Source organism: Mauremys mutica, chromosome 12 (genome assembly GCF_020497125.1).
Source record: "Mauremys mutica isolate MM-2020 ecotype Southern chromosome 12, ASM2049712v1, whole genome shotgun sequence".
NCBI lineage: Eukaryota > Metazoa > Chordata > Testudines > Geoemydidae > Mauremys > Mauremys mutica.
This window is the reverse complement of record NC_059083.1, coordinates 43911405-43982414: the sequence shown is the minus strand read 5'-3', so window position 1 is coordinate 43982414 and position 71010 is coordinate 43911405. Positions and strand designations below refer to the sequence as shown.

The following is a 71010-nucleotide window of genomic DNA, read 5'->3' as shown; positions in this document are numbered from 1 at the left end:
AAAAGTCATCCTGATCTCTTAATCAATGATTACGTCACCTAGGGAAAGACATACAGACTGAGCTTCTATCCAGTGCCATCAAACAAAAAATCCTAGCATCTGCTTGTGCTGCAAAATACTTTTCGATCGTTCTAGATTGTACACTAGATGCAGGCCACATTGAACAAATGACCATAATCATTCAGTTTGTGGATAGGCCTACTTCAGAGACAGAGAATGAGACTGAATCAGTATTCATAAAGGAACACTTCTTGGGATTTGTATCCCTTACGGGGACAACTGGAGCTGGTATGACAGAAACTATTCTTCACCAGTTAGAAGAGATGTCACTACCTATAGAAAACTTGTGTGATCAAGGGTACGATAATGGGAGCAATATGAAAGGGAAAGAAAATGGTGTCCAGCGAAGAATTTTGGATATTAATCCACGAGCCTTTTTCGTTCCTTGCAGTGCACAGTCATTGAATTTGGTTGTTAATGATGCTGCAGTGTTGCTTGGAGGCAACCGCCTTCTTTGATTTAGTTCAATGTGTTTATGTGTATTTCTCAGCTTCTACATATCACTGGGAAGTTATAATACACCACGTATCTAATCTCACAGTTAAACCATTGAGTGAAACAAGATGGGAAAGTCGAATTGGTGCCTTGAAACCTCTTCGCTATCAGCTTGGTGACATCTGTGATGCTCTGATAGACATCTATGAAGACACTACTCTAACAAGATCATCTGGCAATATGTCACGAGTTGATGCAAAGGATCTTGCAAAAGCCATTTCTAGTTTCAAGTTTCTTGTTTCTCTTGTGTGTTATGACATATTGTTTGAGATCAACATGACTAGCAAACAACTTTAGGTGAAATAATTCTTGTAGTTTCTTGTGGGCCGCAGAAGTGACACAGACTTTGAGAAAACATTGGTAGATGCAGGTGAACTTGCGGAGGAGTTGGATGTACCGGCACTTTTTGAACCAGATCCAATCCATATTAGAAAAAAGAGGAAGCAGTTCACATATGAAGCAGATGACGAACCTATTTATAATCTGAAAGAAAAATTCAAAGTGAACTTTTACTTTGCAGTCATCAACAGAGCAATACATTCAGTTGAAGAAAGATTCACATTGATGCAGCAAATTAGTTCAGTATTTGGCTTCCTATATGATGTTTACAGTTTGCAAAATACAACACCAAAGCAAATTATGGAACATTGCTTGAATCTGGAGCAAGCTTTGCAACATGGTGAATCCAAAGATATTGATGCCTTTGACTTGTGCAATGAATTGCAAGCTATTGCACGATGAGTCCAAAAGAGTGTATCACCGCAAGATGTATTGAACTTCATATGCACAAATAAACTGACAGATAGTGTCCCCAACACAGTTATTGCTCTTGGCATCCTCTTGACTCTCCCAGTTTCTGTGGCCAGTGGTGAGCGAAGTTTCTCGAAGCTCAAGTCGATAAAAACATACATGTGGACATCAATGTTGCAACAAAGACTTGTTAGGCTATCTACCTTGTCAACAGAACATGACATCGCTCGCAGCATTGACTTGGAGGAACTTGTTTCTAAATTTGCTAAACTGAAAGCGTGGAAAAATAAATTATAACGTGTTACTTTGTGACAGTGTATTATGTATAAGGTATGTGATTTATTTTAAGATCCATGCTATGTTGTGCAAAGTGAAAACAATAAAAATGTCAACACTGTCAGTTTATTCATTTATTTTCATTAAATATGTAGACTAAATAATTAAATTAATACATTTTCAAGCCGAATGTGTATTAATTCTAATGAACAATGCCACATTATGCAGCATTCATTTTTGAAAGTTGTTAATAAGCGATACTCGGGGTGGGGGGGGAACAAGGTGGAAGTTTCGCCTAGGGTGCAAAATATTCTTGCACCGGCCCTGTCTGTAGGCACCTAACTCCCTTTGGTTTCAATAGCCGTTGGGTGCCTAGCTCCCATTGGGTTCAATAGCTCTTAGGTACCTAACTCTTATTGATTTCCCTTGGGCGCATTACTTGCTTAGAAGCTTTTGAGAACCCACTAGGCATCTGTCTGCCTCTGCAGGCACTGCTGTACCTTCAAAACTCTGGCTCATAGTGAAATTCCATGGGCCAGACTGGTTGGGACATCAGCCTCTGTTAGACCTGGACCCCGCCGTGCTTCCTGTGCCCAGCTCTGTGAGTGCACAGGCCCTTTCCTCTGGGCTGCCAGGGGCCAGCTGGGGCCCTCAACCTCTGTGAGTATGTCCCGTTGTCAGCTTCCCAGGACCTGCTACGCCCATTCTCTGCTGGCACCACAGGAGGAGCCCTAGGAAAAGCCAGACTGGGAGGAAAGCTGGGGCTGGAGTTCCTGTTGTATCCCGAAATATCGGGTCTGCCTAGCTGAGGGCCAATAACAGCCTGACAGGGATAAGGAAAAATGCTTTATTCTGCAGAAGAAAGGAGAGCTCTGTAGTACATACAGAAAACTCTACTGCACACAAGTTTCACAAGCTTTTTATACACTTTCAGACAAAGACCATGCCGTGTTAACACTTCATTGGTGGGTGTCAAGCCCCGTAACACGCTATCTGTTCAAGAAAGATTGGCTTGAGGCGGAATCTTTTTCTGTCTCTGACAGAAACAGAAAGATTAGTTACAAAGTTCAAGGTACTGTGTATGTGAGGCCTTGTGGAGGCTTCTGACTCCACCTACTGGTAATTTGCAAAGCTATGAAAAGGCGGGGGGTGGGGGAGTGGGGGAGGCTATAGCTTTCACAGTTTCCCCATTTGGGCCTTACAATCTGAGCTATCAATCTGTCAATCCTTTCCGTGTCCGGGCCGGGTGAGGTTTCCCGGTCCCCCGCCCCCAGCTCAGATTGTCAGGCCCGTTACGTAACTTACGATCAAGCTGAAGAGACAGGTATTGGGTTGTCTTACAGACAGCAAAGCTTTTGGTTACAGTATTACACAGACATTGAATCATTATCCAACTAACACATAGGAAAAACAGACAGAAAACAATCCATTTAACAATTGTACGGAAAAGGTCAATGAACCAAGGTCTGGGAGGAGGTCCTCAAAACTAAAGGCGTGATCAAGAGGTACAGCATGAAATACAACAGCAGCATTCTTAATAGCTTATAAATCCTTTCCAATTGAAGCCAGAGTGATTAACATAAAAACAACATTTTTCTCCAATGCGAGCACAAGGCCCCCCCCCCCCCCATTTCAGCATTCATAGCATCTAACACACGGCTATTATGCAAAGCCACTTCTGGACCAGTCGCTGCAAGGATTCAACTGCTGGGTGGGGGTTGGCATGTACAAAGGGCAAACTGAAAGCAAGTAACCATTGTCTCACCACCCAGAAATCCATAGTCAGTAAAAGTCTCAGGGCTTATTCCGTCCGAACAGGAGCTGTAGTCCCTTGAGAGGCTCAGCCTTCCAGGTATCGTCTGCTTCAGGCTCTCCCGGGTCACGGTGGGAAGAGCTGGCGAGGCTCCCTCGAGGTCCGAAGTCGTCTGCTTCTGGCCCCGGCCTAGGGGCTAGCTTGACTCGGGTGTAATGATCCAAGTGTTACGCTCTCGCACTCGAACATATCCCTGTGGTAGCCGAGTCCAGGTCAGTTATTCTGCTCTCCCGGTCTCTGGGTCCGTCCATGTAAATGCAAAGATATCCCAGCTGTCTTGATCTAGAGGAATACTAAAAAAGGCATTACATGGATCTATTACTGAATAACAAGCAGTACCTGCTGGAATGGCAGTCAGAATTTTGTGAGGATTAGGTATCACATTGTGTCTAGCCTGAACAACTTTATTCACTGCACGCAAGTCCTGCACAAATCGGTATACCGGTTTTCCTTCTGGATCCAGGCCAGGTTTTCTAACAGGCAGAATGGGGGTGTTGAAAGGGGTTGAAGTACGAATAAGCACTCCCAACCATAGGAATGTGTTGATAAGATTCTGGAGGCCAAGCAGAGCTTTTTGGAGGATGGGATATTGTCTGGCTTCAGGGTTATTTGCACAGGCTCTGTCCGGAGAGTGCCAAGGTTTGTTTTGGAAGCACCCCAAAGGGAGGCGTGTACCTCTCGCCTGAGTCGTTCAGGCAGGTTCATCGGGCTCGCAGGCAGGATCGGGTCCTCGGTAGCCTGGGTTAATGCAGCACATAGCTGGGGGAGTTGATTTTGAGGCAACCTGAGAATGATTTTATCAGCTGAAAAGAAAATCTGAGCGCGTAATTTACACAGCAAGTCTCTGCCTAAAAGATTAACTGGGCTGGCAGGAGCTAACAAAAATGCATGGGAGGCTGAGACACCAGAGATTTCTACAGCAGCCTCCTGCAATACAGAACACTCAAATGGCTTTCCGCCTATACCCATTACCGGAATGCTTTTATCTGTGAGGTTTCCTTCCTTTGGCTTGGCAATAACCGTGGAAAGGGCAGCCCCCGAGTCCAAAAGACAAGAATAAGCAGTTCCTCCCAGAGTTAAACGGACCTGGGGGTCTGTGGAGGAACGAACATAAGTGGTAAAGTCATTTGAGTAGGTAACAAGTGGACCCCCAGGTCGCCGTCATTCCGCATTATTGACAGCGTCTGTTCTTTCTACTTCCATCTGATATCGAGGTCGGGGCTGTCGTCCGGTACATCGGTTCAGGCACTCTCTCCTCCAGTGACCAAGTTGCTTACAGTAATGGCATACATCATTTGCACGGCTTGGCCCCCCCCCATCTGCCTGTGGTTGCCACTTGGGGGGTCCCCACCTCCCTCCTTGTCTTTCGCTCCCCGCGTTCACAAGGGCTGCTAGCATTCTCACCTGTTTGGTCTCTTGAATTTTATCTCTTGTGTGATACACACGGGTGGCTACGCTTACCAGTTCCTCAAGGGATTTTCCCTCAGCACCTTCGAGCTGCTGCAACCACTTCATAATGTCCGGAGCTGACTGAGAGATAAAAATAAGCCTGACCGTGGACTGTATGTCCGCAGCCTTGGGGTCTATATTAGTAAAAGTACAAAATGCTTTACAAAGACTCTCATAAAAGTCAGAAGGGTGTTCTTCTTTCCCTTGCACAGTATTATGGACTTTTGACTAATCTAGAGTTCATTCTCCTGCTTGTTTTATACCTGTCAAAACATGGGTTAAAAATTTCTTTAAGTTTGCCTGGTGGGTTGAATTATTCGGATTCCATTGGGTAGGGTTAGTGAGAGCTATCAAATCACACCTGTCACCGGCAGCCTCCGCTGCCTCCCGGGCCCCCCTTAGGACCCGCTCTTTCTCCTCTGTGCGCAGTAGGCAATCTAAAAGTTGGCCCACGTCTTGCCAATCAGGATTATGAGACTGAAAAATAGCACGGAATCGCCTGTGAACGACGTCCGGGTCGTCTCTGATGCGAGGTGTAGTGTTTTGCCAGTTCATAAGATCTGCTGTAGTAAAAGGGACATGTACATAACGGTCCACAACCTCTCCATCTGTAGTGGGTACCGGGATGGTCCGAAGGGGTGCCTGGATTTTAACTGCATCCTCCCCATAGATTACTCCCTGTCTCGTACGAGATGGACTAATGGCGGTAGACAGAACAGAAGTGTACCCACTACCCGTCGCTCCACTAGTGGATTCATTAACTTGAATTGTGGTTGCCTCAGTCTTCAGTGGGGGGATCACTGTCTTGGGTCCCGTAGACAAGGAAACCTGATCCGTCAGAGTCTGTGATATTGCTGCTGAGGGTGGTCGTGGTCTAGGACAATACATGGGGGGGGGGTATCTTCCCAACAATCGGCTTCACTTGGGGCAGAAGCTTTTGGGAATAGGGGGTTCTGGATTTTTATCTTCTTTAAACGACGATGAGCCTCATCGTCCCACAAAAACCAATAGTCCATTTGACCAGGCGCTTGATTCTCTAATATCAGGCGCAAAGGAGTTAAATAAGTCAGAATATCAAAGGAGCCAAATTCAGGCCATGCAGTCCCTGGGGTTGGCCAGTCCTGGGTGCAAAGTTGTACAAAGCGCTTCCTTGATATACCTTTCTGAACACCGGGTAAAGGCCATTTACTTAACATATAATCTAAAGGGCTATCCTTAGAGGGTTTTTCCAGAGACCCACCCATCTGTCTGCTGACACTCAACCTGAAAAGAGAATTACTCAGAGATCAGTGGCAATTACAGTCTAATCCAGGTTTTCCTACTTCTATTACACTGTCCGTTACAGGGGGCGGGACAGAAGGATCTCAATACAACCTCAGAGCTTCATCGCACACATGGCTTCCACTCTGAGGAATTACGAACAAGAAGTTCAGTTCCGCCCACACACCTAACGCCCAAATGAACAGAGCAGAAAAACAACAGTAACCTGTTAAACAGAACAGAACAAAACCAGATAGTGCTAGTGTTTCCTTATCCTATTAGGGCTCACCTTATCGGAACACGAACCCCAGGGGCCGCGGTGAAGCAGAGAAAGAGGGGCCAAACACCCCGTTGGCACCGTTCCCAGTTCGCCGCAGCCGTCCGGAGTCCAATGTCCGAGCTAGGAGAGTCCCATCTGGAGTCGCCAAAAACTGTTACCAAAATATCGGGTCTGCCTAGCTGAGAGCCAATAACAGCCTGACAGGGATAAGGAAAAATGCTTTATTCTACAGAAGAAAGGAGAGCTCTGTAGTACATACAGAAAACTCTACTGCACACAAGTTTCACAAGCTTTTTATACACTTTCAGACAAAGACCATGCCGTGTTAACACTTTATTGGTGGGTGTCAAGCCCCGTAACACCGCTATCTGTTCAAGAAAGACTGGCTTGAGGCGGAATCTTTTTCTGTCTCTGACAGAAACAGAAAGATTAGTTACAAAGTTCAAGGTACTGTGTACGTGAGGCCTTGTGGAGGCTTCTGCCTCCACCTACCGGTCGTTTGCAAAACTATGAAAAGGCCGGGGGGAGGAGGCTATAGCTTTCACATTATTGTGAGTTACCTTATGAATAAAGCGAAGTCCCAGGGCAGGGTGAGTTTGACCCCACACAGCATGTGCAGGGTGGGAATGCCGCTCGTTTACAGCATCATGTGAGCAGGAGTTCATAGCTCCTTGGTCAGTTTCTAACCACCTGTCCAGTGACACAAGGAGATCGTCCATCAGTGCCCCTAAAGCGGTTGCAGTTAAATGGCTTGGCCTCAATCCAAAGCGAGCCTAGAGTGTAGCTCCAGCTAGATGAGCTAGTGGGGGGCCGTTTGCTAGCTCCCCTCACAGCTCGCTCAGGAATAGATACGATGCTGGTAATAGTGGTGAAAACTGAAGCATCCAGGGTGGGTTTGCTCAGTGTTGTTTGGACTATTACATGTTTGAAAGAGGGAGAGAAGATTCCTTCTCTGACTGGGGCGTTGGCTGATTAGGTGAGGGGGTGGCTCCCCCCACTCCTCTCTGCAGCAGGGCAGGGACACAGAAGATAAAACTTGGGGCAACCTGTGAATTGTGGCAGACACGCAGAATTCCATGGCATCACGAGTCCCCTGAGCTGTGAGGAATGGAGAAGTTCCCATTTCTTAGCGCTATGGTTTCAGGCTGTCTGCAGACTAAGGTGGGCATCACTGCATCACTTACACTCAGTTCCTTTTCAGGGTTATCTCTGCAACCACAAGGTCTAGAAACACAGGGTGCGATACTGTGCCGGGCCTCTGGGACATGCAGCACAGAACTCACAGCTCTGGGGAAGATGGCAAAGGTCACTTGACACCACTTCTGCACCTTTGGCATTCCAGGCTGCTCTGAGGGGAGGGAGGGGATAAACCATCCCCCAGTGTAATTTAAGGTAGCCAGGGGAGCTACCCTAAGTCACAGGAGCCCAGAATGGGCCGCCTATGGGAGGCAGCACTCTCAAAAATGCCCATTGTGCAAACAGTATGGACCCACCTCCTTCTGCTTGCAGCACGTTCCTTGCTGCCTTTCTGCAGAACATCCCTGCGAGTTTGGAATGTGAAACTGTTTGGTGGGTTACCAAAGAATTGTGGTGAGCGAGGCAGGACACGTAGATATAGTGGGTGGGGAGTGAATTTTGGAATGGCTGCCTTGAGCTTTGGAAAGAGGACACACCTGTGTGTAACTGTCATAACTATAAAGGGAAGGGAACAGCTCTCCTGTGTACAATACTATAAAATCCCTCCTGGCCAGAGACACCAAAATCCTTTTACCTGTAAAGGGTTAAGAAGCTCAGGTAACCTGGCTGACACCTGACCCAAAGGACCAATAAGGGGACAAGATACTTTCAAATCTTGGTGGGGGGAAGTCTTTTGTTTGTGCTCTTTGTTTTGGGATTGATCACTCTTGGGACTAAGAGGGACCAGACATCAATCCAGGCTCTCCAAATCTTTCTGAACAAGTCTCTCATATTTCAAAATTGTACGTAACAGCCAGAGAAGGCATGTTAGTTTTATCTTTGTTTTCTCAACTTGAAAACACTCCTTTTTGCTAAGAAGATTTACCTCTGTTTGCTGTAACTTTGAACTTAAGGCTAGAGGGGGTTCCTCTGGGCTCTACGAATCTGATTACCCTGTAAAGTTATTTTCCATCCTGATTTTACAGAGATGATTTTTACCTTTCTTTCTTTAATTAAAAGCCTTCTTTTTAAGAACTGGATTGATTTTTCCTTATTTTAAGATCCAAGGGGATTGGATCTGGACTCACCAGGAATTGGTGGGGGAAAGGAGGGGGGATAGTTAAATTCTCCTTGTGTTAAGATCCAAGGGGTTGGATAAGTGTTCACCAGGAACCTGGTGAAGAAGTCTCTCAAGACTATTCAGGGAAGGGAGTTAGTATTGGGGAGTGGTGGCAGCAAAACCGAATCTAAGCTGGTAATTCAGTTTAGGGGTTCACATGCAGGTCCTCATATCTGTACTCTAAAGTCCAGAGTGGGGAAGGAACCTTGACAGTAACGGTCACTGTTTGTATTTGGGTCTGTTTGCTCTCTGTGTACTTGCGGTCTATGAGGGTGTCCATGTATAGAGAAAGTTTTTAAAAACAAAATTTCTCTGTTGTTAATCGATGACTGCTCCAGATGTGGCAATCATACAAAATATTTACTAGTGAAGCACTTTGGAGCTGTGGAGTCTTAGCAGAAACATTTATTTGTATGAACTTCTCACCTCTGTACAATTCTTCACAAACCACTCAGACCAGTTCCCTGGGCTGAGTCAGAGATTGACAATGGCTTGTTGTTTACATTTGGGTTGCTTTAAGCAGGTATCTGAAGAGACATGCAGCTTCATGATTCATGGTCTGCAATGTAAATGCCTCCGAGTGGCGTGAAACACTCAGTAGTCACCTCTTTGCTTTGGGCTTTCTGGTAGTTGATAAAGAGGTTTTATTTCCTCATTCTGTAGTGGGACTGGCCAGCAGAAACCTGCTGTACCTAATCCGGGGGCTGCATTCTACGCTACCAGCAGAGGCACTGACTCCAAGGGTGCTCTGGGGCCCAAGCACCCATGGAAAAAAATAGGGAGTGTTCAACACCCACCAGCCACAGCTGTTTGGTGCTGGCCGCTAATCAGCTGCTCTGCAGGAGTTCTGGGGCTGGCCACCAATCAGCTGTTCCCCGAGCTCTATTTGGCTGGCCCTAGGGCTGGCCGCTGATCAGCAAGTGGCTGGTGGGAGGCTCTTGGGGAGGGGGCAGAGAGGAGTGAGAGGTTGGCGGGTGGGCGGGAAGGCTCAGGGAGGGGGTGCAGAGGAGCAAGTTGCAGGTACAGGAGGAGGCAGAGTAGGGGCAGGAAGAGGTGAAGTGAGGGCGGGGCCTGGGGGAAGATGCTCCGCGGGGACAGGTCCTTAGGGTGGAGCAGGGCCAGAGCATCCCATGGGAAAAACAAAAGTTAGCGCCTGTGTCTAACGGGCTCTGTCTCCATGGCAGAGTTAACTCAGGCTCTAAGTCAGGCACTGCCCTAACCCCCCTTCTGTCCCCACACAAACCCTCTCACCCCAGTCTGGTGGTGCTTTCAACCCAGGTGACTTAAGTGACCAATCACATCACACATAATGAATATACAAGGTGATTTGCTCCATGCCTGCTCACATCACATGATTTCTGACAGGTCTCGATGCCTCTTTGGCTGAGCAGCAGTTGAAATTTTGGACCTGGCCGGGGGAGCCGGGATCCGTTTGGATGAGCAATTGCAGACATGAACTCAGGGTTATCTTCAGTGGCATCTGGTTATTTACAGAAACACAGAGTAAGTCCTGTTCCCCTGAAAAGCAGTGGGGATGTACAGTGCACAGGTGCCTACAGAAATCCCAAGCCCAACACTCCAGCCCGAGAAGCAGCTCTCTCTGCCTTTGCTGCCTTCCAGCATCACCCTGCCACTGTGAGGGCTCAGTCACACAGGGCAGAGCCAACCCCCAGCCCTTGCCCTTGGAATCTCTGGGTGAGGGAGGGGGAGTTAGTACAAACTAACTCAAGTAAATGCAGATTGAAAATACCTGTGTGCACATGACACAAACCCATAAAGCGCACTGACTCCCCACTTGTGAATTCGGGATTCCACTTTAAAAGTGCAATAAATTTAATGTGAATTAAGGTAGTTTGCGGGCCATTGCTCATGTGGATGCACTGATGCCACCATAAGGACAGTGGAGCTCCGAAGCCGAGCAGCAAGAGTCACTGGAAGAGAAACACGAGAGGGCCGTGAGGAGATCTCCCCGGAAAGCCAGGATCTCTTCGGGACTCAGGCCTCTGAGCGTGGCCTTGTAGGAAGCTGCCCTGATTCCCAGCCCCAAACCCAGCCCAGGACACAGAAGGGAGATCTGATTGAGGAGAGCTTGGTGTGTAAGGATCCCTCTTTACAATGTATTATTGTTATGCTGTACTGCTGGGCTCACTGCTGTTCTGGGTGCCCCGTGGCCTCAGCCATTTCTGGTGGATGTGAGCTAGGAGCCTTTCCGAATTTCCAGTTCCCACCTTCCTCTCTCCCCCTACACTCTCCCACTTCGATCAGCCCCCTGAACAAGTTTTCAAACTGAGAGGTGGATGCCCAGGCAATTGGCTTCTAACTCGGACTGAAGCCCCAACCACTGACTGTTAACATGCCCAGGCCATGGTGGGCACATCCCCAGCTACTAATTGTCTTTTCCCTTTGAGCATCTGTCCATCCCCCAGCCTCCATCTGTGAGCTCAAAATGGCGACCTCCTGGAGCAGTCACAGCCTCTACCTCCCCTCCTTTCCCTTACAGAGTAGATTCAAATAATGATTCTGTTCACGTGCAACTTTTCAAAGTTTATTGAGAGAGTTGGTACAGGAAAAACGGTCTGGTTAGTATCATTATGAACTGGGTGAAACCTTGATATGGGTCAAGTTAAAAACTCTCTGAGATTGATGGATGTGAATTCATCCTTCAGTTAACATAACTGTAAGGATAAATTTATCACCAGCCCCTACCTAAGACAAAGGAGGTATGTGAACCCACCCAGGGGGTTGGGACAGAAGGGCTTTGCTGAGCAGTATTTTGGGTAGGAGGGTGCGTGTGTGTGAAAATATGCAAAATGCAGAGGACCAGCGAACAGACAAGAACAGAGAGGCAGAGGCAAAAGACAAGCAGCCGCTGTGAGCACAGTGTGACCCCGGACAATCTAGAGAAAGCGTCTGGTGTTGACTAAACGGGCTTGGAGCTGCAAGCTACGAAATTGGTCTTGTTCTTGGTTCCTGGCTCCTTGTCCCTAATGACTATTCCCAAACCAGCCCCCAGCAGTGTACGGGGAGATCTCGGCAGACCAGTAAAGTGCCAAACCATGACTGCTTATTGCTAAAAGTAGCCAAGCCAGCAGGCTGTAAGTGGGCATATGCTAGAGCCGTAACTAGGTATTTTTGCGCCCGAGGCAAAAATATAAAATTGCTCCCTCCCCCAGGGTTGGCTCTTCGGAAGGACCTGCCGCCAAATTGCTGCCAAAGAATGAATGAAGTGGCGGCGGTAGAGCCTGTGATTTTTGGGTGGTCAACTCATTATTTTTGACTGCTTGGGCTGGTAATGTTGCTTCCAAGATGGTCTTTGATTCCAGTCCAGTTCCAAATCAGAGAGGGACTCACAGGTTAAGAGAGGTGGGAGGTGCTGGATATCAGCAGCGGCCACTAGGGATTAGCAAGTGTCCTGAGAATGCTGGGAGTTCAGGTCTGCAGGGCAGGATCAGGGGTGGCAGGTTTGTAGAAATTTTAGTGGTGCCAGAACCCGCACCCGCCCAAGGCTCTGGGAGGGAGTTTGGGTGAGGGAGGAGGTCTGGGATGCAGGCCCTAGGCTCGGGCAGGGGATTGGGGTGTAGGTTCTGGGAGGGAGTTTGGGGATGGGAGGGGGTGCAGGTTCTGGGAGGAAGTTTGGGGATGAGAGGGGTGCAGAGGGATGGTGTGCAGGGATGAGGGCTGTGGGTTGTGGCTGCAGATGAGGGGTTTGGAGTATGGGGGGCTCAGGGCGAGAGTCGGGGTGAGGGCTCTGTCTGGGGCTGGGGTTGAGGTGTTTGGGGTGCTGGAGGGGCTCAGGGCTTAGGCAGAGGGTTGAGGGTGTGGTGGGGGTGAAAGCTCTGACTGGGGGTGTGGGCTCTGGGGTGGGGCAGGGCTGGGGATGAGTTTGGGGTGCAGGCAGGCTGCTCTGGGACAGGGTCCAGAGAGGAGGACTCCCCCCAGCCCTTTCCCTGCTGGCAGCAGTGAGTTCTGGGGGAAGAGCCCCCCTTTCCTGCCCCCCCAGCAGCACACTCACCCCCACCACTGTCACTGCATGTGCTCCTAGGGCCCCTCTCAGATCCAGCCTCACTGGGGCTGCCTCTTTGCCCAGCATGGGGCAGGAGCAGTGACTGCGGGCGGGGTGGGGGGCTGTGCTGCTGGAGGGTCCCATTGGAAAATGAAAGGGTCTGAGGGGGAAGGGCAGGCTCAGAGTCAGTCTGCCCTGGCAGTGTCATGGGGGGCACTAGGATCCTGCGGCAGCAGTAGCTGCAGGGAGACAGCATGGAGCTGCTCTGCTTCAGGTCCGGGAAGGGGAGTGGAGGACACTCGGGGGTGGCGCGGGGGGGTGGCAGGTGGGGCCGGTGGGCGGGGAGATCACCTCGGTTACAGATATCTCTGTGCCTGGCAGTGGATATTTTTTTTCTCCACCACTTCCTGCGTCGCTGGGCTTTTTGCACCTGAGGCAAGTGCCTCATTCGCCTCGCCCTTGTGACAGCACTGGGTCACAAGGGCGAGGCGTGGCAGCAGCATGACCGAGTCAGGAGTGGAGGGGGTTTGGGTGTTACAGAAAGGGCAGCTTGACCCGCATCCTTCCTGATGAGATCTGTCATAATTGCTGAGGTTCGCATTATAGGTAACCAGGAAGCTTGTCCATCTGTGCCCCACAGCCCCTGATCTCACCCCCACAAATCAGGCTGCAAATGGAGACTCGGCTCCAGCCTGAACTCTCTGCCCAGAGCCATTTGTCCCATGGACTCTGCCAGAAGCAGAGACCCTCTGCAGCTGCACCTGGGCGTCTCTCAAAGTGGATAACAGTCCCAGAGACCATCTCAGAGCCCCAGGGGCTCACGTCTCCATCTAATGACTGTGCCAGCCCCGCCCCCTCCCCATTAACCAGCCCTGGGACAGACACGCTGGGAACTTTCACACTGAGACTCTGGAGATACTTTGGGTTCATCTACAGAACCCACGGCAGCGAGTCTCAGAACTGGGTGGACAGACACAGGCTTGCAGGGCTCCCTCTTTGGCCTTAAAAATAGCCACGTAGACATTCAGGCTGAGGCTGGAGCTCAGGCTCTGAAGCCCAGGGTGGAGCCAGGTCTGCCCCTCACAGTGCAAGAGGGGACATTGTCTGTGTCCACATCCCCTTCACCTCCTTCCTGGGATGGGGAACAGCAGCCCCAGGGCCCCTCCCTTCATCCCCAGGGCAGGGGAGCGAGAGCCCTCGGCCTCCTGGGCAGTGGGGTCTCCCAGCACCAATTCCTGAGTCAGTGTGAAAGTGTCTCCACCAGCAAACACAGATGTGCCTGTGGATCAGGATATAGGACGATATTCCCCCAGGAGTGATGGAAACTCCCTAAAAGTAAAGGGGCCATCGGCTGCTTGAGCTCTGGGTAACCATGGAACGAGGATGTCACAGCCAGGGACGGCTCCAGGCACCAGCCTACCAAGCACGTGCTTGGGGCGGCACCTTGGGAGGGGGCGGCGATCGGGGTTTGGTTTTGTTGTTTCTGGTTTGGACAGGCGGCGCTGGGGGGGGCGGGGACTTGGGTGGCGCAACGTTGCGCTCAGGGGGCCGGGGACTCGGGCGGTGCGACGCGGTGCTGGGGGTGGCGGGGACTCGGGCGGTGCGACGCGGCGCTGGGGGGGCGGGGACTTGGGCGGCGCGATGCGGCGCTGGGGGGGCGGGGACTTGGGCGGCGCGATGCGGCGCTGGGGGGGCGGGGACTTGGGCGACGTGATGCGGCGCTGGGGGGGCGGGGACTTGGGCGGTGCAACGCGGTGCTGGGGGGACGGGGACTTGGGCGGCTTGAGGGGGCGCTGGGGGGGCGGGGACTTGGGCGGTGCTGGGGAGGGGGCAGGGACTTGGGCGGCGTGACGCGGCGCTTGGGGTTCAGGGACTTGGGCAGTGAGATGCAACGGTCGGGGGGGCAGGGACTTGGGCGGTGCGATGCAGTGCTGGGGGGGCGGGGACTTGGGCGGCTTGAGGGGGCGCTGCGGGGGCGGGGACTTGGGTGGTGCGACGCGGCACTGGGGGGGCGGGGACTTGGGCAGTGAGATGCGAAGGTCGGGGGGGTGGGGACTTGGGCGGTGCGACGCGACGCTCGGGGGGTGGGGACTTGGGCGGTGCGACGCGACGCTCGGGGAGGGGTCGGGCGGCGCTCTTTTTTTTTGCTTGGGGCGGCAGAAATGTTAGAGCCGGCCCTGCGTGTGAGCCCCTCACTGTCCTGCCAACGTGGCTCATCTCTGACACCTGCTGGAACCTCTCTCTGGGGAGCAATCATCCCTGCGGCCCATTCAGGTCTTGGCTTCCCTGAGGAGGTGGCCGGTGAGTGATGGCCATTCATGTGAGTGATGGCGTGAGCTCCTGTCCGCTGGGAACCAGACTGTGAGCCTGGGCTGAGATTGGTGGGGAGTGAAAGGCCCCAGCTGCCCTCACAGCCCCCCTGAGCCAGCTGGTTTCCGCATGCAGTGCGATACCAGCGCTGCTCACACTTGGTGACACTCCCTGTGCCCCCAGCAGGCAGGGCGAGGGCCTGTCCAAGGAGCAATGGGCACGATCTGCAGCAAGGGAGGTTGAGGCTGGAGATGAGGAAACACTTTCTAATTCTCAGGGCAGTGAAGCTCTGGATCCGGCTCCAGGGGAGGCTGTGGGATCCCCGTCACTGGAGGTTTGTAAGAACAGGCTGGATAAAGCCCAGCTGGGGATGGTCTAGGCCAGGGGTAGGCAACCTATGGCATGCGTGCCGAAGGCAGCACACAAGCTGATTTTCAGTGGCACTCACGCTGCCCAGGTCCTGGCCACCGGTCCGGGGGGCTCTGCATTTTAATTTAATTTTAAATGAAGCTTCGTAAACAATTTAAAAACCTTATTTACTTTACATACAACAATAGTTTAGTTATATATTATAGACTTAGAGAAAGAGACCTTCTAAAAACATTACAATGTATGACTGGCACACGACACCTTAAATTAGACTGAATAAATGAAGACTCGACACAGCACTGCTGAAAGGTTGCCAACCTCTGGTCTAGGCCCTGCCCCAGTACGGGGTGGCTGAACTAGGTGACCTCTCAAGTCTAGGTTACAGCTGTTCTGGGGCTGGGCCAGGGCCCTGGGGGCTTTAAGTGAGTCTGCCCAGGACATTACAAGCCCCGGGTGTGTGGGTGGCTGTAGCAGGGGAGCTGTGGGGTGTCGGTGCCTGCACAGAGGGAGCTCTGGGTCCAGAGTGCCTGGGAGTTGCAGGGATGGGGCAGCTTGGGAGCAGTGAGTGAGATGGGGAGCTCGGAGCCAGCAGGACCCATTCACCACAGTGCAGGTACTGGCTGTTGGGTGGGGGGGCGGGGGCACTGCTGGGGGGAAGCAGGGTGGATCTGGCAACATGTCCTGCTTTGTGAGAATAGTAACTGAGGCAACCCAGGAACAGAAGCCAGTGGGGGCTGGTGCCCAGGGCCAGTGCAAGGATGTTTCACGCCCTAGGCGAAACTTCCACCTTGTGCCCTCCCTCATCCCCGAGCCCCTGCCCTGAGGCGCCCCCCCTCCGCCCTGAGGCACCCCCCCCGCAGCAGCTCCCCCCTTTCCACCCTGAAGCACCCCCCCTCCCCAGCTCACCCCTGCCCCGCCTCCTCCCCGAGCACACCGTCGCTGCTTCACTTTTCCCGCCTCCCAGGCTTGCGGCGCCTAAGCTCATTGGCACCACAAGCCTGGGAGGCGGGAGAAGTGAAGCAGCCACAGCGTGCTCGCGGAGGAGGCGGGGCAGGGGTGAGCTGAGGTGGGGAGTTCCCCTGTGTGCTGCCTCCCCCGTACTTGCTGCAGGTGGCCCTCCCCGCACTCCCCTGCCTCAGCTCCCTCCGCCTAAATGCTGGCGGCGACCAGGGTGGCCGAAGAGCCGGCCGCTGCGGTCGCTGATGAAGAAAATGGCGCCCCCCAAATCCTAGTGCCCTAGGCGACCACCTAGGTCACCTAAATGGTTGCACCAGCCCTGTTGATGCCCTCTCCCAAGTGTTGCCGGCTCAAAGGGCCCGAGGAGGAGCAACATCGGAGGTTCGTTGCCCGGTGTGCGTCGCACTAATTAACACACCAGGGTGGAGAAGCAAACCAAGTTTATTTGAGCCCAAATAAGGTGCCAGGGAGAAAAAGCATTCTCAAATCCTGCACACCCGCGCGCAGGCGGGGTCCCAGCATTTATACCCCCCTTGTTTGTGTAAGCCTTTTGTTTGGTTTTCCCCCTCACCCCTCCCTTCCCAACAGCAGTTACTTTAAACATTACATTTCAGCGTGTTAGAAAAGTTCCCATTCGCATATTTATCTATGGCCTTCACAGCACAGACGCATGCAGATTTTTCTCCCCCTCCTCCCCGCCGCTTTTGTTGTTTCAAACTGTCCTGCAGCTGTAAGCTAAGAAAGCTGACAATTACACATTTTGCTTGCTGTCTTGTTAGCATCTTAGGCTGGTTAAAGTTCACAGCATGGAAGAACTTTGGTTCACTCAGGCCCACAGTCACAACTTTGGTTTACTTAGGCCTAGTGACACCAACAATTCCCCCCTTTGAGAATACTCAACAAACTTTTGGTGAGTTTTCTCAAACTTTGAAAACAAAAAGCAATGAAGCTCTGTAGAAATATTTACAACTGCTCTTTTGAGCTTAGTCACCCCCAACCCAGGAATGAATACATGGACAAAAGAGTGGAATGTTTATTTAACAACTAAGGGATTGGGGCACTGACTATAAATCAGGTAGATATACCAAGTGGTTTAATTTCCCAGATGTCTTGGTGAATAATTCAGTCCCATATGCATTCTCCCCATGGACCGAGCAGGATTCGGTATGTGGGAGCCACACCCACCCTAACCGGTCCATATGCTTGGAAGGAGCACTGTGAATGTCCACACTTCCATTCAGAAAGTGTCCAAGCATGTCTCCACGACCACAGATCAGATGGTACTCCTGATGCGTCTGTAAGGGCAGTGGGCCAAGTCTGGTGCTCAAGATCACTCGGAATGGCCATCAGCTGGTCATTCAGGAAATCCTGAATTTCTAAACATACTAGATCCCACTGCAATGCCTTCCCAGCCTCAGTGATATTCAATACCATCTCTGTTAGTAACTTCTGGGTCATAGAACTAAGGGTGGAAATTACATGTAACTCACCAGCTTCAGCCTGTACTTAAGATAGCTGAGCTTCAAAAATAAGGCTAGTAGCCTTTTTTAGTTGGCCCAATGTCTTATCATATTCTTGGCTTTTAAGAATATTTCAAATGGCTGCTGTACTATTGGCCCCTAGACCACAGGGATTTGGTCAATTCTCTTTCTTTCCAGAGGAAATAACCCAGGCCCTCTGTTGTGCTAATTTAATGGCAGCCCCTTGTGAGCAATCTGGGTATGTAGAAGTGATTTAAAAACTGGATAAGGGCAATGTCATTTAAAATCCAATTAGGAAGGGCAATACATACTGAAGGATTTATCCAAAACACAGGGCGCAGTCTGTAGAATAAACCCCGAAATTCAATTAATACCACATTCCCAAGCATGGGTCCCATAATTTTTTTTTTTGCCAGTGTATAATTCTTTGTTTTTTTACCAGGGTCAATTCTCAATGTCCTTTTTAGTCAGGAATTCCTGGACTTTGGCAATGTCAGTGGAGTGAGTGTTTCTTCTTTTTTCCCGAAGCAGTCGTGGTTCAGCATCCTACAGGGGAGATTACCAGGACATCACCCTGTAATGGTTTTGCTTTTTTTAGAAAAGTTTAAAGGCACAGTAGATGTCAGTGGACAAGGGAGAGGTTACAAGCACGTCACCTTGTCCTTTTTCCCTGCTGTCCAGAAGCACAGTAGAGCTAGAAGAAAGAATAGGCTAATTATTAGTAGGAAAATTCTTCTGATGTGGAGGGGTCTTTTTGCAGTGAAAATCATGGGTCCAGGCAGGTAGTCCTTGACACTTCACAGCAGTGTTGGTGGTTAACAGGACTTGGAAAGGGCCTTTCCAGCGTGGAGCCAAGGCAGTCTTCTGTTGATGGATCTTTATGTAGACCCAGTCTCCTGGTTCCAAGGAGTGGCAGGGCTGCTAGGATCTTTGGGTTGTTTCTTCTTTACCTGTGAGAAAAGAAACCTAACACATTGCATTAGTGTCTTTGCAGATTTTACAAATTTTATAGCTGCATGGGCAAATTTAAGTCCCCCCCTTTTTCTGGTTGTTAGCCAAGTCTTAGCTGTGAGCAGTGTCCTTGAATGGGGCCAGCGCCTTATTCTTAGACTGAGCATGTTAGCTATTCTTTTTTTTAGTTAACTTGTTTTATTATTATTATTATTATTTTTGGCTTTTTTAACCTATAAAGGAAACTTTTACTTATACACCTTTTGTTAACAATGAACACATACACATTGCTGTTATACAGTACATTAGTTTTATTATTTAATGTATGCCACATATATCCTTTTACTAAAATAACCTTATTACAGAGGTTTAGAACAACAAACCAGGACAAGCACACCCACTTTGAGACGTTTACTTAATATAACCTCTAGTCCAATAGTTTTCCCACCATCCCCAGTCCTCTGGCTGGACATCTGAGGTAGCCAGAAGGATCCCATGTACAATATGGGGAGTGGGTTAACTTTTCATGTCCTTGCTTCCCAAGACTGTTGGTATGCAAATTTTAATAACAATTGTTAATTAAAAGATTTGGCCAATATAGTTTCTTTCTCTTACTTAAGAAAATGTATTAGACTTTAGTATATTACATTTTTTTGATGTATTTAAACATTTTGTATTTTAAGTTGAATAAAACAAGTATTTGCATTTCAATTTAATACTGCCGCTTGATTTTAAATTAGACCATTTTATGAAAATATTAAACACAACAATTTTGGCTACAAGACAAACACCACAAGACAGAACATAGAACACAAAACATAATTTTTACTTTGTTAGTAAATGCATGGTATGTTGAATGCTGTTCAGCTGGCATTAGTTTTTTTTGATTATTTGAAAGACAAAAACAGAGGTCTTCCCCTTCTGGGCAGTTAATTATTACTTAAAATATACAAATACTTTTGTTGATTTCAGGCAAAACAGGGGAATTACCCCATATTTTTTTGTATGTGTTTTATAGGCAACCCGGGTTTTAGTGGCTTTTACCTTATTAGTTAGATAATTTGCATTAATAGAGATGCTTTCTGGCTTGCTTTTTACTTTTTAATTTTTGCTTTTAAACACTGAAAGAAAACATTACTACTTACAGTGCCCTTAGAGCCTAATACAATTTTTATTATACAGCACTGTATACATTTTTAAACTAATTTAACAAAATTGTTCATAGCCAAATGATTGCAAACTAATAATTTCTTTGCTTGAATTTACAAACATTTTAAAGACACTAAAAACTTTTTTTTAGCATTTTTACAAAGTTTAACTGCTGTTTCCTTTAGCAACTACAGAGTTAACTTTTTACTTTTTTTAAAAATTACTTGCTTTGTTTTTTAACAGCCATTTACTAATTTAAATTACCATTTTAAATATTTTTTTGAGTATTTGAAATTCTTATGCTTATATTTACTTACTTTTTTTTTATTATACTTTTAAAAATTTTTAACTTGTTTTTTAATTTTTTTGTTTGTTGCCTGCCCGCCTGGGCCCGATTTTGCTTTTTTTGCTGAATTGTTCCTATTATGGGCACAAACTTGTTTTACTACCAGTTTAGCTAGGAGGGTGGGCTTTTTAACTAGCCCCCACCCTTCTGGCCTTTTTTAAAAAACATTTTTACTTACAAGACTACCCGAGTCCTCCCTTATGAGGCTTGCCACCTGGGCAAAAATACATGGCCATTGGGTAAAGGCCATTTACTTACACATAATTCAAACCCCTTTAGGGGGTCTACCCAGAGACCCACCCATTTGTCTGCTGACACTTAAACAGAAAAGAAAATTACACAGAGAGCAGAGAAAATTACAGTCTAAGCCAGATTTTTTTACTTCTATTACATTGTTCGCTACAGGGGGCGGGACAGAAGGATCTCAATACAACTTTAGAGCTTTATCGCACACATGGCTTTCACCCTGAGGAATTACGAACGAGAAGCTCAGTTCCGCCCACACACCTAATGCCCAAATGAACAGAGCAGAAAAACAACAGTAACCTGTTAAACAGAACAGAACCAGAACCAGATAGTGTTTCCCTATTCTATTAGGGCTTACCTTTAACATGCAATTTTTAACATATAATACTAACAATACCAAACAAAGCAAACATAAAATAACAAGGGTAAAACAGATAGATGGTGTAAATTCTGCAGGGCTTCCCCATTCTTAGTTGCTTACCAAACTGTGACAAATTTTTGTTACCAATTTATTCCTTATGTCAGGTGATTAGATTGACACTGCAGGATGGTGGGGGAGGATAGAGAAAACACACCATATAATTAAATTTTAAAGCTTTATTAAAAATAATAAAACAACAATGGAGAGTGTTGGGAACGCTCCCACATCACTCAGGAAAAATATGAATGCCCCAAGCCTTAAGCCACTTTAATACTCACACATATTCAGACTGGCCACGTCTGTGTATAACGGTCAGAGAAGGGGAATAGGTGGACGGGAGATTATCCTGTATACAGCTTTTTCAGAATTTTCAACATACTTCTGCTCTTGGGATGGCTGTTTTTTTACACCCTGGAATCTCCTGCGGTGTCTTTTTCAGAGATTCCAGTTCAGGTCAGCTGCCCTGTGGCTTTTCCAGTGTCACCAAACCACACCAGCTACAAGGTCGCAGAAGCACACTGCTGGATCTCACTGGAAAGTTAAGCTTTGCAAATGCAATCTCAGTTCTATAACTTGTATTGCCTCTGGTTTGCCTGTTTTTATTTTTTACAACCAGCTGGGGCTGAAAGCAGTTTTTCTTTGCACTTAGCATAGTCCGCGCTGATTCTTGACCTTGAACACAAAGCAACTTTCCCTTTATCTTTGGGACAAGCTGAATTTCAAATTAACCCGTTTCTAGACAAATTGCTCACACTGTGTCAGAGGCTTTTTTTTGGTGATTAAAAGCTTCTCTGAGATATATGATTTTATTTAGCTTGAAGGTACCTTCTAATGGGCATTGTTTAGATGGATTTTCACGCGTGTACAGATTCCAATCATTTAAATTCCTGCAGGTTTTAGGACCACAATGTACGTACATGTACTATGCTGGGGTACCCTTAGGGGGTGAGGTGAAATGTTTAGACTGTCCCTTACCCATTTTCCATTCACACACACAGGGAGGGTGCCCTGTACACGCTAGCGGCTCATAAACTAAGGATTTCTCCCTACAGGGCACTCACACAGGAGAGACTAACGAGGATGACCACGACTCTCCTACACCTTCCTTCAGCAAAGAGCGTCGGCTAGTCTCTGGGAGACGGCGCCGCTTACTCTGATTGCATCCAGTGAGATGATCAGACTGTCAGTAGCCCACACGGAAAGGAAAGGGGAGGGAAGATGGGTTCACACACTCCTAGACCCAGGTAGCTTCCTCGCCGGACAATGCCAGGCCGAGTCAGCCCACCGTGAGTCGGATCTCCTAAAGATTCACTAGTTACCGGGCTTGCGTTAGAGTAGTCCTGATCACTAGCTTTCGCTTCACAGGGTACACTGGGCATCTTCCGGTAACAATTACTTACACTGGTATACACACACCCACACACACACACCAAGGCCATTATTTCCTATTACCACGATGCATCTTATCTTGCTGCACAGTCAATAAGTTCAGATGGCCTGAGCACAACAGAAACAGACATCCCCGCGGACAGTCCTTCTCCCAGTGCAGCTCTGGGGCATATGATGGGGGATTTTTTTACAAGAGCTCTCTATACAAACAGCTTCAGAAGCTACCCATTCGCTGACAAAACAGAAGTAATTGGAGGATCATGTTGTAATTAAGTGATCCTTCTGGTGGCCACCTTTCCTGGCTCTCTGACTGATACTGAGGCCAGTCTACTGTACAGAATCTCTTTAGTTTACTTTTAGTCATTGGATCCAAACCAAATACCTTTCAATTTGCTAGAATGCATTCTAGGGGTGTACACCTTGCCCAACCAACCATACCCTGCCCTTGCCCCATACCATGGGCTTGCCCTTGACCCACTATAGGATGCTCTCTCGTCTAGTGGGAATTACAACAGCTGGGCCTCCCGAGCCTCGGGCAAAAGTCCACACCACTGGACTGTTCCTACCTTATTCACAGGACCGGTTCCTCACCGTCGCCTGCAACAGCTTCTCCACTATCTGAGTGCGTTGCACCGTTGTGTCCTTCAAGGTCGGCCTGATGCGTCTCTGCCGAGGCCCCCGGTAAAGGCACCGGTGCGCGCTGGGCATCGGCTGTGACCATCGTCCACCGGCCATTGGAGGAGTCCAGGCAAGGCACAATTTTGCCTCGAGCCCACCCAGGGACGCCAAAACTGTTGCCGGCTCAAAGGGCCCGAGGAGGAGCAATAGCGGAGGTTCGTTGCCCGGTGTGCGTCGCACTAATTAACACACCAGGGTGGAGAAGCAAACCAAGTTTATTTGAGCCCAAATAAGGTGCCAGGGAGAAAAAGCATTCTCAAATCCTGCACACCCGCGCGCAGGCGGGGTCCCAGCATTTATACCCCCCCTTGTTTGTGTAAGCCTTTTGTTCGGTTTTCCCCCTCACCCCTCCCTTCCCAGCAGCAGTTACTTTAAACATTACATTTTAGTGTGTTAGAAAAGTTCCCATTCACATGCTTATCTCTGGCCTTGTCGGCCCAGGCGCATGTAGACTTTTCTTCCCCCTCTCCCCCTCCTCCCCGATGCTTTTGCTGTTTCAAACTGTCCTGCATCTGCAAGCTGAGACAGCTGACAGTTACACATTTTGCTTGCTGTTTGTTAGCATCTTAGGCTGGTTAAAGTTCACAGCATGTAAGAACTTTGGTTCACTTTAGGCCCAAAGTCACAACTTTGGTTTACTTAGGCCTAGTGACACCAACACAAGGGTGGGATGGGGACACAGTGCTCTGGGTGGGGGACTAGGTTGTGTATGTGGAGCAGGTAGATGTCCTAGTTTTGTGAACCTGAGAGGTGGCAGCCCTATAAGGATCCCCTAACAGTGTTGGTGAAACTGCCCTGGATGCCCTCCTCTCCACAGCTCTATGCAGTAGGATACCCCAGAGTGCATGGACCCCTGGCCACTTTGTGTTGCATGTGCATGTCCCCTGGGCTCACTGATACCTGCTGGAGCGGCCCACAGTCTTCCAGCATGCACCAGGGCGTGCACACTGTCAGGCTGCATGCTGGGAGCAAACACACACACAGAGCTCAACCACCGCTGTGAGGAAGAAAAGCTTCCAGGTGGGCATAGTTTGTTGTAACTGGGTCAGGGGAGTGTCACAAGCTGGTTACATCTGCCCTTCAGTGAAGCCAAGAAAAAGGAGCACACGGTATATCAGGTGAAGTGCATGATGGGAATTAGGAGGCTAAAATGGAATTAGAAGAGTGACCAGGCAGAGATATAAACCAAATACCAGGGAATTATTTCACTCCATCAGAATCAGAAAGCCTGTGAGAGAAATGAAGGATGCCTTGGATCAGCAGGGGAAAGGAAGCAATTGAGGACGGTAAGGACAATACTGAGAGACAATATCCGATTTCTTTGCATCAGTTTTCAGCAGGGTGTTGGGGCTGCTCTGTTCATGAAATAAAGATAATGGATTGGGGTGTGAAGAGGAGATATTGGAACAAACTGGTAAGTTAAAGAAACAGCAGCCACCAAGACCAGATGGCAAATGCCCGAGAGTTCTGAAATGACCTAAGAGTGATATGGCTGAGCTGCTAACAGTAATCTACCTCTCATTAAAATCAGTTACTCTTCTGGAGAATCAGAGGGCTGGGAATGTTGTACCCAGTTTTAACAATTTGATAGAGGTAATCCTGAGAATTACAGCCCGGTGAGCTTTATGTCAGTGCCTGGTAAACAATAACTATCAGAGAACTGTGCGGTCATGCTATGCTAAGTTCTAACCAGCCCAGCTTCTGCAAAGGAAAATGGGTTCTCCCTAAATCTATCAGAATTCTTTGAGCATGTCAATAAAACAGTGGACAAAGGAGAACCCACTGACACGGTTTATGTGTTTGCGGTATAAGTGTAGCTTGGCTGGTCCCAGGATATTAGAGAGACAAGGTAGATGAGCTAAAGGTTCCTGTGGAATTTCACAAGCCTTTGAAAAAGTTCCTTACAAAAGGTTATAAGAAAATTGAGTCATCATGGTATGAGAAGTAAGATTGTCATGGATCAGAGATTGGGGCCTCTGTCACAGACAGGATCTCAGACTAGTCAGACTCTCTGGTCTGATTTGCTTTGGTGACTCCGGTGTTCTCAAAAGCTTCTGTTTTGGAGTCTGAGTCAGGAAAACACTGTGCATGTGCTGAACAGGGATGGATTCACTCATGGGCTTATAGAATCATGGAATTGTAGGACTGGAAGGGACCTCGAGAGGTCATCTAGTCCAGTCCCCTGCACTCATGGCAGGACCAGCACCATCTAGACCATCCCTGACAGGTGTTTATCTAACCTGCTCTTAAAAATTTCCAATGATGGAGATTCCACAACCTCCCTGGGCAATTTATTCCAGTGCTTAACCACCCTGACAGTTAGGAAGCTTTTCCTAATGTCCAGCCTAAACCTCTGACCTTGTAACTGACAATGGGGCATCGTCATTGAATGGGAGAGCTGTTAACGAGGAGGCACAGGGACTGGCTGTAGCCCCCTCACTATTCAACTTTGTAATTAACGATCTGGAAGTAAATATAAAATCACTGCTGATAAATTCTGTGGCTAACACAGCTGGCTGGGAGTGGTGGTAAATAATGCTAGTGACAGGGCAGTTGCACAGAGCAGCCCGGATGGTTTGGTAAACTGGGATTAGTAAAACAAATGCATTTTAATACAGCCAACAGCAAGGCCCTATAGCTAGGAAGGAAGACTGGTGGCCACAGTTCCCTGTGCTCTAGGGGTGGCCTGGAAAGCAGGGACTATGAAAAGGATTTAGGTCATAGAGGACAAACAGCTGAACCTGAACTCCCATTCCTAATGTGATCCTTGGATGTAGAAACAGGGGAGCAGCCTTGGCTTCTTTGTGTATGTAATTAAATCACCTATTCATTTCTGTAAGTAACTTGTTTGGGGGCTTTTCCCAGGCCGTGGCTTCTGCTTTGTTGTTGTTTGTTTGTTTGCTTGTTTGTTTGTTTTTTAATTTCCCACGTGATTGGCTCCTGGTTGTGCAATCTGCTTTAAAAAATAAAAAGGTTGAAAAGGCTGCTTCCTTCCTCTGCTCAGGAGATTGAAACTAACCTGCAGGGGTTGGTTCCCAGGTGTGGGGCTGGTAGTGGGGGAGCAGGGCAGAGCCTGGGAGGGGAGGACAAGGAGTGGAGCCAGTGATGGGGATGGCAGGGGGTGTGAGGCATCCAGGATGGTGAGGGGGAGGAGTTGGGTGGCAACGATCAGAACAGAACTGCAGGGCAAGACTAGAGTCAGGAAGGCCAGATGCTCTCTCCAGCAGTGATTTCCCTACACCCCCCCTGAATTTTCCCAACACCCCCCCTAGTTTTGTGAGCTAGTTACATACCAATTTAGTGACTGTTTGGAAATCTGAATTTAAACTGAAACATTAATACACACTTTAAAAGCTTATATAGTGTATGATAAAATATGTGTATCTGAAAAAGTATAATAGATTTGAAAAGTATGAACATAGACTAGCTTCCTTGCTTCCTTATACAGCTGTTTTTTTATGATGTCAGTGCATTCATTTCGGTGATGTTGGCCAACCTAATAATTTAAAATGCTGATTTGTAAGCAAAGTCTAAATGAGTTCTCCCTGACAGCTAGTGATGAGCTGGGGGCTAAGACTTCAGGGCCAGATTATATTTACATTCACACCTAATCTACCTAGGTATCCAGCAAACAGAGCTGTGTTGTCCAAGTGATAGATTTTGGCTGGGGTTGGATTACAAACCACTTGAATGTGGGGGGAAAAGGGATGAAATGTTGCTCTTATTGTATGAGTAAAGGGCAGTAGAACTGTGCTTAGCCTGTGATGATTTGAAGGCATCAAGAGATAGGGTGGGGACCTGTCCCTCTCCACTGTTTAAAGACAGAGCTGACTAGGCTCCATAGACAGTGTTTTGTTCTGTTAAGTGACCACTGCAGTTGAAATCACTGACAATCAGGTCTAAGTGCTTAGTCCTGTTGTGGGGACAGTGTTCCTGTGGGTAGAGTGTTTTTGTGTAAGAGACAGCCCAGACTGCACTAGCAGCGAAGTTCCCGCACTGAGAGCTCAGCTGAAATCACTGAGAGCTGGTGGAACCTCAAGAGACCAACTCATAGAGGTCACAGTGGTAGGTGACAGCAGAAGGTGACTGTGCAGGGCCATTGGCAACAGAGCGGTGGAGTGAACGGTGGCACAACGAACAGCCGTGGCCAGAGCAAACTGTGCCTTTTTGTCCCCCACCTGGAAGGTGTATTCACGTGAAAGCACCTCTGAACTCTGAGTCTCCACTGACCAAGGACAACACCGGTGAGTGGAGTGGTGGAGGGAAAAGTGAGGGTCATGTTAAATAAACATTTGTTTGTTGGACTATATTTTAGTCAGTTTGCTCCAGAATGCTGGATTTGTGACTGGGAATGGAAACTTATATAAATATGTTTCCCAGTAGGCCAAGATTTTTAAAATGCAGTATTTGCCAAGGTTGTTATCTCACATTGTTGCTATCTTGGAAGGTCATTATGTTGGGGAGTTTCTGTACTAAACATTTTTATTATAATTAATTTTTACATAAGAATGGTCATACTGGGTCAGACCCATGGTCCATCTAGCCCAGTACCCTGTCTTACAACAGTGGTCAAGGCCAGGTGCTTCAGAGGGAATGAATAGAACAGGGAATCATCAAGTGATCCATCCCCTGTTGCCCATTCCCAGCTTCTGGCAAACAGGCTAGGGACACTCAGAGCATGGCGTTGCATCCCTCTCATCCTGGCTAATAGCCACAGATGGACCTGTTCTCCAGGAATTTATCTAGTTCTTTTTAAAATCCTGTTATAGTTTTGGTCTTCACAGCATCCCCTGGCAAAGAGTTCCCTGGGTTGACTTTATATTGTGTGAAGAAATACTTTCTTTTGTTTTTTTAAAATCTGCTGCCTATTAATTTAATTGGGTGACTGCTAGTTCTTGTGTTATGTGAAGAATTAAATAAAATTTCCTTATTCACTTTTTCGCACCAGTCAAGATTTTGTAGACCTCTATCATAACCCCATTAGTCATCTCTTTTCTAAGCTGAAAATTCCCAGTCACTTTAATCTTTCCTCCTGTTTCATACCCCTCATCATTTTAGTTGCCCATCTCTGTACCTTTTCCAATTCCAATATATATATTTTTAGGATGAGTGACCAGATCTACACACACTATTCAAGGTGTGCACGTACCATGGATTTATATAGAGGCAATATGATATTTTCTGTCTTATTATCTATCCCTTTCTTAATGATTCCCAACATTGTTTGCTTTTGTGACTGTTGCTGCACATGGAGTGGATGTTTTCAGAGACCTATCCACAATGACTCCAAGATCTCTTCCTTGAGTGTTAACAGCTAATTCAGATGCCATCATTTTGTATGTATAGTTGAGATTGCTTTCCAATGTGCACTACTTTGCATTTATCAACACTGAATTTAATTTGCCATTTTATTGCCCAGTCACCCAGTTGTGTGAGATCCCCTTGTAGCTCTTCGCAGTCTGCCTGGGACTTAATTATCTTGAATAGTTTTGTATCATCTGCAAATTTTGCCACCTCACTGTTTACCCATTTTTCCAGATGAATATGTTGAATAGGACTGGTCCCAGTACTGACACCTCAAGGATACCACTTTTATCTCTTTCCATTCTGAAAACTGATAATTTATTCCTACCCTTTGTTTCCCATCTTTTAACCAGTTACTGATCCATGAGAGGATATTCCCTCTTACCCCATGATGGCTTACTTTTCAAAAGTCAATTTAAATTAAATACATTTTTTTTAAAATTATATATTTTTTTTAGAAATCTAGATCTGTTATGTGTTTTGGTGTAACTTGCATTTTCCTCATGTTAAATTTGCATTATCCTAACAAAACATTTACTTTGTTCACTTTCTTCACATCAGTCAAGATTTTATAGACCTTTAGCATATCCCCCCTTAGTCATCTCTTTTCTAAGCTGAATATTCCCAGTCATTTTAATTTCTTCTCTGTTGTGTATTTGGTTGTCATGATTTTTGTTGCTATGGCAACTGAGTTAGATTATTATGGGTTAGCTCAACCGGTTTCAACCGGCTGAGGGAGCTCTCTGTATATCTGTAAATAAAATGGAGGTTTTGGTTAGCTGCCTGCTCTCTGGCCTCAAATGATTGCTTCCTACACCGGCTGCCCCAAGGATTTTACACTGGCGACGAGGGTGGGATCCTGGTGCTGCTCCAGTAACAGAAGGAAGTAGAAGTCAAGGTAAAGAACAAACAAACAAAAAAAGCTGCTTGTTTGCACTGACTGTGAAAGTGAAACTAAAAATCATGGCTACTCTGACCAGGCCCCTGGAGCCTTTTGATGAGAATACAGAGCAGTGGCATGTGTATACTGAGCGTTTTGAGCTTTTTGGTATTGCAAATGACATTACAGAAGCGAAGAAGGTGCCAATATTCTTAACTGTTGTAGGGGCTAAAACCTACTCTCTGCTACGCAGCTTACTGCACCCTGTTAAGCCTGAGACTAAATCTTACAGTGACATTGTGGAAATCCTGGGGTCTCATTTCTCCCCAAAACCACTGGTAATTGCTGAAAGATATAGGTTCCACAAAAGAGACCAAAAGGAAGATGAAACAGTTGTACAATTTGTAGCCATTTTAAAAAAAGCTAGCAGAACACTGTGAATTTAAAGAGATGTTAAATGATGCCCTGCGTGACAGGTTAGTGTGTGGCCTCTGCAGTGAAGCTATACGGAAGCGCCTACTGACAGAGGCTCAGCTTACATTACAGAAGGCTGTTGATATTGCTGTCTCCATGGAACTGGCTACAAGGGAGGCACAATACATCGGTGCATCCCCTAGGGTGCAAAAAGTGTCACAAGAACTGACCCACAAAACGGTGCAGAGTCAAGAATGTTACCGCTGTGGTAAGCTGGGTCACCAGGCATCAGAATGCTGGTGTAAGGACCTGGTGTGTCGACACTGTGGCAAAAAGGGACACATTGAGTATGCCTGTAAACAAAAGAAAAAGAGGCCTGTGGTCTGGCCGACAAAAAGAGGAACCTTGCATACCCTAGAGCAGACCCAGGATGATCAAGGTGACACCTCCTCACAAGAGGAAGTGCCACTGCATGTTTTGTCTTTGGCAGCGGGCTCACATGAATACTGGGTAACCCCTTTATTGGAGGGCAAACCTATACGCATGGAACTAGACACCGGTGCAGCTGTCTCGCTGGTTCCTGAGACTGTGTATAAGGAAAAGCTACAGCATCTTCCGCTTAAGGCAACAAAAACTGTTCTGAAGACGTATACAGGTGAAGCTGTGCCCATGTTGGGCACTATTGATGTTAAGGTGGAGCTCAATGGACAGGCAGCTACATTGCCACTGTTTGTGGTGAGAGGTGACTACCCAGCCTTAATGGGTAGGTCTTGGCTTGGGAAGATTCAACTGAACTGGGCAGAAGTGCACCGGATGACTAAAGAAGAAACCAGTCTAACCCCTATTCTAAGGAAACATGCTGCTGTTTTTGGAGATGATTTGGGAAGTATGAAGGGAATCACTGTGACATTGAACATTAAACCTGACAGTCCACCAAAATATCTGAAAGCCCGAACTGTGCCATATGCCATCAGGCCAAAAGTTGAAGCAGACCTGGAGCGCCTGGTTACCAATGGAGTCCTAATACCAGTTATCCATAGCTCATGGGCCACTCCTATCGTTCCAATCGTGAAGAAAGATGGCTCTCTCCGGATTTGCGGTGTTTTTAAAGTCACTGTCAACCCAGTGTTGTGTGCAGAGCAATACCCGCTTCCCGGCATCGATGACCTCTTCGCAGGCCTGGCTGGGGGACAAAAGTTCAGTAAGATTGATCTGAGTCAAGCATATTTACAGATGCACGTCGATGAAAAGTCCCACGAGCTGTTGACTATTGTGACTCATAAGGGGCTTTATCGATACTGTCGCCTACCCTTCGGAATAACATCTGCTCCCGCCCTGTTCCAGAGGGCTATGGACCAGATCTTGTGTGGCTTGTCAGGAGTTCAGTGCTATCTGGATGATATCCTGGTCACTGGAAGAAATGAAGAGGATCACTTAAAGAATTTAGAGGCTACCCTACAAAGACTGGAAGAGTATGGCCTACGAGTTCGCAAAGACAAGTGTGAATTCTTCAAGCCCTCTGTTGAATATTTGGGACACATCATTGATTCTGCAGGTCTTCATAAGGCCCCTGCAAAAGTTAAAGCTATTGTGGAGGCTTCCCCACCTCGAAATGTAAGCCAGCTGCGCTCGTTTCTAGGACTCCTGAACTATTATGGAAAGTTCATCTCACAGTTAGCCACACTGCGAAAAACCACTTCATGAGCTCCTTGGGCAGAACAAGGCCTGGAAGTGGACTGAAGCCTGTGATGTTGCGTTTAACAAAGCTAAGGATGCATTGCTAAATTCTGAAGTTCTAACGCACTTTGATCCATCCTTACCACTGCAATTGGCCTGCGATGCCTCCCCTTATGGAGTGGGAGCAGTCGTGTCACATATTATGCCTTCAGGAGAAGAGAGACCTATTGCTTTTGCTTCACGCACTCTAAGCAAAGCAGAAACTAACTACGCCCAAATCGAACGTGAGGCATTAGGAATTGTTTTTGGAATTCGGAAGTTTCATCAGTACCTGTTTGGGCGAAAATTTACTCTTCTCACAGACCATCGACCTCTGACATCAATTTTTGGACCCTACACAGGCATTCCCCCATTAGCTGCTAGTCGTATGCAACGTTGGGCATTGTTACTTTCAGCACACACATATGAAATCAAATATCGGAAATCCACTCTGCACGGCAATGCAGATGGCCTCTCAAGGTTGTCTTTGCCGGTCAAACACCAAGATAGTGCCCAAAAGGAAATCTTCTACTTTGAACAGGTAGAGAATACACCCATCACTGCTACTCAGATAAAGAAGGCAACTCGCGTTGACCCAGTATTGTCCCACGTTATGGACCTGGTGATGCATGGAAAATCTCGACAAACCTCTCCGGTCTCATCCGACCTTGTTCCCTACATGTCCAAGCGGACGGAGTTATCGGTCCAATCTGGTTGTTTGTTGTGGGGGAGACGTGTCATTATTCCACCACCACTGAGATCACAGATGTTAGAACAGTTACATTCCGGTCACTGTGGAATAGTGCGCATGAAGGAAATTGCACGAAGCTATTTTTGGTGGCCTGGACTGGACAGCGCTATTGAAGAGAAGGCAAAAGCTTGTATGTCATGTCAGGGTGTGAGGAATGCACCCCAGTGGGCACCCCTACACCCATGGGACTGGCCTGAAAACCCGTGGCAACGTATTCACGTTGACTTTGCTGGCCCCCTTGAAGGAAGCATGTTCTTGGTGGCAATAGATGCCCATTCTAAATGGCCAGAAGTCTCTATAATGCAGTCCACTTCTGCAGAGAGTACTATCCAAAAACTACGAGGACTCTTTAGTCGTTTTGGTCTGCCAGAACAACTTGTGAGCAACAACGGACCGCAGTTCGTTTCTCAGGAGTTTCAAAATTTTATGAAGGCAAATGGGATACACCACATCATGTCAGCACCATATCATCCGTCCACCAACGGATTAGCTGAAAGATTTGTGCAGACAATGAAAAACGCTTTGAAATCAGCAAGGGGACAACACTCCATTCAAAAGCGTCTGGATACCTTTTTACTTTCCTACAGAAACACACCTCATGCTACGACCCACGCATCTCCGGCCTTTCTAATGATGGGACGACAGCTGCGCACTTGCTTTGATCTGCTGAAACCTTCTGAACCCCGACAAATTGTGCAACATCAGCAGCAATATCAAGTCATCAGACGGGCACCCAGAGCAAAAGACCGAACCTTTAGCCCGGAACAGCCAGTTTTGGCTCGGAATTATACTTCCAGAGCTAAATGGGTCCTGGCCACAGTCATCACTCAAACAGGACCTGTTTCCTACACAGTCCGGACTGCAGAGAATCTTACCTGGCGGCGACATGTAGATCAGCTGTTGCCAGGTCATGCCAGTCCTCAGGACCCATCTGCAGTTGAGGGGTCTGACTTCACCTCTTCTGGTGAAGGACCGAATCACGAGTCACCTGTTTCTGACTGTTCTCCTCCATTACTGCCGGCGGCTGAGATACCCCTTTGCCCAGCACGAGCTGATACCACCTCCTCACCTGTTCGTGCTGCGGACCCTGAGCCCCTAGTGCTTTCGGGTGCAATAACACCAGAAGTTCGCCGTAATCCACCTAGAGACAGAAGGCCTCCTCATCGGCTGGATCTTTAGCTAGGGCGAACCCACGGTTATGGGGCAAAATAATCCCCAGGGTTTAGCCGGGAATGGAGGCAGTCTACCCTCCTTCTCTAGTCTAGTGTGTGTTTTATTTAGGGGATGTTCTTATTAGGGGGGGAGGAATATGTTGTGTATTTGGTTGTCATGATTTTTGTTGCTATGGCAACTGAGTTAGATTATTATGGGTTAGCTCAACCGGTTTCAACCGGCTGAGGGAGCTCTCTGTATATCTGTAAATAAAATGGAGGTTTTGGTTAGCTGCCTGCTCTCTGGCCTCAAGTGATTTCTTCCTACACCGGCTGCCCCAAGGATTTTACATTCTCCTATTTCATACTCCTAATCATTTTAGTTGCCCATCTCTGTACTTTGTGCCTTTCCAGTATGTCTTTTTTGGGATGGGGTAACCAGATCTGCACACAGTATTCAAGGTGTACATGTGCCATGGATTTATATAGAGGCAATATGATATTTTCTGTCTTATTATCTATCACTTTCTTTAAAATGCAAAGGTTTCAGAGTAGCAGCCATGTTAGTCTGTACTGCAAAAAGAACATAAGCTTTCGTGGGCTACATCCGATGAAGTGGACTGTAGCCCACGAAAGCTTATGCTCAAATACATTTGTTAGTCTCTAAGGTGCCACAAGTGCTCCTGTTCTTTTTAAAAAAGCAAACAGAATGTTGGGAATCACTGACTGCAGCTGCACACTGAGTGGATGTTTTCAGAGAACTATCCACAATGACTGCGAGATCTTTCTTGAGTGTTAACAGCTAATTCAGACTCCTTCATTTTGTATGTATAGTTGAGATTGTTTTCCAATGTACATTACTTTGCATTTATCAACATTAAATTTCATCTGCCATTTTTGTTGCCCAGTCACCCAGTTTCATGAGATCCCTTTGTAATTCTTCGCAGTCTGTCTGGGACTTACCTATCTTGAATAATTTTGTATCATCTGCAAATTTTGCCACCTCACTGTTTACCCATTTTTCCAGATCATTTATGAATATGTTGAACAGCACCAGTACCGACCCCTCAGGGATACCACTTTTTATCTCTCTCCATTCTGAAAACTGATAATTTATTCCTACCCTTTGTTTCCCATCTTTTAACCAGTTACTGATCCATGAGAGGACTTTCCTCTTACCCTATCTTTTAATTTAAATTAAATACATTTTTAAATGTACATTTAATTTAAATTAAATACATTTTTTAAAAATTATATATTTTAAAATGTACATTTAATTTAAATTAAATACATTTTTTAAAAATTATATATTTTTTTAGAAATCTAGATCTGTTATGTGTTTTGGTGTAACTTGCATTTTCCTCATGTTAAATTTGCATTATCCTAACAAAACATTTACTTTGTTCACTTTCTTCACATCAGTCAAGATTTTATAGACCTTTAGCATATCCCCCCTTAGTCATCTCTTTTCTAAGCTGAATCATCTTTTAACCAGTTACTGATCCATGAGAGGACTTTCCTCTTACCCTATGATGGCTTACTTTTCAAAAGTCAATTTAAATTAAATACTTTTTTTTTAAATGTATGTTTTTTTAGAAATCTAGACCTGTTATGTGTTTTGGTGTAACTTGCATTATTCTTATGTTAAATTTGCATAATCCTAACAAAACATTTACTTTATTCATATCTTTTTTATATATCTCATTGGTCCTGACACCCCCTCTGTAAATTCGAACACCCCCCCCTAATTTCAATTCCTGGGGAAACCACTGCTCTCCAGGCACCAACCTAGGCTCTGGTTCATTTCATCAGGCCCCACCAACTTGAATACATCTAAGGCCTGGCCCACACTAAAAAGGGGGTTCGAATTAGGGTACGCAAATTCAGCTACGGGAATAGCGTAGCTGAATTCGAAGTACCCTAATTCGAACTACTCACCCGTCCAGACGCGGCGGGGTCGAACTCCGTGGCTCCCACGTCGACTCCACCACCGCCGTTTGCAGTGGTGGAGTACCGGAGTCGACCGCGGCGCTTCCGGAGTTCGAACTATCGCGTCTAGATCAGACGCGATAGTTCGAACTCTGAGAAGTCGAACTCACCGCGTCGACCCGCGCGGTGAGTATGGACCTGCCCTAACTTACTTATATATTCTGTAAGCTGTTCCTTCCCTACTTTGAGTGGAGCTCCTTCCCCCTTGCTGCTAATATTAATTGTGCTGAGTATCTGGTCACAATTAAACTTTTTAGTGAAGACTGAATTAAAATAGGCATTAAACACCCCAGTGTCAGTGACCGGGACTTGAGCAACCAGGCCTAGGGGTCAGAACTGGGGTCAGTAACCAGAACTAGGAGCCAACACTGAAGTCAGAGCTGATGTCAGGAACCTGAGTCAAGGTCAGAACTGGGTTAGCTGGAATGAGGCAAATCAGGGGCAAGGCTAGAACAGGGCAGGTGCTATCCCAGCAGTGCCTGATGCTTCGCACAACCTTTAAGTGCATCTGCTGCTGAGCTTAAGAGCTGCTCTGCTGAAACTCCCAACCAATCAGGTGCTGTAACCAGTCAAGCAGTCTCACTGCTCCCAGCCGTTGTCCCCAGGGCACCGGACCCTCCTCTCTCCAAGGACTCTGAGGCTTCACTGCTGGCCCCCGGCTCCTCCGGCCACTGCCAGCTCCAGTCTTCCCTGGTCCCACAACACTCCTGGCCCCAACCCATCAGTTTTTCCCCCTTGAGTGTTCCAGCCCAGAGCACCCACTGGGTCACCGACTATGCCAGATCAGGGGTGTTGCTGGACTAGGGAGGTTCAACCTGTAGCATCAATTATTATTTTCTATTATAATTTATTATTAAAACCGTACACTGAGCAGCGCAATGACATCCATGCGCACACTGTTAACCAAGGTGCGCTGAGGAAAACAGGAGTAACCAAAACACTGCTTTATAAAGGAGTTAAAAATAAATAACTAAAATAGAGTGAAGCTGCATTTACAGTGGCTTCTAGGAAACAGAGTAACTGTCAGGCCCTGGGAACAGCAGGTCAGAGCCACATCAAGTGACAATGAATTATTTTATGTAACAAAGACCTATGGGGCAATGGGCTTTAACACCACAGCCCTGTGGGAGGGGTGCTGAGATGGGCCAGCAAGGAACACCAGCCTCTCTGCCACATGGCCTATTTTTGCAACCACTGCAGATGGCTCACCCCACTGTGGTAACTTTTATCCCCTCTGCCTATTCGTTTCTTAAAGTTTGGAGGCTTTTCTGGGCTGTGGCTTCTGCCTTTTTTTTTTTTGGGTGGAATATCCTGCCGGAGCACGTGATTGGCTCCCGGTTGCACAAGCTGCTAAAAGAAGCTTTAAAAGGCTGCTTGTCCTTGATATTTTTCCCTTTTGCTTTCCGGTTGCCTGCGGGTGTGGTTGGTTGGGCTTCTGGCTGCCTGCAAAGGGCAGAGAGAACAGACACTCACCCAGCTGCGATGGCCTCTCCAGCTACAGCAAGGGACATAGAAGATGAAGCTATTTGCTCCATCTGCCTGGGGTATCTGACAGAGCCGGTGACTATCGCGTGTGGGCACAACTTCTGCCGAGCCTGCCTCAGCCAGTACTGTGCAGAAAAGGGAGCGGGGACACCCCTGACCTGTCCCCAGTGCAGAGCCCAGTTCCAGAAAGGGGAGTTCAGGCCCAATACCCAGCTGAGCAACATTGTACAAAAGCTCAAACAACTGGGGTTAAAACCAGGAAAAGGGCAAAAGGAGGATCTGTGTGAGAGACACGAGGAACGTCTCAAACTCTTCTGTGAGGAGGATGGAGAAACCATTTGCCTGGTGTGTGAGAAATCCCGGAACCACAAGTCTCACACGGTGGTTCCCATGGAGGAGGCTGCCCAGGAGTACAAGGTAGGAAATGCTGTTGACTTTGCTTAATTAAACCGCTTAAGGACCCCAGGTTTATCCCCCATCAATCCCAGGACAATCTTTCACACCTGGCTGCCTAAGGTTAGGCACCTAAACGAAAGGGGCCTGGTTTTCAGGGGGGTGAGCACTGGGGGTTGTGGGTAATGGGAAAAGATCCAGACATTTTTGCCCCAACACACTGCAAGTTTCAATGCCCGATAGAGAGAACAGGGCTGATGGCTCTTTGTGAACCTGCAACCCGTCTGCCAGGTGGAGTGGGCAGCAAGAAGGGCTGGGTTCAATATACAACACAGAACCAGCTCGAGCCCCCACCCAGTAACCTGGGCAAACCACATCCCACCCTGCGCGCCTCTGAGAGGCAAAACTTCCTCTCTCTAAAGCACAGAGCCTGAGTGTGGAAAACACAGGTGCTGGCTTCCTCGTTTCCCCAGGGGTGCTCAAGCCCTGCTCTGCACAGGCCCCGCCCCCACTCCATCCCTTCCCCCAAGACCACACTCCCACCCCACCTCTTCCTGCCCTGTTCTGCCCCCTCACCCGAGCGCACCCTGCCCTCGCTCTGCCCTCTCTCCCAATGCCTCCAGCTCTATACGTTCAGTCTCTTGAGGTTCCACCCTGCTCTTAGTGATTGTCAGCTCTTAGGCTTTGTCTACACTGCAAAGTTTTGCTGGCAAAAGTGATGCCACTTTAAAGCCGCTGTTGCGTGTGCACACTAGCTCCTTGTGCAGGCAGAGCACATTCACACTAGCAGCTCTTACATCCACACAGAGAGCAGCACGGTTAGTAGTGATCCCGCTCTGAAAACTGGCCGCCAGGGTGCTTTGCAGAGGTGAAAGTGGGCTGGTGCGGGCCGGAGCAGTGCTCTGGCAAGAGCCGTCCACCAGCCCGGCCTGCACACAGCCGACATTTGCTCCCCTGTCGGCGGCCCTGCCGGTAGGTCCCAGCAGCACGGCCGCACTAGCGAAGTTAAAGCGCTGCCATGGCAGTACTGCCTGTCGGAGAAAAACTCAGTTCTCGCTTTTTCTTTTGGGTGCAACAAAATCAAATACTTTATTATTTCTCCAGTAATTACAATGGAGGGAGAGAGTGCCATAGGACACAGGGTTGCCCCAGTCCCGGACAGGTCTCTCAACTGGTAAACAATTACAGCAAGCCTTTATACTTTTGTTACAGATAATAACTAGCAATAATACAGACAATAGAGAGCAACAACTACATTTTGTTTATACATAAGCCATTCTGCTATCTTGTTTGTCTCACTCCTAAGAAAAGCAAGCCTGCATATTTGGTTATCAGTTACAAGGTCGTAATAACTTTGTACACAGTTCTTTCCCTATGTCTCACACTATCCTTGCTTCTAGAAGTCTCACGTCATTAGGGTTACAGCTAGGCTAACTCTTGCTAACTGACTGACATGTATTAAGATCCCCTTCAAATCCTTATTAATTCTTTCCCTGCTTCCGCATGCCGGACCCTACCAGCAGGGCTGCCAACGGGGGAGGGGGGGGGGCAAAAGGGGCTGCTGCCCTCAGGGGCGGCTCTAGAAATTAGGCTGCCCCAAGCAGCGCGGTGCGCTGCGCCGCCCTTCCCCGGTCCCGTGGCGGGTCCCCTCTTCCCGCGGCTCCGGTTGAGCTCCCGCAGGCATGCCGGCGGCAGGTCCACCGGAGCCAAATGCCGCCCCCCCCCGGGAAAGGGCCGCCCCACGCGCCTGCTTAGCGCGCTGGGGTCTAGAGCCGCCCCTGGCTGCCCTGGGCCCCAGCTTTGGGGGGCCCTGTGGGGCCCAGGGTAGTCTGAGGGACTAGCAGAGGGCCTGGCGCCGGCCAGCAGCAGGGGTTGGGTGCGCCCCCACACTCACTGCAGCCAGCGGGAAGCGGAGCCACCCGGCCCCAGTCGTGTTGCTTGGGGGAGGGGGAGGAATGGAACCACCCCCTTCCCTGCACTCACCAGTGGTGGGATGCGGAGCCCCCTTGGCCCTTCTGCCCCAAGGCCCCCCCCTTCCAGGAGGCCAGAGCCACCAACCCTGTTAAGGACGCCGGGCCTGGTGCAGGAAGCACTGGTACGTCGCGGCGTCTACTTTCACTGACAGGGCTCAGAAACAGCCAGGAAGTACTGGCACTTCTCTGTGACTGCCTTGTTCTGCAGGATCTCAGCTTTCACTTTGTGTTAAACTGACTCTCCAGCTGTTCTGGTTGTGAAGAAAACCTCAAAACTGACCCACATGTAGGGATGCAGAGAGCTGGGCACAGCAGCTGGGAGAGGTGTGAACAGCTCCAGTCCCTGAGTGGGGGGTGGGCTCAGGTGCCTGGGGATGATCCTTTAAATATCAGCATTGTTAACAATTTCATTCACCTTGTGAGAGCGGAGAGGAAGAGTTACAGCCCAGCACCATGTACTGCCAGTGACACCTCCTTCCGGTGCCACAGGCGGGTGATGTTTGGGAGATGCCACCTTTTATTTTCCCCCCAGTAAAGAAGGTCCAGGCCCAGAGAGCCCAAGGGTATATTCTAGCCCCATGAGGGGAGACCGGCCCCAGGAGCCATTTGGAGCCAATCAGCAACTCCATCCCGTTTTGAACATCGCACCATCTCCTGTGAACAGACCATGCTGTCTCCTTTTGGTGACTCACATGGGTGGAGCTTATTTTGTGGGTGGATCTTCAGAGAATCCAGCCACCTTTGTCCCTCTGTCTTCTCCCCCAGTCTGATCCCTGCTCACTAATGAAGCTGTTTTGATGAGTGCAAAGGATGCTTTTCCGCCTCCTGTCTCTCATTAGTTCCTGCTGGCTCCCTCCCTCCCTCACTGCTTCCCTGCAGCAGCACCGCAAGGGTGTCACTGAACAGCTCCCCAGGAGCTCTCAGCAGCAGCTGCAGCAGCAGCCTGGGCCTTGGGCAGAAAAGGGAGAGAACTTGAGGGCCCAGAGGAAAGAGAAGGAGTGAAATGGGGAGATTCTGCAAGGAGCTCAGGAGGGGGCTCTCGGGGGCTGCCCTGGGTGCTGTACAGAGCCAGGCTGACAGGGCAGGAGCATGTTGCTGTGCTGTGTGAAGGAATCACATTCTGTCAAAGGGGAAGAGAGCCCTGGGGTATTACAGCTCTGGAGCAGTTATAATTATGGGTGGCACATTCCCCCAGACCGAGTGTTCCCTGTTCCTCACTGACCTCCAGCCACATCACAGCTTCACCCGGTGCAGTTAAGGGGACTGCGCTGGCTCAGGTGCTCAGCTGCTGCCTAGGGGAGGCCACATGTGAGCCCGGACAGATGAGAGCACCGTGGGGTCTTGTTCCTGGCCTGGGTCTGGGTACAGTGCAGCGAGGTGCTGCCCCAACCTCTTCACTGGCACCGGCAGGAGGGATCGTTCAGAACCTTCCCAGCTGTTTCCCCTCTGGCCTGTGCTCAGTGATCTGAAACTTTAGCTAAAAACACAGGCCTTGAGAAGTCCTGAGTGTCTGCAGGGAGCAGAGCCCCTGCTCTGAGACTGGCGTCTCTGCTCCCATGGGGCCTTTGGGGCCCACAGAGCTGAGTCTGCTGCCTCCTTCCAGGGTATTTTACTGCTTGTGTATGGAAGGACGATATCTATGGTACTCGGGCACCAATGATGCTGCCAAGAATGACCTTGAGCGGATCACTGCAGACTATGTGGCTCTGGGAAGAAGGATAACTGAGTTTGAGGCGCAAGTGTTGTTCTCGTCCATCCTCCCTGTGCAAGGAAAAGGCCTGGGTAGAAACCATTGAATAGTGCAAGTCAATGAATGGCTACGCAGGTGGTGTCAGAGAGAAGGCTTTGGACTCTTTGACCATGGGATGGTGTTCCAAGAAGAAGGATTGTTAGGCAGAGATGGGCTCCACCTAATGAAGAGAGGGAAGAGTATCTTCACAAGCAGGCTGGCAAACCTACTGAGGAGGGCTTTAAACTAGGTTCTCCGGGGGAAGGAGACCAAAGCCCTGAGGTAAGTGGGGAAGTGGGATACCAGAAGGAAGCATGAACAGGAGTGCGCAAGACGGGAGGACTCCTGCCTCATACTGAGAAAGCAGGATCATCAGCGAGTTCTCTTAAGTGCCTTTACACAAATGCAAGAAGTCTGGGAAACAAGCATGGAGAACTGGAAGTCCTGGCACAGTCAAGTAATTATGATGTGATTGGAATAACGGAGACTTGGTGGGATAACTCACATGACTGGAGTACTGTCATGGATGGATATAAACTGTTCAGGAAGGACAGGCAGGGCAGAAAAGGTGGGTGAGTTGCATTGTATGTCAGAGAGCAGTATGACTGCTCAGAGATCCAGTATGAAACTGCAGAAAACCTGAGCGACTCTGGAGTAAGTTTAGAAGTGTGAGGTGGTGTTGTGGTGGGAGTCTGCTATAGACCACCAGACCAGAGGGATGAGGTGGACAAGGCTTTCTTCTGGCAACTAACAGAAGTTACTAGATCACAGGTCCTGGTTCTCAGGGGGGGACTTCAGTCACTCCAGTATCTGCTGGGAGAGCAATACAGCGGTGCATAGACAATCCAGGAAGTTTTTGGCAAATAAATGTATGGGACAATTTCCTGGTGCAAGTGCTGGAGGAACCAACTAGGGGCAGAGCTCTTCTAGACCTGCTGCTCACAAACCGAGAAGAATTAGTAGGAGAAGCAAAAGTGGATGGGAACCTGGGAGGCAGTGACCATGAGATGGTCGAGTTCAGGATCCTGACACAAGGAAGACAGGAGAGCAGCAGAATATGGACCTTGCACTTCAGAAAAATAGACTTTGACTCCCTCAGGGAACTGATGGGCAGGATCCCCTGGGAGAATAACATGAGGGGAAAAGGAGTCCAGGAGAGCTGGCTGTATTTTAAAGAATCCTTATTGAAGTTGCAGGAACAAACCATCCCGATGTGTAGAAAGAAGAGTAAATATGGCAGGCAACCAGCTTGGCTTAACAGTGAAATCCTTGCTGATCTTAAACACAAAAAAGAAGCTTACAAGAAGTGGAAGTTTGTACAAATGACCAGGGAGGAGTATAAAAATGTTACTCAGGCAAGCAGGAGTGAAATCAGGAAGGCCAAATCACACTTGCAGTTGCGGCTAGCAAGGGATGTTAAGAGTAACAAGAAGGGTTTCTACAGGTATGTTAGCAACAAGAAGGTCAGGAAAAGTGTAAGCCCCTTACTGAATGGGGGAGGCAACCTAGTGACAGAGATGTGGAAAAAGCTAATGTACTCAATGCTTTTTTTGCCTCTGTCTTCACGAACAAGGTCAGCTCCCAGACTGCTCCAATGGGCAGCACAATATGGAGAGGAAGTGACCAGCCCTCTGAGGAGAAAGAAGTGGTTCAGGACTATTTAGAAAAGCTGGATGAGCACAAGTCCATGGGGCCAGATGAGCTGCATCCGAGGTTGATAAAGGAGTTGGCTGATGTTGGCCATTATCTTTGAAAAATCATGGCAATCGAGGAGGTCCCGGATGGCTGGAAAAAGGCTAATGTAGTGCCCATCTTTAAAAAAGGGAAGAAGGAGGAACTGGGGAACTACAGGCCAGTCAGCCTCACCTCAGTCCCTGGAAAAATCATGGAGCAGATTCTCAAGGAATCAATTTTGAAGCACTTTGAGGAGAGGAGAGTGATCAGGAACAGTCAGCATGGATTCACCAAGGGCAAGTCATGCCTGACTAACCTAATTGCCTTCTATGATGAGATAACTGGCTCTGTGGATGAGGGGAAAGCAGTGGACGTGTTATTCCTTGACTTTAGCAAAGCTTTTGATACGGTCTCCCACAGTATTCTTGCCAGCAAGTTAAAGAATCATGGGCTGGATGAATGGACTATAAGGTGGTGTGACAGACCCAGGCCGTGGGGTACAGGAGTCTGGTCCTATTAGTATCCAGGAAGTGGGCGGGCGAAGCCCGCCCACTGCTAAAGGACCTCCCCCCAGCCTAAGGGGAGGATCCACAGGTCCGGGACACTAACTAAGTACGTGGGACAACCAATGAAAAAAACAGGAGCGGGAGTGAGGTCATAGGGCTAAACGAAGGGAACCGGATGGGGACACCGAGCAGAGAACCCCGGACAACGCCCACTGCTCCTCGAAGGCGTCAAGGGAGCCAGTGGACGCCGCCCAGAGGAACTCCGCCCGGATGCGTGAACGGACGGAGGAGCGGAAATAGGCCCCACAGTCGCAGGAAATCCCATCGGCCAACCTCCCCTCTCTGGTTTTATAGATGGCCAGTTTGGCCAGGACTAAGAGGAGGTTGACAAGGAGATCCCGCGACTTCGTGGGGCCACGGATAGGGAGTGCATAGATAAACAGGTGAGGGGAAAAGTGCAACCAAAAACGCAACAGGAGATCCAAGAGGAGCCGGAACAGGGGCTGCAACCTGGCGCACTCTAAATAAACATGCGCCAGGGTCTCCTTCACGCCGCAAAAGGGGCAGGTGTTGGGGACAGGGGTAAACCGCGCCAAGTACACGCCCGTGCTCACGGCCCCATGAAGGAGCCGCCAACTGACATCCCCGGCGGGCCTCGGGACTAGGGCAGAATACAGACTGGCCCACCGGGGCTCCTCACCCTCGAGAGGTGGCAGGAGGTCCCGCCATTTCGTATCGGGGCGGGACGCGAGGGTGAGGTAGTGAAGCGTGTGGAGCACGAGCGTGTACAGATGTTTTCTTGGCGCGGTCTGGAACAAAACCGGCTGCAGATCGGGCAGCCGGCTTGCAGTGAAAGGGCGAGGGGGGTGATTGGGGCCACGGGGCAGGGGTCCGATAAAAAGATCCACAGGGCCCGGGGTGGAAGGTGGGCGGGGCGTGCCCTCTCGCAGGACCCGGTCGAGGTAAACCCGAGCAGCGGGCAGTAAAGCGGCCTTCACCTCCTGAAGTACGCGCCGGGGGGTACGAGGGCTGGAGAGCCCCATGCGCTGAGCGAGCGTCAGGGGATCCAGCCAGTCTCCCCGGTCGTAGTCCAGGAGGTCTCCGACCCTGGTGACTCCTGCCAAGACCAGCCTCTGGCGCACCGCGGGGGACTCCGCCACCTGCACACGGAGCTGGGGGTTGTGTAGCAGGGGCTCCGCGAGGAGATCGACCCCCACGGTGGCCGCCACGGACCTGGTCGTTGAAAAGAGCTTCCAGGTCCGGAGGAGGTCTTGGTAGAAGACCGGCAGCCCAGAGAGGTCTCGCGGAAGACCTCTCGGATGGAGAGAAAAGAGCTGCCGGTCGTATCGGAGCCCTCGGAAGCGACGGAGGAAGGTGTGTGCCAAGACGCTCCACGCCGGACTACCCACACCGTACAGGAGCCTCTGCAGGGCCTGGAGGCGGAAGACGTGGACCTGAGTGCGCAAGCACTTCAGGCCCTGCCCCCCCTCCTCCAGGGGCAGGTGGAGGACCCCTGCAGAGACCCAGTGCGTTCCTGGCCAGAAGAACTCCAGAACCGCCGTCCGGAGGTTGGCCAGGAAATCCGGGGCCGGGACCAGGGTGTTGAGCCGGTACCAGAGCATGGACAGGACTAATTGATTCAGCACCAGCGCCCTCCCTCGAAGAGAGAGGCACCGGAGTAGTCCTGTCCATTTCCGGAGCCGCGCCCTCACCCCGCCCTCTAAACCATGCCAGTTCTCCGGCGGAGACGGATGCGTGGCAGAAAGGTAAACGCCGAGATAGAGCAGCGGACCCGCGCTCCACCGGATGGCCTGAAGCGCGGGTGGGAGGGAGCTCGCCTGCCACCCGTCCCCTACCACCAGGCCAGAGCTCTTGACCCAGTTGACCCGGGCGGAGGAGGCCGCCGAATAAATGGCCTGGCAAGCCTCCACCCGCGCCAAGTCGCCCGGGTCCTGGACCACGAGGAGCACATCGTCGGCGTACGCCGACAGGACCAGCCGCAGCTCCGGCTCCCGGAGCACCAACCCCGTCAACCTCCGACGGAGGAGACAGAGGAAGGGCTCGATCGCCAGAGCGTACAGCTGACCCGAGAGGGGGCACCCCTGCCGTACTCCTCGCCCGAAGCTGACCGGCTCGGTCAGGGTCCAGTTGAGCCTGACCAGACACTCCGCGGAAGTGTACAGCACCTGGAGAAAACCCACAAACTGGGGTCCGAAGCCTAACGCTTGCAGAGTGCCCAGGAGATACCCGTGATCCACCCTGTCGAACGCCTTCTCCTGATCCAGGGACAGGAGGGCGAACGACAGACCATCCCTACACCCTAATTCCAGAAGGTCCCGGACCAGATACAAGTTATCAAAGATCGTGCGGCCCGGGACGGTGTAGGTCTGGTTCGGGTGGACCACGTCCGCCAGCACGGACCCTAGCCGAATCGAAATGGCCTTCGCAACGATTTTATAGTCCGTGCTGAGGAGCGAGATGGGACGCCAATTCCGTAAATCGCGGAGGTCCCCCCTCTTCGGCAATAAGGCGAGCACGGCTCGCCTGCACGAAAGAGGGAGGACCCCGCTCCGCAAAGACTCGGCCCAGACGGTGACTAGGTCTGGGCCGAGGACGTCCCAAAACACGCGGTAGAACTCCACGGTCAGCCCGTCCATGCCCGGAGATTTATTGGTGGGCATGCGACGGAGGGCTTCCGAGAACTCGGCCAGAGTGAGAGGCAGCTCTAGCCGGTCCCGGTCGCCCGCGCTGACCGTTGGGAGTCCGTCCCAGAGCACTTTGCAAGCGTTAAGATCGGTCGGATCCGGGGAGAAAAGAGCCGCGTAGAAGGCCCTGGCCCTCCCGCAGATCTCCGCCGGATCCGTGAGGGGGGTGCCGTCCTCCGCCAGGAGGCAGGTGACGTGCTTTTTGGCCCCCCTCCTTTTCTCCAGGGCGTAGAAGAAGCGGGAGCCGCGATCCATCTCCCGAAGGAGGCGGATGCGGGATCGAACAAAGGCACCCCGGGCTCGATGATCCTCGAGGGCCCGGAGCTCCTCCCGCTTCTCCCGGCACGCTCCGCAGAGGGATGGATCCTCGGGGCTGGCGGCCAGACGCCTCTCCAGCTTCAAAACCTCCCGTTCCAACTGCTCTATCGCCGCATCCCTCCGTCGGCTGGCGCCCCGGGTGTAGTCGCGGCAGAAGAGCCGGGCGCGCACCTTCCCCAGGTCCCACCATCGCCGCGCCGAGGGAAAGGCGCGTCTCTGCCCTCGCCAGGCCAGCCAGAACTCCCGGAAGGACGCCACGAAGCCCACGTCCTCCAGCAAACTATTATTAAAATGCCAGTAGGCCGGCCCCGGCCTCTCCGCGCAGAGAGAGGCCGTCACGGTGGCAAGGTGGTGATCAGAAAAGGGGGCCGGCCGAACGCTGGAGGAGTGGGCTCGTGAAAGGTGGAAACGTGACAGATAAATGCGGTCCAGCCGGGAGTGGCGCGACCGATGGGCCTCCACCCGGACGAAGGTGAAAGTCGAGACGTCGTCCGGGTGGTGGTCGCGCCAGACGTCCACCAGGGAGTGGCGTTCGACGATCTCCCGGAGGACGTCCGCTGCGGCCGGGCACTGCTCGGTCCCCGAGCGGTCCCGTTCCTCGAGGGTGGTGTTAAAGTCCCCGCCCAGGACCAGGCACTCACGAGGATCCAGAGAGCCGAGGAAGGCGGATGCCTGCCGATAAAAACGCAACCTCTCCGGGCCCGATGTCGGGGCGTAGACGTTGACGAGATTAACCACAAGCCCCTCCATGCGGACCCGGAGGTGCAGCAGGCGGCCCGGCACTGCCTCGGCGATCCCCAGCACCTCGGGCCGTAGGTCGGGGGAGAACAGGGTCGCCACTCCCGCCGAGCGAACCGAGAGGTGACTAAAGTAGACCCTGTCCCCCCACTCCAGCCGCCACCTAGCTTCAGCGGCCGGATCCGTATGGGTCTCCTGCAGGAAAACCACAGAGTACCCTCCGTCCCGAAGGAAGGAGAGCACCTGGCTCCTGCGGAGACCCATCCTACAGCCCCGGGCGTTCAAAGTGGCAAAGATGATCGTCGCCATGAGGAGTGCTGGGGGGGATCCTCGCCGGCAGACACGCCCACGGCCTCCGTCGGGCCGCGCAGCAATCCGTGACCAAACCCGTGGGTGAGTAGAGAGTCACGGAAGAGGCAGACCCGCCGGTAGGTCGCGGCGGCCTGCTTCCCGGTCCCCTTACCCTCCCCTATGAGGGCCTTTGCGGCCCGGAGGATTAGATGGAAATCCCCCCATCGCTGGAGCGCAAGTTGGACTTTGTTACGGGAGCCACGGACGTCCTCAAGGAACTCCCGCAGCTCCTCCCTCAGCGCATGGGGGGGCGGGGTAACGGATCGAGAACCGTCCCCCAGCGGGGCCCCCGTCACAGCCCCGTGGCCCACCGAGGTGGGCAGGCAGGGGGCAGACCCTCGACGTGGCGTCCGATGGGCCGACGCCACGCGGCCCGCCCCGCTCCCCAGTTCAACAGGGGGCGGCGGAAGGAGAGCAGCAGCCCCTGATGGGTCAGAGCAGGGGAAAACAACTAAGGCCGCACCCTGGGGAGCATCCCCAGGGGCAGCAGTGGCATCACGGGAGGTGGAGGGGACAAGAGTAGGGCAAGGGGTCGATTGGCCCACACCCAAGAGGGACACCCCCTGGGAATCGGGTCCGGGTAGCGGGGCACCGACCGTCGCCTCAATGGGCTCGGCGGCCGTCAGTGAGGTGCCACCTGCAGCCGGGCTGATGGAAGACCCCAGGGGACCCTCGGAGGCGGGAGCAGAAGCACCAGTCAGGAGTAGGGAACCCGGGGACAGGGGGACCGTAGTGAGGTTGCTCAGATCGAGGCCCGTTTGCAAAGGGTCGTCCTCCCCCTGTGTAACTGGGGTCAGACCCAGGGCCTCGATCTCCTCATAGATGGAGGGGAGATCGCCGTCCGCCACCCCGGGGCCCTCCCTGCCAGCACCCGAAGCGACGCCCACCTCAGCGCTCGCAGGGGGAGCGGATGGCAAGCGGGCAAGAGGGGCTCCCTTGGTGGCGTTCTCGGGAAGGGACCCCGGAGGAGGGGCAGCGTCACTGTCCGGTGCTGCCACGTCGTGCCCAGCCAGCACCACAAAACGGGCGTCGTCAGGGGGCAAAGCGGAAGGCTCGTCATCAGAGACCCCCTTCCTGCTCTTCCGGGGGGCCTCCGAATCCGAAAGATATAATGGGACCGGAGCCTTCCGCTTGCCCCGCTTCCCCTGCACTAAGGACCAGCCCTCCATGGCATCATCCGGGGGCTGGCTAACAGGGGTCAGGTCTGGGGGCAAGGGCAGCGGCTTAGGGACTCGGGGAGGCAACGGAGGGGCAACAGGAACGAGGGAGGAGTCTCCCTGGGGCGGGCCCTCTCTCACGCCCGGCGTTATCTCCGCCGCACCCTCTTCCACAGCGGTGGACTGAGAAGGAGGAGGGGCAGCGTCAGGTGCTGGGCAGCTAGGGGCACTGGCGGTGACGGGGCCGGCGCCATACCGGGGCTCGGGGGTCCCGGACGCTCCTCCGTGCCGGGCCAAGGGGCAGTCCTTCCGGACGTGCCCCATCGCCCGGCAGAGGTAGCACCGGGCCTCCCCCGTTGAATAATGCACCCGGTAGCGGGCTCCCTGGTAGGGGACCACAAAGGACCCCTCGAGCGCCTCTCCGTCACGTGCCGCCGGCGGCAGTTGAAGCTGCACTTGCCGGCGGAACGAGAGGACGTGACGGAGGGCGGGGTCCTTGCAGCCCAACGGGAGAGGGCTGATGACAGAAATAGGGCGCCCCAGGGCAGAAAGGGCGGGCAGCAGGGCGGCATTGGGCAGGAAGGGAGGGACGGAGGTCAGGACCAAGCGGACCCCCAGGTCTTCCAAGGGCTCCAGGGGCACAAACACGCCCCCCACTGCCAGACCCGTCTCTACCGCTTCCTCGGCGGCGGCCTCCGACGCCAGGAAGAAGACCACCTTCCCGTACATTTTGGAGGCCGCCACAATGGCCGTGGGCCCCACTACCCTCGCCAACGCCCTCACATAGGTTTCGACGTGGGGCGAGGCGGGCACCAGGAGGCAACGGACGCCGTGCTTCCTAGTCAAGGTGGGAAAGGGGCCCCGGCCGCTAGAGATGGTAGTGGAAGTGGCAGGCAGAGGAGTAGCGGCAGGCGGGGGGGCCGCCGCCACCTGGGCATATGCCCTGGGGGCCGGGGGAGGGACACCTGCGGAGCTGGTAGAGGGAACAGCGGGGAGGGATGCCGCGGCCGGTAGCGGGACCACGGCAGCGGGGGTAGTCCCCGCCATGGAGGGCCTGGTCTTTATAGCTGGGCCCTTACCCTTCTTCCCACCCCGACCTTTCCGACCGGCTGGGGGGGCTCCCTCCGAATCGGAAGGGGCGAAGGACGTGGCAGCAGCGGACGTCTCCCCGATACTCGCCGTTGCCGGTGCCCCAGCGGGGGCAGTGGCAGGTAAACCGGCAGCGGCGGTCGAGGTAGAGGCTTGGGGATCGGACACGGGGGTTTCGGGAGGAGGGGCGGTGGGAGCATCGCGAGGGGTCTCCCCCGCCGCGTCCCCTGCCATAACGAGAGCGGGAAGGGGGACAAACAGCGAGGGGAGGGGAGGGAAAGGAGACGACCACTCCTCCCCGCTAGGCTGCAGGCAGGGAAGGAGGGTGCCAGAAAGGGAAGGCTAAAGGGGCATGGGGAGCAAGCAAGGACCCAGGGGCGGGAGGGTGGCAGGCCACCGACCCAGAGGGGAATTCCGGCTCCTCTAGTTGCACTAGGGGATCAGGGGGGCTAACAGCATGGGGGCGGGGTGCAGTGAACAAGGGCAAACTCAAATGGGGGAAGGGCACAAGTGCATGGGAGGGGGCATGGGCGCATGAGGGGAGGGGCCAATCAGGGCTGGGGGATCACAGGGCCGGGGGGGGAAAAAGTCAAACTAGGAACAGGGCAGTGGGACCACGGGGCTAGCTGCAGGGCTGGGGCAGGACAGTCAGGGCCACAGAGGAAATGGGTGGGGCAGACAAATGTGGCAAAGGAGAGGGGGCCAGGCCAAGGGGGTGGGGGTGGGGGGTGCGCCCACGGGCACTTGTGCAAAAAGTCAATGCAGCTGGCTGCTGCTGCAGGCCCAAATGGTGGAGGTGGGCGTGGCAAGCCAGGTGAGCAGCTCAGTCCCAGAGGCAGGAGAATGAGGCAGATGGAAAAACGCCAGCGGGGGTGGTGGAGGGGGCAACGACGGTGGTGGGGGCGAAGGGGGACACAGATGGACCGGGGGCAGGCTCCACGCCACACCCCCAGTGTCCCAACAGACACAGTCCAAGCCCCCACCACAAGAGCACAGTCCGAAAAATACTCAGTCCTTAGGTGCCCCCTCCACGGTGGCCTTCAGAGTCTCTACGAGGTCCTCCAGCAGCAGCAGGCAGCACTCTCCTTCTCCTCGGGGCTCCAGCAGCTCCCCAGCAGCTAACACAGCAGCTCCAGCAGCTCCAGGTGGTGGTCTGGTGGCTAGGCAGGAGGGACCCCGCTCAGAAGATGGTGGTGGTGGCTTCCTCAGCAACAAGGCCTGGAGCTGGGGTCCCTCACTCCCCTCCTCTGGGGAGCGGGCCAGCAGCCCCCCCCCCCCAGGGGCTGTAGGTGGAGTAACAGCAGCAACTGGGTGGTGGGGGGGAAATCTACTAGCCAGCCAGCAAGCAGACAGCAGAGAAAGGGGGTGGGTGGTGGTGTCTAGCCCAGCCAGGGGAGCAGCCGGAGCAGCAGCAGCAATGAGGGCCCAGCAGGAACAACAGCAGCAGCAGCCCTCTCCCTCCTACCCTCTACAGCAGAGGAGTCAAAGGGAGGTCTTCTGGCCACTGGAGAAAGAGTTTTCTGTTCCCTGAGTGACCAGAGCAGGGGCTGCACTAGAGTAATCAGGAACCTGCTAGAACCAATTAAGGCAGACAGGCTGATTAGAACACCTGCAGCCAATCAAGGCAGGCTAATCAGGGCACCTAGGTTTTAAAAGGAGCTCACTCCAGTCAGGGAGGGGGAGTCAGAGGAGAGGAAGTGCGTGTGAGGAGCTGGGAGCAAGAGGCGCAAGGAGCTGAGAGTGAGAGGACGTGCTGCTGGAGGACTAAGGAGCACAAGCGTTATCAGACACCAGGAGGAAGGTCCTGTGGTGAGGAAAAAGAAGGTGTTTGGAGGAGGCCATGGGGAAGTAGCCCAGGGAGTTGTAGCTGTCATGCAGCTGTTACAGGAGGCACTATAGACAGCTGCAATCCACAGGGCCCTGGGCTGGAACCTGGAGTAGAGGGCGGGCCCGGGTTCCCCCCAAACCTCCCAACTCCTGATCAGACACAGGAGGAGTTGACCCAGACTGTGGGGAAGATCACTGAGGTGAGCAAATCTGCCAAATAAGTGCAGGACCCATGAAGGTAGAGGAGGAACTTTGTCACAGTGGATAGAAAGCTGGCTAGATCATTGGGCTCAATGGGCAGTGATCAAAGGCTCCATGTCTAGTTGGCAGCCGGTTTCAAGCAGAGCGCCCCAAGAGTTAGTCCTTGGCCGGTTTTGTTCAATATCTTCATTAATGATCTGGAGGGTGGCGTGGACTGCACCCTCCGCAAGTTTGCAGATGACACTAAACTGGGAGGAGAGGTAGATACGCTGGAGGGTAGGGATAGGATACAGAGGGACCTAGACAAATTAGAGGATTGGGCCAAAAGAAACTTGATGAGGTTCAACAAGGACAAGTGCAGAGTCCTGCATTTAGGACGGAAGAATCCCATGCACTGCCACAGACTAGGGCCCGAGTGGCTAAGCAGCAGTTCTGCAGAAGAGGACCTAAGGGTTACGGTGGATGAGAAGCTGGATATGAGTCAACAGTGTGCCCTTGTTGCCAAGAAGGCTAATGGCATTTTGGGCTGTATAAGTAGGAGCATTGCCAGCAGATTGAGGGACGTGATCATTCCCCTCTATTTGGCATTCGTGAGGCCTCATCTGTAGTACTGTGTCCAGTTTTGGGCCCCACACTACAAGAAGGATGTGGAAAGAGTCCAGCGGAGGGCAACAAAAATGATTAGGGGGCTGGAGCACGACTTAGGAGGAGAGGCTGAGGGAACTGGGAATATTTAGTCTGCAGAAGAGAAGAATGAGGGGGGATTTGATAGTTGCTTTCAACTACATGAAGGGGGGTTCCAAAGAGGATGGGTCTACACTGTTTTCAGTGGTAGCAGATGACAGAACAAGGAGTAATGGTCTCAGGTTGCACTGGGGGAGGTTTAGGTTGGATATTAAGAAAAAAAATTCACTAGTAGGGTGGTGAAGCACTGGAATGGGTTACGTAGGAAGGTGGTGGAATCTCCTTCCTTAGAGGTTTTTAAGGTCAGGCTTGAGAAAGCCCTGTCTGGGATGATTTACTTGGGGATTGGTCCTGCTTTGAGCAGGGGGTTGGACTCGATGACCTCCTGATGTCTCTTCTAACCCTGATGTTCTATGATTCTATGATACTTTCCACCCATCAGACAGGCAGACTAATGGCTGTTTATTGCACACAATGTCCCTGCAGGAGAAACTTCAGGAATCTCTGGGCCCTCTGAGGAAGGAGCTGGAGGAAGCCCTGGTGCTGACGTCTAAAGAGAAGGAGAAAACCACAGAGTGGCAGGTGGGTGTCCGGGTTTATCTCTCCCTGAGCCCTTCCCCCTGCAACTCTCCCAGGATGAAGGAGCTGTGAAGCTCCAGGACAAGGGTATGAACCTGCTCTGGTTGCTTGCTCCATGACAGAGGCTTGGTGCCAGCAGGATCAGGCTGTGTCTCTGGTGGGGGTCTCAGCACAGCAGCTCCTGTATGCGACAGAGGAGGGGCAGTTCCTGGGCATAGTGAGGTGGTGCAAACTCACCCAAGTGCTCTCTGATAGGGGCAAATTCTCAATAGCGGGTGCAGTGTTTTCACTATGACATGGACCCTGTTTCCCTCCTGCAGGTGGGGCTGGTGTAGAGGCTGCTGCAGCCAGTGGGATTCAGGTGCCTCCATGAAATAGCTCCACAGTGTGTCTGCAGCCTGGAGGACACAGGGATTGTTCCTTCTCCATCCTCCCCCATCTCCTCCCCCACAGTCCCTGCAGTGCATCTGCCCAGTGCCTGGGCCGGACACTAGAGCTGGGGGGAGGATTTACCCCACGGGTGAGGTTCAAAATCACTCAGCTGGCTGGGCTGGGGCCGGGCTGGGAGCTGAGCTCTTCTGAACATCAAACCCAGTTGTGGGTGCTGAGCTCTTTGCAAAGTCTGCCCCCAGGGTGCATCTAAATGGCACCAACAGGTAGCTGTGGGCTAGTCACTGAGTCATTACCCAGGGGGCTGGGTGGGCTTGTGCAGGCCCTGCTGCTGTGGCTTCACTGCTACCAACACCCGAACAAGCTGGAGTGTTTCAGAGTAGCAGCCGTGTTAGTCTGTATCCGCAAAAAGAACAGGAGTACTTGTGGCACCTTAAAGACTAACAAATTTATTTTAGCATGAGCTTTCGTGAGCTATAGCTCACTTCTTCGGATGCATAGAATGGAACACACAGACAGGGGAAATTTATACATACAGAGAACATGAAAAGGTGGAAGTATGCATACCAACAAGCAGAGTCTAATCAATTGAGATGAGCTATCGTTAGCAGGAGGAAAAAAACTTTTTGAAGTGATAATTAAGATGGCCCATAGAAGGTGTGAGGAGAACTTAACATAGGGAAATAGATTCAATTGGTGTAATGACCCAACCATTCCCAGTCTTTGTTTAGGCCACTGTTAATAGTATTTAGTTTGCATATTAATTCAAGTTCAGCAGTTTCTCTCTGGAGTCTGTTTTTGAAGCTGGAGTGTGTCGTCACCTCCTGCCTTCACTCCTCCATTGCAGTGTGGACACCCCCCCCCCCGAGTCAGCAGAGCCAGGGGCGGGTCAGTGTAAGGCCAGGCAGAGCTTGGCCACTTCACAGCCTCTGCTGCCATCATGTGGCCACCTCATCCCAGTCACCTGCTGCTGTTACTGTGACCTTACCTGTGCTAGTCTGTAGCCAGGTGATGAATCATAGCATCATAGAATTTAAGATCAGAAGGGACCATTATGATCATCTAGTCTGACCTCCTGCAAGATGCAGGCCACATAAGCCTATCCACCCACTCCTGAACTAATTCTCTCCCTTGACTCTGCTGTTGAATGCTCCAAATCATGATTTAAAGACTTCAAGTAGCAGATAATCCACCAGCAAGTGACTCCTGCCCCATGCTTCGGAGGAAGGCGAAAAACCTCCAGGGCCACTGCCAATCTACCCTGGAGGAAAATTCCTTCCCGACCCCAAATATGGCGATCAGCTGAACCCCGAGCATGTGGGCAAGACTCTCCAGCCAGAGAACCCGGGGGACACAATGTCTGTTCCAGTTCACCTGCCTTTTACAGTGAAATTCCCACAGAGAGCATGGGGGGGGGGGTGTGAGGAAGACACTGGCTGGTCACTGGACACAGGGGCATGGGGCACTCGGCCAGGCTGAGTGAGGCCAAAGCCAGCTCTGACAATGCCCTGGGCGCCCAACACCCATGTGAGCCCAAGGATGGCACCCGAAGGACTATTAGCACCAGCCCTATGTCCTGAACATTGCAGCCTTAGGAGCAGGTTGTCAGAAGGAGCATCGCCCACATCCCGCGGTGACGGCTCCCCTTGGTGTCTGAGTGCCCAGCACTGGGCACCCAAATCCCCCTGCAAACACCCTGTGCAGCCCCCTGTAAATCTCTCCTGTTCCCTCGATTTCTCCCCACTCCACTGTGTCCATCCCCTGCCACCCGCAATAACATACTGTGGCTTTACAAAGCACCCTAGACAACCCTGCTATGGAACTGGCCGTATTAACTCTTAACTAAAACAAACCCTTTATAGTTTCACCCACGAAAGCTCATGCTCCAATACATCTGTTAGCCTATAAGGTGCCACAGGACTCCTTGTCCCTTTATGGTACGTTTCTCAAAGAAGTAAATATCCTTACAAACCTGATAGTGATTTAACATTCCCTGCTTCATTGCAAAGGCCCAGTCTGTGTAACTCAACATCTGGCTCACATTTTCTCTGTGCCTTTCCTATTTTTCTTTCTCAAGAGTAAAGTGAAGAACAAGAGAGAGATGATTGCAGGTGAATTTAACAAACTGCACACACTGCTGAGAGAGGAGGAGCAGCTGCTTCTGCAGAGCCTGGAGGAGGAGGAGAGGGAGACTCTGCAGAGACTAAGGGAAAATGTAACCAAACTCTCCCAGCAAAGCTCCTCTCTGCAGCAGCTGATCACAGAGCTAGAGGAGAAGTGTCAGCAACCAGTTATCGAGCTGCTAAAGGTGAGATGGCATCAAAATTCTCCACCCATCCAGAATTATGACTCAGATCCCTGGGTCTGGATCCCAAGAATTAGAGTAAATGTGTTCTGTGGTTTACTGACAAACAGAACATCCGGCTAAGGGCTCCATCAGTTCCAAAATATCCCAGTTCATGTTAGAGGGGAATTCTCCTCACGGAGACCCAGTGAGGCCATGGGAGATTAAATGGATGATACAAGAATGATACTGAGCTGAACTCATCCCTGCTCTGACTCCAGAACATTGGACCCAACACAGTTGATAAACACAGATACTGATGGGTTGGGCCCTTAGAAGGGAGAATCCTTTAGCTAAATTCCTGTCTCACCTACATAAATGAAACAAGTGTTAATGCAAAATGTCATAGGAGTTTTTACCACAAAACAGTGAAGCCTGGGAGGGTTGATTTCTTTTCTAGGTGAAAGGTTGATGCGCAGAGTGAAAATTCACTGGTTTTTACACATGGTTTTAACTAAGAACATTGATTCTCTTTCTCCTTCCAGGATGTGAAAACCACATTGAGCAGGTACGTTTCCGATGTTCATTGCTCTTATATCCCCGGTAGCACCTCTGCGGTGATGTGTGCACAGAGCAGCTGAGTGATGATGGGACATTTTCTTCATAGGAGTGAGAATGTGAAACTCCAGGAACCAGAAGCTGTTTCTACTGACCTGAAGAATGTGTATAAAATCCCGGAGCGCTGCCTGGATATGCGAGAAATGCTGAAGAGATTCGCAGGTGAGTGGAAGCTCCTGGGACATTGAGCTGTGTTGTGCCAGGGGATCTGGACAGCGCCTGGGACCCCGGGACATGCACGGACCCAATTGACAGGCTTGGAGCTGTGATAGCTGGAGGCTGATGTGCTCAGTCCTGGGCAATTTGCCTGATATTCGCACTCACTAGGGTTGTGAACTCTCCCAGACAGGATGTCATTGACACAAATGGGGATGCGCCATCACCACAGTATGGTGTCCGGTCCATCTGGTCCGGGAGAGTTGGCAACCCTAGCACCCACCTGCTGGTACTTGCCCAGGTGTCAGACCAGGCCCCGTCACTCTGACATCCTGACCCCTCCATGGCTGAGTTACTGGGTGTCACTGAGCCAGGTACTGTGAGGCCTGGACTAGGCCCATCGTGCTGGGAGCTGCACAGACGGGTAACGGATGACGTGTCTGTGCCTCTCTCCTGGGACACGTGAGGGCTGTGTTGTGTGGCCACCGCTCAGCACTGCCCCAGCCCTCATTAGCCAAGGCTGGCCCAGCTTTCTGAGCTGGAGGAGGGGCCAGTCTGGCTGCTGTGGTCTGACCCCTTCCCACAGCCCCAGCGCCGAGACCGGGGGCAAAGGCAGAAACCTGACAGTGAGGAGGGACAGAGAAGAAACCAAGGCAGAGGAGAGGGGGACTGAGCTCCGTCTGTGATTGTTGAACTGGCCCTTTCATCCTACCCCCACCCCACTCCTCTCCTCCCACCCACCCCCAGCAGGGGGCAGTCGAAGGGGCCAAGCTGGGTGTATCTGTCCCGGCCGATGGAAGTAGGGTGACCAGACAGCAAATGTGAAAAATCGGGACGGGGGGGGGGGGAATAGGAGCCTATATAAGAAAAAGACCCAAAAATCGGGACTGTCCTATAAAATCAGAACATCTGGTCACTCTAGTCCCGGCCAATGGAGGCTGCGCAGTCAGTGCTGGCTGCAGGGCCAGGATCTCAGGGCTTTGGGGAGCAGGAACCCCAGGCTGTGGGGGAAGCAGCTTCCTCTCTGTGACTGCCTGGAGCCAGCACATCCCTGCTCCCCTCCCCGTTCACTGCTCCCAGCCCAGCACAGTCTGTGCCCACTGGGCCCTGAACCCGGCTGGGCTCTGGGCCATTCCACACCCCTGGCTCCTGAGCCTGTTGGGATCCTGAGCCAGTCAGCTCAGTGCCTCGTTCTAGGGGATCACCAGCCCCTGGGAAGCCTCCTGTCAGCCCCCCAGAAGCCGCTTCCTGGGCAGGGTCCCAGGCCCTGAGTCACTCGCTGGCTGCTCCAGGATGGCCAGGCCCAGGGTCTCCAGCAGGGCTGTTGGTGCTGGCACCGCGCTCGCTGCCGGAGCTCCCATCCCCTGACCCAGCCTGGCCTGTTGTCCCAACGCTGACCCCTCCCCTGCGGGTGGGGACGCTGCTGCTCTCAATGGCTGAGCCCCTCTCTCGGCCGCTGCCTCTGCTGCTGCACTCGCAGGCTCAGCCCGTGCCAGGGACAATGCGGCGCTGCTGGGGCCAGGGCCGGCTCCAGACCCCAGCGCGCCAAGCAGGCGCGTGGGGCAGCATTGTCCTGGCAGGGCGGCATTTGGCTCTGGCGGACCTTCCGCAGTCATCCCTGCGGGAGGTCCACCGGAGCCCCGGGACGAGCGGACCTGCCGCAGGCATTACTGTGGAGGGTCCCCTCTTCCCGTGGCTCCGCTTGAGCTCCCGCAGGCATGACTGCGGCGGTGCACTGGTCCTGTGGCTCGGACGGATGCTCCACCGGAGCCGCGGGACCACGGGACGGTCCGCAGGCACTTCTGCCCTGGCTCCGGGACCGGGGAAGGGTGGCGTGAGCGGCGCGGCGCGCCGCCCTGCTTGGGGCGGCGGAATTTCTAGAGCCGCCCCTGGCTGGGGCTGCTCCTTCCCTCGGCACCTGGGTTCTCTGTGTCTGGGGCAAATGGCGGGTGAGTGGGCAGGGACCTGCTCAGAGAGACACGCCCTGAGCTGCACCCAGAGGGCAGAGACCAGCCAGGGCTGGACAGCAAAGTGCCACCGTGCTGGAATTAACCCTTTCCTTCCCCCACCCCAGAAGCCCCAGCCGGTCAGTGCCACTCGACTGCCTGCGCTCTGACCCCAGGGACCCGGGTCCGGCAGCTCAGGGGAGTCTCTGGGTAAATGTGTGGGTCAGAGTAACCAGGGCTCCCTGTGCCCCAGAGTCCCCGTGTGCTATGGGGAAGACGCCACGCTGTCATGCAGCCCTTAGGTGCTGGGCAGTGAGTGTTATTATTGATACCCTGAAATGGCTGAGGCTGGTATCTTGGCAAGCATCTTGCCTCAGTTTACCCTCAGCAGCACTCCTTAAATTACACCTCACAGTCCAAAAGATCTGAGAGAAAAGTCCCCTCCTGGGGTCTGCTCTGAGTCCAAGTAAACCCCGAAATAAAATCTTTTCCCTCACTCTGCTCCAGCCTCCAGCTCTCACTGCAGTTCCTCACTGCCCTCAAGTCAGGAGCCCTCAGTCCTTCCCAGAGCTGGGCTTGGATTAGTTTCCATCGTGGAATCAGATGACTCCAGCCCTCCCTCCTGGAGCTGGGTCATTTCAGACTGTGCCTTTATTCTCTGCATACACTTTCTCCAGCCAGGGGCAGCTCTCCAGGGCTCTGTCCTGCTCCAGCTGCTGCTGTCATTGTCAGCTCTGGCAGCTCCTCCCGGTTAGGGAAGCTCCTCTGCCTAGGACAGTGGTCCCCAAACTTTTTTGGTCATGTCCTTCCTTACCTGGTTTGTGCCTCCACCCTGGGAGCTGCTTTCAGGAGCTGGGCCAGGAATGGGGCTCCAGTTGGGGCCAGAAGTTGGGGGCCATGGCTGGGAGTGGACCCGCAGTTGGGGCCGGGAGCTGGGGGCTTTGGCCGGGCGCGGAACCACATTTGAGGCTGGGGCTGCAGCTGGGTTCTCAGCCTGGAGCAGGGCCGGGAGTGGGTGGCTGAAGTCGGGGCCGGAGATGCAGCTGGGGCTGAGGGTGGGGCCGGAGTGGAGCTGGGGGCAAAGCAGGGCTGGATGACGTTCCCTTCCCGCCACCCATGGGGGCTGGTCCAGGCCCTGTCAGGCCCCCCAAATGTTCCTACACACCCTCTAGGGGGGCACAACCCACAGTTTGGGGAGCACTGCTCTAGGAGCCCCTTCCAGGCTCCTTGCTCTGGTGAGCTCTCCTGGGAGCTCCTCTCCTCAGTAGCTTCCTGTCCCTGGGATCCCTTCAGCTGAGCCCTGGTTACCCTTTATCAGCCTCATTAGCTGTTTCGCTGCCAACTAGCCACCTAGGGATTTAATTACTTCCAGGTTGGTCTGGGTTGTCCCATTCTCCCTTACAGGGGCCTGTCACAGGTAGTCTGGCCCCTGACTCCCCTAAAAGGACCAGCCCTCTTGATACATTTCCTCCCACCCCCAGAGCCAACCTGTATTCAAAGGGAGGCTTGACTATGGCTGACACTTGGTTATGTGCTGCTAGAAAAGTTTCAAACTCCAGGGAAGTAAATTGGCGGCCACTTCCAGGAGCTGTACGGACCTAAGCAGGCAGGGAGCCTGCCTTAGCCCCGGGCTCCCACTATGCCACTGACCAGACTTTTAATGTCCCCGTCGGTGGTGCCAACCGGAGCCGCCAGGGTCCCTTTTCGACCAGGCGTTCCAATAAAAAAACAGATGCCTGGCAACCCTATGGACAGGTGCCAACCCTAGGTCCTGTCCACATGGCCCAGTAACACCCTGCTGAGCCAGGTACAGGCAGCCACATGCCAGCCCAGGCCCCTGGCAGGGACGCTGAGCTGCCAGCTGCCATGGTCACTAACAGTGTTAACTCTGTCACGTGCCACTCACCAGGCTTAGAGCCCCTAGGGCCCAGCCCCAGGAACTGCTGTAACCTAGAACCAGAGCAATGCAGGGCTGGAAGGGACCTCCAGAGGTCACCTAGTCCAGCCCCCCACGCTAGGTCAGGGACTAGACTATCCCTGGCAGGGATTTGTCCAACCTGTTCTTACAAATCTCCAGTGATGGGGATCCCACAACCTCCCTTGGAGCCGGGTCCAGAGCTTCATGGCCCTGAGAATTAGAAAGTGTTTCCTCATCTCCAGCCTCAACCTCCCTTGCTGCAGATTGTGCCCATTGCTCCTTGGACAGGTCCTCTGTGTCTCCAAGCCTGAGCATCGCTGGTATCGCACTGAATAGCTGGGAGTGCCCAGGCTTAGAGTCCAGTTCCCAGTGGACAGGAGCTCACATTGTAACTCACCTTAACGACAGCCTCACCAGCCACCTCCGGAGGGAGGCCAAGGCCTGAAGGGGCTGCAGGGACGATTCCTCCCCAGGGAGAGGCTCCTGCAGCTGTCAGGACTGAGCCATGTTGGCAGGACAGTGGGGAGCTGACATGTCCTCTGTTTCCTTATACCCTCGATACACAGAGCTCCAGCAGCCGGGGTGTAAAACCCAATTCGTATCCCCAGCACCGAACTCACAGACACTGCCCCAAGGGTCCTCTCCTACTGGGGTTGGGGAGTGAGTAAGGGGCACTGGAAGATGGGGGCCATGGGCCCATCACTTTTACCAATGGGAGGGCTGTTCCCTCCCACTTTTGACCAGCTATAAGGGTGAGCGAGGATGGGGGAGGGGGCCGAGAGGAGAGACCAGGGGGTCTGGGTGTTGGGGAAGAGGTGGTGTGGAGGCAGGGGCTCAGGAAGGAGGGGCAGTGTGAGAGCGAGGGTTCAGAGGTGCGGGGCAGGAGCTCGGGGAGAAGGGCTGGCATGAGTGAGTGACCCCTCGACTTTGAGGGAGCTTCCATCACTCCTGGGGAGAGCACCATCCCGGCTCCTGATCCACGGGCACATCTGTGTATTTGCTGGGTGCACAGAGCTCTCTGTGTGGAGACACTTTCACGCTCCCCCAGGAACCTATGCTGGGAGGCCCCACTGCCCAGGAGGCTGAGGGCTCTCACTCCCCTGCCCTGGGGGTGAAGGGAGGGGCCCTGGGGCTGCTGTTCCCCGTCCCAGGAAGGGGGTGAAGGGGATGTGGACACAGACAATGTCCCCTCTTGCACTGTGAGGGGCAGACCTGGCTCCACCCTGGGCTTCAGAGCCTGAGCTCCAGCCAGAACCGGAAAATCTATGTGGTTATTTTTAATTCCAAAGAGGGAGCCCCATAAGCCTGAATCTGTCCACCCTGTTCTAAGACTCGCTGCTGCAGGCTGTGTAGAAGGACCCAAAGTGTCTCCAGAGTCTGGGTGTGAAAGTTCCCAGCGTGTCTGACCCAGGGCTGGTTAATGGGAGCGAGGGGGGTGGCTGACGCAGTTGTTAGATGGAGACACCTGAGCTCCTGGGGCTCTGAGATGGTCTCTGTGACTGTTATCCGCTCTGGGAGATGCCCAGGTGCAGCTGCAGAGGGTCTGTGCTGCTAGCAGCGTCCATGGGACAAATGGCTCTGGGCAGAGAGTTCAGGCTGGAGCCAAGTCTCCATTTTCAGCCTGATTTGTGGGGGTGAGATCAGGGGCCCAGGGGGCATTTGTCTGCAAAGGGCAAATTAAACAGCAGCTCTGGAGTGTTTCACAGCTGATGTCCTGAGCCTGGCCTGCCTGTAACTGCGTTTCTGGGGATGTTGACAGTCTCTCATTGCAAGTCACTGGGATTGGGGCTCCTAAGTTGCTCAGACAGGTTTGCAGTGGAGCTGGGTGAAATGTTTTGGACAAATAGTTTATTTGCTGCAAAATTATTTTTCGGGTCAAGAGAAACTATTCGTGACTCCATGTCGGGTTCGCTGACTAGCTTCAATTAAGAGAAAAAGGTGCCGCCACTTCCCTTGTAGCCTTTAGCCCAGTGGCTGGGCCCTCAGCTGGGAGCCCCAGGTTCAATCCCCCCGTGTGATGCCATGAGAGCTTGAACCGCTGGGCTCCAGGTGTCTGATGACGTCCTCCTGTGTGTAAACACTGCCATGGGCACTGGGCCAGAGCATGGGGGTGAGAATGACTCTGCAGCCCAGTGGGTCAGGCCCCCACCTGGGAGCCCAGAGTCCAGCTCCCCTGCTCCAGTGACCCTGTAATTATTGATCCATAACCCCAGTGACGGGAGGGGTTACGGTCCCTGGCACAGCAGTGTCTCAGCCATGTCTGCCGGGGTTTCCTTGCACTGATGTAGCTAAACCGGTGCAAACCCCTAGTGCAGACGCGCTGTGCAGTTGTGAACTGGGACTGGTCCCTGGTGCAGCTTCTCCCAGATGAAGGGGGCAGTAAGTGGGGAAATGCCCCCCCCCTCCCCACTGCCCTGGCCTCATTAGCAACAGCCCATTAGTGTGCATTTATACCCCCCCTCCGAATCTTACACTGTAATGCCCCCCAAGTGAGCCCAATCCAGACAACTGCCCCCGTGGGGGTGGGGCGGGGCTGGGCCGGGCAAGGGAAGAAGCTGGCTGTGGGGTTTCCCCGTCTGGAAGGTGGGGCCTGTGGGGCCTGCCAGCATGGAGAGTCCCAGCTGCTCCCCCTGGGGCAGTGCTGCACCCCCAGTGTGTGTGGGGACAGCCACTGACCTGCTCTGAGCGAGAAACCAACCACACATGGCCCAAAAGCAACAGAGATTCCCTGGGGCCTGCCTCTCCCTCCCCCCCTCTGTCTCCTGCCCCTCCCTTACCCTTCCCCCACCCCTGTGAGGGACCCTGGACCCTGTGTCTATTCTGACCCCTCACCAACATCCCTCCCTCTCTTCTCACTCCCTTTCTGCTCACCTGGGCCCCTGCCCCTCTACTCCCACTTTGCCTCCCTGGCACATGCCCCTGCCCTCCACCCATCTCTGCCCCACTGGAACAGCCCATCCCTTCTCCCCCTGCCCTCCTGGCATCTGCCCCTCTCCCCCAAACATCCTCTGCACCCTGGAGCCCTCCCATCACTTCACACTCCCGCTGTCTCCTGGCATCCACCCCACCCCTCCCCCTCCTCTGCTGTCCTGACTTTCGCCCTTCTTACTCCCGTCAGCCCTCCTGGCACCTGCCCCTCTCCCCACCCTCTCTGATCCCTGGCACCCACCACTTCCCTCGTCCCCCTGTGCCCATCCCTCCTCTAGTTCCACTCTGACACCCTGGCACCTGCCTCTCCCCAATCCCCTCTGCTAACACCTCCCTCTGCCCACCTGTCCTGCCTCTCACCCCTCTCTGCCCCCTGGTGCTTGTCCCTCCCCTCCTCTGCCCTCCCTGTGCCTGCCCTTCTGCTCAACCCCCTCAATCCCCTGGCACCTGCCCTTTCCCTCCCCCCTGCACCCTTCTGCTGCCTGCCCCTTCCCTCCTTCTGCCCCCCAACACCTAACCCTCCCCTTGCCCCCTTCCTTCCTGGTGCCCAGCCCCTCACCACCCTCTGCCCCACTGACCCTGCTCTCCTCTCGCCCCTCTGCCACCATCGCCCATGCCACCTTCTCCTTATTTCTCACCCCTGCTCCTCCCCTCCCCCGCTGGCTCCGTGACACCTGCACCCCTCACCACCCCTCCAGTCCCCTGGTGCCAGCCCCTCCTCTGCCCCAAGTCCCAGCTCTACCCTGGCCCCATCTGCCTCCCTGGTGCAAGTCCCTTCCCTCGCCCCCCTTTGGGACTCCTGGTCTCAGCCCCTCCCCTCACCTCAGCACTGCTCCACCCCTCCCCTCCCCCTCTCCTAATCTCTGGGTCCCCCCCTCCCTTCATCCTCCCTCTGCCCCCCTGGTGCCCACATCTCCCTGCACACACCTCTGCCCTCCTAGGGCCTGCCCTTCTCCACACCCCCTCTCTCTGCCCCCTTCTGCTCACCTTCTCCCACACCCCCCATTCTCCCCCTTTGGCACCAATGCCTGTTCATTCGCTCCCCACCATGGTTCCACCTCCCCCACTCCTCATCATCTCACCCCCTGGCAGCTCACACGCCCCTTGATTTCCCCTGCCCCATTGGAGCTCCCCCATTCTCTCGCACCCCTCTGCCCCTGGTGCCTGCCCCACCCCTATGTCCCTCCCTCCACCCCCTCTGCTCCTGTCACCTCGCCGTCCCCCTCCCAGCATCATTCTGTCCCCTCCCCTCCCCCGCCTCCCCTTGCCCTTTCCCCTCATTGTCTCCTCACAGGCAGAGGGGCCCTGACTCCCCTCAGGAAACAACCCCCCTGTCGCCCCCTCCCCCCCGCCCCAGTGATTAACAGGGATGCAGGTCAATTTCCCTTTGATCCCAGTGACCAGCCCCTGCCCCCGGCCCTGACTCTGTGACTCTTTCCCCAGTGGACGTGACTCTGGATCCAGACACGGCAAATCCCAACCTCGTCCTGTCTGAGGATCGGAAACGTGTGAGACGCGGAGACACATGCCAGGATCTACCCAACAACCCTCAGAGATTTGATAGATATCCCATTGTCCTGGGCGCTGAGGGATTCGCGGGCGGGAGGCGTTACTGGGAGGTGGAGGTGGGAGACAAGACAGGCTGGATTCTGGGGGTTTGTAGGGAATCTGTGGAAAGGAAGGGGGAGAGCTTTCTCTCACCTGGGAATGGATACTGGACCGTGTGGCTGAGGGATGGGGGATATAAGGCCTGCATCTCCCCCTCAACCCCCCTCCCCCTGATCGTCAGGCCCAGCCGGGTGGGGATTTTCCTGGACTATGAGGCGGGCGAGGTCTCGTTTTACAATGTGACTGACAGGTCCCATCTCTTCACTTTCACTGGCACCTTCTCCGGGAAGCTCCGCCCTTATTTCAATCCTGGTCTCAACACTGGGGGTAAAAACTCAGCTCCCCTGATAATCTGCCCAGTCCCAGCTCAGGCCGGAGGGAATCTTCGTCCCTGACAGTGACACCGTGGCACAGACTGGCCCCTCCCAGCCCTGCTGCTCTTCCCGCCCCAGTGGTGGGGGCCAGTTACTGCAGCAACTGGACTTTTTGTGCTGACCGGACGCTGCCAGTTTCCCTTTTCAACAGGAGGTTCCAGTCGAAAACCGGACACCTGGGAACCCCCAGCCCCCACCTTTCCCCGTCCCCTGCCCCAGGGGTAGCAGATGGTGGGGGATGGGGTCATTCACTCCGGTCAGAATTGTCTACCCCTGTGAAATCTCAATATAAAATATGAAAGAAAAAATATTATTTTAATTTAGAAAATGTTATTGTAACAAGGTGTAAATACAATAATATTTAATGTACATTTCAACAGTATCTCAAAAACAACCAGATAAATATATTTGTAGAAATGGAATTATTTACATTTTTTTATCTTTCCCTCAAATCTATAGTGAAGTTTAACTTCTCTAAATAACGTCATTTGTATTTCAGTTGTGGAATTTCAAGAAATCCGAAATATTTATCTTAACAAAATAAACTATTAAATTGTCAGACTGGGCTGTTTCAGTTACAATGTACATGTGTTATAAACATCACAACTACACATATGTGCAGCTGCTCTGTTCTCTCTCCCCCTCTCTTTATTGTCTTGACTGTTTCTCTCTGGAAGGCAGGGCACATACACCCACCTCCTGCACTACACCTTTGAAATTTAATAGTTGAAAAAATGATAGAATTAATTAAGCAATATATTTAAGTTAACTCACACAAGATGATATAATAATCTTTGAACTTCTGTCAGCATTAATTCATGTGGTTTTTAACTTTCTAACTACATATCATTGGTAATGAAGATATGACCTTTCCTTTCTTTTTCTCACATCAATTAACAAAACACCGTCCCCAACCTCAAATGCTCTCTTCCTGTCGATAGAAATCTCTTCTACAATCTCCAGTTTTTAGTTTATTTTTCTTTAGACATATTATTTGCAGGCAATGTACTGTCACTGTGCCCTGTTGATTTCAATGTACTGTCAGGCTCTTCGTGATCTTGGTTATAAGGACAGAACAAATGTAGTTTGATAAAGAAATAGAGAAGGGGTTGTGTTCCTTTACTGAATCATCACAAATTAACTTAGGTGTATTAAAGACGCTGGCACTTAGTGACATATAACATGTAATTTGGTGAAGTTTTCTTGGGAAACCTTTCTTCTCGGCCATAAATCAGTTGAAAGGGTGATATTTTTGTTGTCATGTGAGGTTTAGAGTACAAAGGAAATAAAGTTTCTCCAGGAAATTCATCACAATTCCTCTGGGTTCTGTCCACCACCTTCTCTAAAGCTCTGTAAAAATAGTGACTGATTGATCTAATTCCTTGAAATTAGCTGTTGAACCTAATTTCTTGAAGATCTAGCTGAGCAGAGTCTGAGGGGAGGCACATCACATTGCATTGCTAAGACTACTTTTTGTTTTAAACCTGATGTGTGATGAACATTTTCAATGTAATAATTCAGTTTTGAAAATTTATTCACAATATGCCATTCATGGCAGAGTGCCCTAAAACGTACCTTGATTATTTGAAAATAAATACCCTGAAATTATCTTTTAATGGAGTCATTTGTGCTTTTTATCCAGTTGTCATAGGTTTATTCCCCACTTGGAGCTTTTGGGTTCCAAGTTGGGGACCTGCATGGACTCCTCTAAACTAAAATCCTAGTTTAGATCTGGTTCTCGCTGCCACCAGTTAAGTTTAAAGTGGGTAACACACTGCCTGTCCCCCAAGCTTCCCCTGGGGAACCCAGATTCAAACCCCTTGAATCTCACCAGAGAGAGAGAGAAACAGCCAGTTCCCCTTCCCTCTCTCCAGCCTGCTCCGGAGAGAGAGATACCTTGATTCAAACCCCTTGAATCAAACAAAGAGGGATTCACTTTTCCCCCTCCCCTTCCCTTAAAATCCAAACAAGGGAAGAAATCAATCAAGTTCTAAAAAGAAAATATTTTATTAAAGAAAGAAAAAAGTACACTATCTCTGTATTACCAGGATGCAAAAATACAGGGTTTAACTTATAAAAACTGGAGAGACTTCCCCTCCCTCCTCCACAGAATAATCAGAGTAACAGCAAACAGAAATAAAGAATTTCCTTCAGCAAACACACAATTGCAAATGTAGAAATCAAATTATAAGACTAATTCGCCTTTCTAATACTCACTATACTGGATAGTAGGAACTACTCCAGGAGAACTTGGAGACATGTCTGGCCTCTCTTAGATCCAAAGAGAGAACACAACTCAAACAAAGAACACAGGCAAAGGCTTCCCTCCACAGAGATTTGAAATTATCCTGTCCCTTGATTGGTCCTCTGGTCAGGTATTCATCAGGTTACTGAGCTTGTTAACCCTTTCCAGGTAAAAGAGACCTTAACCCTGATCTGTTTATTTATGACACCAGTCTACTGGTGTCTAGGTGGCATGGGCTGCTGAAGCTATGTGTTTTTCCTAATTTTTAACACAGGGAAATATGAATCTAAAAATAGATAATTTTTCCATAAAATTTCCTTCAGAAATCTCTGCGTTCCTTTCTCTATGTCTCACTGAATTATGTGTAATTACTGTGTTCCCTTATCCAATCTTATTGTGTTATTACATGGGGAAATATGTTGGCAAATAGGTTAATATACAACATGGTTTTTACTATCTGACAAGACACAATAATGTGTTGTCACTCACAATTTACAGCATGAAGTCTCATGAAGAGATTGCAGGCAATGTTCATTTTTAAATTTCTAACTGTGAATGGGCTCCCCCATCAGTTCCTGCAACCCCTGGCTGGCAGACCTCTGTGTGAATTAAGCAGCCTGCAGTCTGCCAGGGAACCTCCACCAAGTGTCTTTATGATTTTTTATGGTGCATCACAACATAACAGCAGTTACGAGGAGCCCCTTCCTGCTCCAGTTGAGAATTTTATGCTGCTGCCTTCTTCTCAGCACTGAGCTAGTGACTGCATCAGGCTCCCTACAGCTGCAAGTGATCCCCTCTGCCCTTCCAAACCCAAACTGCTCAGTCCCTCCTACTCTAACTGCACCCAGTGCCCTGGGTGTTCTCAGTGACCAGGGTGCTGGCTTCCGAATGGCTCAGTTTGTAGCTGCTAACAGCCCCTGGCACACGGCCATGAGTGTGTAATTGACCATAGAGTGGAAATAACACCCAATGTAAACTGTTACCTCATTGTTCAATTCAGAATCTAGATCTGCCAGGATCTGCTCTGCACAGCCACGTTGATATATAATTTTACATGTCTTCTTCTCCACCTCATGTGCTGTCATAGTTCTAAGTGGAAATTCTTCTACTTCTTTTGAAAAATCATCTGTAGCTGTCAGTACACACTGGTATCGCTTCTGTGGTACTGGATATAGTCCGATTAAATTTGCTATTAGCAGTTCCCAGGGTTTAACAACCCGTGTGCAAGAACACAGGCTGAAGTTCTCATTTGGATCTTTCCTATGACAGTTTTTTTATAATCCCATGTAGAGTAAGCAAAGTAAACGTTATAATGTGTTTTCTATAATAGTTGATGTCTCCACACAGTCAGAATCTGACTTTTGGTGTTTTTCAGACATAAATAAATACAGGCCAAACTTCCGCAACTGAAAACTTGCATAAATACCCTGTCACTGTGCTAGCACAGCGGGCAATAGAAGTTGTTACTGCACTGTGTTAGAGCTGATTAGAGGCTTTATTGTGCAGCAATAATAAATACAGATCATGATAAACAATTAGCTTGGCTAATGTTTAAAAACACTTCAGGTGTATTTAACATGGGGAAAGATGCACAGTGTTTGATTTAACGGGGAGCCATCTGCTCCGGTCCACTTCATTGCAGGAGTTGTAAAGTTAAGTCCAATCCAAGCAGGACATTTGCCTGGCATGAGATCCTGTATGAACTCCTGCAAAGCATATGATAGAGACAGCAGGGTGACCAGAACCTTCTGTGACTCCCTGGGTTCTCTGCTGTCTTTCCAATGAAACCAGAGAACGTTACCCAGAGCACTCAAAGGTCTCCTTGGAGATCTAAGAGGGACCCAAACCAAGCAGTGGAAACACAAACTGCCTGATGGAACCAGCACAGGATAATTGAAAGGGCCTCAAGTGCCACAGCTCTGGACAGTTTCTTGTCCCTGAAGAAGTCAACCCTATTTTAATCTACAGTCTGTGCACTAAGAATTTCTGACTTACCCAGCAAGGCAGAAACAGAACCCAGGTCTCCTGATTCTTAGTCCAGTGCCATAATCATTAGACCCTTCTGACTCCCGCAGAACATGGTTTCTTTATACCCTCCGTGCTGGGCCAAGGGGCAGTCCCTCTGGATGTGTCCCATCTCCTGGCAGAGGTAGCACCGGGCCTGCCCCGTGGAATAATGCACCCGGTATTGGGCTCCATGGTAGGGGACGAGGAAGAACCCCTTGAGCGCTTCTCCATCAGACGCCGCCGGTGGCAGTTGAAGCTGCACCTGCCGGCAGACCAAGAGGACGTGACGGAGGGTGGGGTCTTTGCAGCCCAATGGAAGAGGACTGATAAGAGAGATTGGTCGCCCCAGGGTAGAAAGGGCAGGCAGCAGGGTGGCACTGGGCAGGAAGGGAGGGACAGGGGTCAGGACTAACTGGACACCCAGGTCTTCCAACGGCTCCAGGAGGCCGAACACGCCCCCACTGCCAGGCCCTTCTCCACCGCCTCCTGGGCAGTAGCCTCCGATGCTAGGAAGAAGATGACCTTTCCGTACATTTTGGAGGCCACCTCAATGGCAATGGGCCCCATTACCCTCGCCAATGCCCGCACGTAGGTCTCCACGTGGGGCGAGGCGGGCACCAGGAAGCAACGGATGCCGTGCTTCCTGGTCAAGGTGGGGAAGGGGCCCCGGCCGCTATAGATGGTAGTGGAGGCGGTGATCAGAGGAGATGATGTAGTGGCAGGTGGAGGAGTCACCTCCACCTGGGCGTATGCCCTGGGGGTTGGGGGAGGGGCATCTGCAGAGGTGGTAGAAGGAGCAGCGGGGAGGGACGGCGCGGCCCTAGAACACGTGTATAACACAGGACCTAGAACGTCACCAATTGCTTCCTCCAGAAAACCCATGACGTGATCTTCTGGAAAGACATCTCCATGCATTAGAGCCAGCCGGTAAGAAAAAATCTTTCTTCTGTAGTGACGTGAAGTTAAAGAACATGGAGAAGAAGAAAATCTCTACTCGGGTTGTTACTGGAGCTGAAGCAGAAAAGCCAGGATAAACATGGCTAGGGCCCGGGACTGACTATCAGCAGATCTGCCATTTTCTATTCTTGGCTTTTTGGCCATGAGCGAATCTCTTTGCTTCTGTGTGCCTCAGTTTCCACAACTATAACATGAAGCTAATCAAGGTTATGTTTTTTCTCTCTCCTATTTTGCAAGGTGGGAAACTTAGATACATTTGGGTCCTGTCTACGCTACTGGTCTAGAGTTTCTTTGTAAGCTGATGACCCCCACATGTTGTTCAGAACCTATGGATAACACAAGCTCCTAAATTTGTTCTGTACTTAGCCCCTGTGGAAGAGCTGGGCTGGGCGGCCTTTTCTCGCTGGGCTGTATGGAGCAGGTTTCGGGCACTAGGGATATGAAGAGGCTCTCAAGGACTAATTCTTAAAAATAAATATCAATTGTGGCAGAGCTCTGACCTTTCTCCTGTGGGTCCTGCACTTCTAGGTGGTTTATGCTAGCCTCAGTGGCTCACTGTGACCCTCCACGTAGCCCTTCTCTCTCTAGGGCCAGGGTTACAGTCTACTGAGCCCTTTTCATCATAGGCCAGCAAGGAGGTTGATGAGAGAACTCCCACAGTCTGGTTAGCCTCCTGTCCTGACAAAGGCCTGACTTCCCCTCCCAGGAGATGTTCCTGTAGTGGTGGCTTGGGGGGAACCCGGGCCCGCCCTCTACTCCGGGTTCCGGCCCAGGGACCCTAATGGTAGCAGCTGTTGGCAGCCAACCTTTCACTGCCAGAGTTGCTACATTTCCCTGGGCCACTTCCCCACATCTCTCCTGCTTCTCCCTTCTTCACCCTTACCTTAGGGCTCCCTTAACGATGGTTTGAGGATGTCTGCATTAACCAGCCCTTCAGCCACTCTTCCTCTCCTCTGGCTCCCTGGCTCTCCCCTGCCTCACTGGAG

General features: G+C 51.6%; 1 protein-coding gene across 1 annotated transcript; it reads left to right on the top strand.

Moving 5' to 3' along the window:
- The first annotated feature begins 36601 nt into the window (after nt 1-36601).
- On the top strand, nt 36602-65085 carry LOC123345951 (E3 ubiquitin-protein ligase TRIM39-like). Its single transcript, XM_044983090.1, has 6 exons — nt 36602-37086; nt 52501-52596; nt 55061-55291; nt 55813-55835; nt 55935-56047; nt 64277-65085. The coding sequence occupies exons 1-6, from the start codon at nt 36667-36669 to the stop codon at nt 64834-64836; spliced, it is 1443 nt and encodes a 480-aa protein (XP_044839025.1). The 5' UTR covers nt 36602-36666; the 3' UTR covers nt 64837-65085.
- Nucleotides 65086-71010: the final 5925 nt, after the last annotated feature.

What these genes read in the sequence shown, in the direction of transcription:
- LOC123345951 (XM_044983090.1), top strand. Translation starts at nt 36,667, where the DNA reads ATGGCCTCTCCAGCTACAGCAAGGGACATAGAAGATGAAGCTATTTGC. An exon ending in AGAAAACCACAGAGTGGCAG is followed by an intron (nt 52,597 to 55,060) that starts GTGGGTGTCCGG and finishes TTCTTTCTCAAG; the next exon opens with AGTAAAGTGAAGAACAAGAG. An exon ending in GTGAAAACCACATTGAGCAG is followed by an intron (nt 55,836 to 55,934) that starts GTACGTTTCCGA and finishes TTTTCTTCATAG; the next exon opens with GAGTGAGAATGTGAAACTCC.